Source organism: Leucoraja erinacea, chromosome 32 (genome assembly GCF_028641065.1).
Source record: "Leucoraja erinacea ecotype New England chromosome 32, Leri_hhj_1, whole genome shotgun sequence".
Taxonomy (NCBI): Eukaryota; Metazoa; Chordata; class Chondrichthyes; order Rajiformes; family Rajidae; genus Leucoraja; species Leucoraja erinaceus.
The window spans coordinates 1638822-1710118 of record NC_073408.1 but is presented as its reverse complement, the minus strand read 5'-3'; the positions used below and the strand labels follow the sequence as shown (position 1 = coordinate 1710118).

General features: G+C 43.5%; 4 protein-coding genes across 5 annotated transcripts in view; 2 read left to right on the top strand and 2 right to left on the bottom strand.

Annotated features, from left to right (window-relative positions):
* The window catches only part of LOC129712265 (uncharacterized), a 16656-nt gene extending 10502 nt beyond the window's left edge, over positions 1-6154 (top strand). For both annotated transcript variants that reach the window (XM_055660558.1, XM_055660559.1), the window contains exons 6-7: positions 2182-2333; positions 5373-6154. In XM_055660558.1, the coding sequence (XP_055516533.1) occupies positions 2182-2333; positions 5373-5600 (380 nt within the window). In that variant the 3' untranslated portion in view covers positions 5601-6154. The remainder of the gene's footprint in view (positions 1-2181; positions 2334-5372) is intronic.
* A 7553-nt stretch (positions 6155-13707) lies between these two features.
* Positions 13708-19447, bottom strand: sdhdb (succinate dehydrogenase complex, subunit D, integral membrane protein b). Its single transcript, XM_055660557.1, has 4 exons — positions 19359-19447; positions 17049-17159; positions 15079-15223; positions 13708-14451 (listed from the first exon to the last, which is right to left on the bottom strand). Exons 1-4 carry the CDS (start codon positions 19405-19407, stop codon positions 14286-14288), a joined length of 471 nt encoding a protein of 156 aa, XP_055516532.1. The 5' UTR covers positions 19408-19447; the 3' UTR covers positions 13708-14285.
* A 3370-nt stretch (positions 19448-22817) lies between these two features.
* On the top strand, positions 22818-44138 carry LOC129712262 (coatomer subunit delta). Its single transcript, XM_055660554.1, has 10 exons — positions 22818-23009; positions 31115-31378; positions 33259-33438; positions 34630-34835; positions 36680-36838; positions 38595-38760; positions 39696-39843; positions 41112-41220; positions 42190-42394; positions 43493-44138. Exons 1-10 carry the CDS (start codon positions 23007-23009, stop codon positions 43580-43582), a joined length of 1530 nt encoding a protein of 509 aa, XP_055516529.1. The 5' UTR covers positions 22818-23006; the 3' UTR covers positions 43583-44138.
* LOC129712263 (interleukin-18-like) lies at positions 43927-61073 on the bottom strand. Its single transcript, XM_055660556.1, has 5 exons — positions 60698-61073; positions 59939-60047; positions 57299-57448; positions 53992-54143; positions 43927-48838 (listed from the first exon to the last, which is right to left on the bottom strand). The coding sequence occupies exons 2-5, from the start codon at positions 59979-59981 to the stop codon at positions 48644-48646; spliced, it is 540 nt and encodes a 179-aa protein (XP_055516531.1). The 5' UTR covers positions 59982-60047; positions 60698-61073; the 3' UTR covers positions 43927-48643.
* Between the last annotated feature and the right edge of the window lie 10224 nt (positions 61074-71297).

The window sequence follows — 71297 nt, the reverse complement described above, 5'->3', positions numbered from 1 at the left end:
TTCCGAAATTGGAGTTTTGGATTGCAGGAGTTGTAGGATTCCTATAACAACCTTTTTAGCGAAACGGGGACATGACAAAATATTGATAGTTATGTATGTTTGGCGAGGGGAATTATACCAGTGAACCAATGTCTGGAAGCAAAAAATTAAAAATGCAGATTTTTAAAATCTGAAATGAAATTTGAATATATTCAGCCAGCAGGGGACACAGAACTAATGTATCAGCTTGAGGCCTTCAGATGAAATTGCATATATTTCAAACACTGAATGTTTCTCTTTCTAAATGCTGCTGGTTGATTACAGCACAGTTAATAAAGGTTACCGGGCTACTCAGCTTGGGCACGTTAGGCTTCTGCCAACGGTGACGTCTACTTCAATGCCCATCACACCACATCCTGTAAACTTTTGAGAATTGACGTAACTATTAAAATGACTGTGACCATGTTTACTTTTAGACTTTAGAGATACAGCGTGGGAACAGGCCCTAAGGCCCACCGAGTCCATGCCGACCAGCCATTACCCTGGCCATTAACACTATCCTACACACTAGAGACAATTTTTATTTTTTATTTTTACCGAAGCCAATCGACCTACAGACGTCTTTGGAATGTGGGAGGTATCCGGAGCACCCGGAGAAAACCCACAGGGTCACAGGGAGATGGTACAAACTCCGTACAGATGGTACCTGTGGTCAGGATCGGTATCTGGGTCTCTGGCACTGTAAGGCAGCAGCTCTACCTGCTGCGCCACCGTGCCGCTCCCACTAATAAAAACCAGAAGGAATAAACCCAGAAAATAACCTTTCAGTGAGCTTTAACAACCCTTTAGCTCCCTTTAGTGGTTGGGGAAATCCCTCGCGCTTGTTTGCAGGTGACCAGCTGGCTGACTTGAGTGGGATCCTAGAGTGACACTAACATTATGTGATAGCATCATCTGCCTCAAATGTGATGTTCTGACAGATGATTCTTGTGCACATGCCATTGCTGTCTCCAAAATGTCATCTGGTTAATTCTCAGGGTGGCGGGACAGATGTATAAGGAAATAATGGGTCGACTGGGCTTGTTATCACTGGAATTTAGAAGGATGAAAGGGGATCTTATAGAAACATATAACATTCTTAAAGGATTGGACAGGCTAGATGCTGGAAAAATGTACCCCATGTTGGGGGAGTCCAGAACCAGGGGGTCACAGTTTAAGAATAAGGTGTAGGCCATTTAGGACTGAGATGAGGGAAAACGTTTTCAACAGAGAGTTGTGAATCTGTGGAATTCTCTGCCACAGAAGGCAGTGGAGGCCAATTGATTAGATGTTTTCAAGTGTTAGAATTAGCTCTTAGGGCTAACGGAATCAAGGGATAAAGAAAAAGTAGGAACGGGGTACTGATTTTGGGTGATCAGCCATGATCATACTGAATGGCGGTGCTGTCTCAAAGGGCTGAATGGCCTACTCCTGTACCTATTGTCTATGTTTCTGTGTTTCTCTGTGAGTATTTACAAGGTTGCCACACAGACCAGTTTGCACCCTCGTGGATGGCAGTGATGGGCACAATTTCCTTCCCTTATTTACAAAGTGAAGGATCATGCATGCTAGTTTTATAAACAATATTACTTGTTCCAACAGCTTCAACAATTTAATTATATACACTTCCCTCACCCATAGCAATACCCCAATAAGTCCGTGCCATGTAATTAGAATCTAAATTACACACAGTAGCTGAAACATCACTCACTTGTGTTAAATCACCAAATAGTTGGCGTGTTTAAAGAATTTTCAACACACCAACTTATAGCGGTGTATAAAATCATTGGAGGGATAGATAGAGTAGATGCACAGAGTCTCTTGCCCAGAGTAGGTGAATCAAGGGCGACAGGACATAAGTTTATGGTGAAGGGGAAAAGATTTAATAGGAATCTGAGGGGAAACTTTTTCACACAAAGTGCGGTGGGTGTTTGGAACGAGCTGCTAGAGGAGGTTGTTGAGACTGGGACTATCCCAATGTTTATGAAACAGTTAGGTACATGGATAGGACAGGTTTGGAGGGATATGGGCCTGACACGGGCAGGTGGACAAGGGTAGCTGGGACATGTTGGCCAGTGTGGGCAAGTTGGGACGAGGGGCCTGTTTCCACACTGTATCACTCTATGACTAATTAATGCCACACATTTCAATTCTCTTTTGTAGGTGTTGTATTCGACCTCATTTCTTATCAGCCAACTGACTGTGAAACTGATTGTATATACAACGATTGTCTGAGTCCAGTTAGTTTTGTTCTCCAAAGCAATTCGATGAAGTATCAGATGTCATGCAGCAAGGCAAAGACTATCGAGTTTCTGGTAGGTGCACTCCCAATATAGTGGCTTCATATTCCTCTACAGCAAACAGAATCGCTCAAACGATATCCTCTCATTGATATAGATTGCAAAGGCACTGTAAAATCTCGGTCTGCTTCAACACCAGCTTTGGGTTACAAGGCAGGAATACAATACACTCAATGGCTTCAGGTTAGGCTGTGTGGAGACTGTGACAACAATGTCAAGTGTTCAAGTATGGACCAGTCTGATTGACTTGCGTAGTGGTGATCACATTTTTCACATCTGCAGCATGCGACTGCATTGTCCCACGAGCTTCAAATTGAACCATGCTTTCCAACATAGAATATCCAACATATCTGCGCTCCGTATCAGAGTCCAGACAATGGTGGCAAACCAAGACGCACTAATAGGTAGAGGGGAAATCTTGCACCTTAAGACTTGAAGATAGACACACAATGTAAACAAGATACAAGATACAAGATAAATGTAATTGTCACGTGTGCCAGATGGCACAGTGAAATGAATTCCCATACAGCCATACAATAAAAATAAACAGGACTCAACACACTATAGAATATATTATAAAAGATGCAAAAGAATATGTGTGTTATGATTGTGTTTATAATTTGTTTGGTTGTTTTGTTGTTTGTCTTTTGCACAAAAGTCCGCGAGCATTGCCACTTTCATTTCACTGCACATCTCGTATGTGTATGTGACAAATAAACTTGACTTGACTTGACTAGACAATGCTGGAGTACCTCAGCGGGTCAGGAGGCGTCTCTGGAAAAAAGGACTAGTTGATGTTTCAGGTCGAGACTCTTCTTCAGGGACTGAAGACTTCAGAATCTGAAGGTCACCTATTCCCTTTTTCCAGTGATGCTTCCTGACCCGCTGAGTTACTCCAGCATTTTGTGTCTATCTTCAGTGTAAATGGTGGAAACCAGTTTCTTCCTACACCTGAAGGTCTGATGAGGCTTACAATCATTTATTGATCACAGTCATGTTTAGTGTAACATTTATTCAGCGCACATGGAGGTTGATAATTGACAATACGAGAAGCCACATTAACCAGGGCTTCAGTCTTTCCACATCCTTTCCCATTCCTGCCCTTGGCTGAAGATCATCTCTTCCACGAGGTGATGTTTAAGATGCAGGAAAAATCGAAGGTTGACAGAAATGCTGGACAAACTCAGCGGATTGAGGCAGCATCTATGGAGCGAAGGAATAGGCGACTTTTCGTGTCGAGACCCTTCTTCGGACCCTTTCATCGAAACGTCGCCTGTGTCTTCGCCTCATAGATGCTGCCTCACCCACTGAGTTTCTCCAGCGTTATTGTCTTCCACGAGGTCAAACTCGCTTTAACTGAAGGTAAAGTTTATATTTTGGTTAAAAAACAATCCTGTCAAACTAAATCCCCTTCTCCCCACTCCCACCATTCTGCCAGTTATCCTTTATCTATGGTCCTGCAGTTGTTGATCTCTTTGCCATGGAAACTCCCCCATGGTTTTGTGCATCTTGATAAAATCTACCCTGGGTTGTCTCCGATTCACTATCGCAGTGTTGACAAAGAACGTGTACATCTCTGTAATCTCTACAGTGCTATGACTTCCTCTCTGTAGCATCGTCAATTACATTGTATTCAGACCTTCATCTGTGACTTAGTAAAGTTTTATATAAATATTTCTGGTATGCATTCTCTGCCTTTGTTGTATGTTGCATGTTGTAGCTCACTCACATGCCACCTTGACCTATTTATCTACCTGCATCGTTATCTTCATCCATCACCTTTGCCTTAGTTCGATGCCTTTGTTCCTCCTTAATTCCTAGAGCGTGTAATAGAGCTTGTTTTGTTTTATTGTTTATCTCGGCAACCATTGAAGCGGGCAACAAGTATTCTTTATTGAACTTGGCATACTCCCAACAAACCACAATCAGTACAATCAGTTTTATAAAGTACTATACACTTGCACATGAATACATTACAGCGGTACTTTCCAAATCTTTTTACGTCCAAATTGTTCACCCACGTGACCTAATGTAAAGTTCTCCAGTCTATGGACTTGTGCTTATTTAAAGAGTGGGGATATGGGTCCATATTTAACATCCTGTGAGTTACAATCTACACTTTGAAAGCCAAGTTGTTGCAATACGCTGTTATTTTCCCTCGCACTCGCTCCGTTCAGTTTCGCTTGTCACTTTCCAAACTTCAATCTCACTATCAACTATGCTACTGATCTGAAGAAATGGCTTGACCCGAAACGTTGCCTATTTCCTTCGCTCCATAGATGCTGCCTCACCCGCTGAGTCTCTCCAGCATTTTATGTCTGCCTTCGATTTTCCAGCATCTGCAGTTCCTTCTTAAACATGCTACAGGTACTGATCTTTATCATCTGCAAACTTTCTTAATGATGGCTCTTGCATTTACGTCAAAGTCATTCATATATTAGGGACATGACCACTGCATAACATTTCCATTCACCAACATATCCGTCGAGTATGAGACTTGGGTATTTCCAAGTGCTTCAATATCTTAGGTAGACAAAAGTGCCGGAGAAACTCAGCGGGTGCCGCAGCATCTATGGAGCGAAGGAAATAGGCAACGTTTCGGCCTGAAACCCGGAAGGAAATAGGCAACGTTTCGGGCCGAAACCCTTCCGGGTTTCGGCCCGAAACGTTGCCTATTTCCTTCGCTCCATAGATGCTGCTGCACTCGCTGAGTTTCTCCGGCACTTTTGTCTACCTTCGATTTTCCAGCATCTGCAGTTCCTTCTTAAATGCTTCAATATCTTTCTATAATACATAACTTGACATCCCCAATGGGATGACATCCTATAAAATGTAACATTACATCTCTGTTTACTGTCCTTCAAATCTACCATAGCACTCTCCATGGCCTTATTGACTGGCATTGTTGTGCTGCTAATTTAGGATTCTGTTCACCTGGTTCCTTGGCTTTCCTATCCTACACACTCGCTCTGTGTAAGCATTTTTTTGTTGTTAAAAAGCAGGATAGTTTTTCTTGGATGCTTTATGACAACTGTTGCAATATTTTTTAATTAGGAGATGAAAACTTCGGAGGAAGATACCGTGGATGCAAAGCAATGCAACCTCATATTCTACAAGAGAAGAGTCAATGACCAGTATTCAATGTTTGAATCTATGTTGGCACAGAATCACTACCTCTGCACAGAATTTGAAAATGGACTCTATAAATTAGGGTTGAAGGAGGTCCAGACCAAAATCGATGAAACGGCACAGATAGAAGTGTCAGGGTGTGAGTCAAAATAGTTTGGGGTATTTGGACAACCCTTCCAAAAGGCAATTGACAAATGTATTTCTAAACCTAGAACAAAAGACCAGATCCTCTCACACGCATCCCAGTCCAGAGGAATAGTCTCGACCAAAAACATCGACTCATTTCCCACAAAAGATGCTGCCAGCCCTGCTGAGTTCCAACAGCAGTTGGACTTTTGGCTCGGGATTCCAGCATCTGCCGTCTTTTGTATCTCAATGAGAGAGCGTGGATAGTTTTCCCTGCTTTTTGTAACTTAAGCTTTAAGTGTGCCTTGCATTCCCTCATGCTATGATGAGAGAGAAACACATTTGAAGAAAGCATTTGCTTTTAGTTTTTTAGGGTTGTGGGAGTAGATGATGTGAATTGAGCAGCCCCTGCAGGTTACAGACGGTGTTCCCATTCAGCAGCTGTTCTCCTTGGTGTTCTAGGTCCCAACGTTTGGTCTCAGCCTGCATGAAGAACTGCAGACTATTTATTTAACTTCAATGTTATATCTTTGCAATAAATGGTGTACCCATTATCCTTTATATGTGCACTGTGGACAGCTTGATTGGATTCATGTGTAGTCATTTATCTGTCCTCCATATCTTGCTCCTTGGTGAAAACAGCAAAGTATTAATTTAGTATATAGTCTCCGTCCCCAGACTCCAGGCACAAGTTCCCTCCTTTATCATCAAGCAGTCCTACATTCTCCCTAGTTATTCTCTTGTTTTTGATATAGGTATTTAAAAGCTTTGGGATTTTCTTTAATTGACTCTCCAAAGCCATGTTGTGGCTCCTTTTGGCCCTTGTAATCACCTGCTCGAGTTCTTTCCTCCATTTTCTATTATATTCATCAATGGCCCTGTCTGATTCCAACCTCTTAAACCTTGCACGCACTTCATTTTCCTTGTTGATCAAATTTAAAACCTCTTTGGTCCTCGAAGGTTCCCTTTCTTTGCCATCCTTGTCCCTCCTTCTTACTGGAATTCATCCAGCCAAGGGCAGAGTATTCAATGCACTCCTGACTCATGCCTTGTGACTCTTTGAAATAGGTGTCAGACATCATAAGCACCCAACCAATGTACCTTCTCCGTTAGTAAGCGTATTTATATGTCGGGTCCACTATGAGATTTCACTTTGCAGTGACCCTCAGTATTTTCAAGTCTCAACCATGTAGTTATTGCAATGGCAAAGGTAGGTGGAGTTCGTAGTTCCACCACAAGGCTATGCTTGCTATATCTGTTCTTGTTGGTTATGCCACAACCCTCAGGAGATTGATGGCATAGGCAGAAAATGACTCATTCGCCCAAAGTATGAAGGACACTTGAGGTATAAGGTAACTTGAGCTGTCTTTGGGATGGATTAGTTGTGTCTGCCTCAATGGCATTTGAACATGGGTGAAGAAACCACCCTAAAAACCCTAATTGCAGCATAGAATTAATAGAGTGAAAATGACATAAATGAAATAACATTTTACGCTTTTTACGAGGTTTCAAAGAGTTTTGTTTGAGTGGATTCTTTATATAAAATAAACTTGACTTTGAGGGAAATATCCTTGCAATCGATACCTTTTCTGACCTCAGCGGTTTCTGATCAAGATGAAAGACGAGGTAGAAATGGTTTAATTTGCATCTGTTTACCATCTGTACCAAAGATTAATATTACAATAAAGTTCTGGATGCAAGATAAACCATTTTGAACAGTAAGGTAGACAAAAATGCTGGAGAAACTCAGCGGGTGAGGCAGCATCTATGGAGCGAAGGAATCGGTGATGTCACCTAGTCCTTCGCTCCATAGATGCTGCCTCACCCGCTGAAGTTCGCCAGCATTTTTATCAACCTTCGATTTTTCCAGCATCTGCAGTTCCTTCTTAAACATTTTGAACAGTAATCTCACTTGTGCATCATGAACATTATTGAAGTTGCCAGAATGTGCAATGACTCATCTGTGGTAAAGAAACTTAAATTGGAGGACGAGATTGATATGAACTTGCACTGATTGTAACCTGCTGTTATTCAGGTCACCGCGTGGGCATTGGTGACAAGAGCAAATAGTGATCAGGGAAGAGGTTTTTTTTTCTCTTTCCTAATTGGTTTCAACAATGGAAACTATAGCAGTGTCATGCTCCCTCTGCAGGATGAGAGGGATAAGGAATGAATCTAATGTCCATGGTAGATACAAATGCTGGAGAAACTCAGCGGGTGAGGCAGCATCTATGGCGCGAAGGAATAGGTGACGTTTCGGGTCTAGACCCTTCTTCAGACCAGAAACGTCGCCCTTCTTCAGATTGAAGAAGGGTCTCGACCAGAAACGTAACCTATTCCTTAGATGCTGAGGTTACACAAAAAAGCTGGAGAAACTCAGCGGGTGCAGCAGCATCTATGGAGCGAAGGAAATAGGCAACGTTTCGGGCCGAAACCCTTCTTCAGTTCCCTCTGAAACACCTTAGATGCTGAGTTGCTCCAGCATTTTATCTACCTTAGATTTTTCCAGCATCTGCTGTTCCTTCTTAAACAAATCTAATGTCCATGGTGACTGGATTGGCAGGTAAGGTGAACAGTTGCAACTCCTGTCAGACTGGATGGTGCAGTTGGACTCACAAAAAAGTGTCTGAGATGCGTTAATGTGGTTGATAGTACATCGAGTAGCTTTGTGCATTGCAAGCTCAGAAAGTGAGGAAATGGGTGACCACTAGGCAGGGCAGGACAGGGCAGGCGGTGCATTTCCCTCTCAAACAGGTGTTCTGTGTGGGATACTGTTGGGGTGGGAAATGGACCCATCTATAAGTATAAACAAGAGACAACGATCGGTGGAGTCATTGACAGCATGAATATCTTGGACTACAGAATGATATTGATGTGCTGGTGAAATCACAAATAGAGTTTAATTCTGGTTAATGTGGGGTGATGCATTTGGAGATATTAATGAGACTGGGATAGGCACCGTGAAAAGTAAGGCCCTAACTAGTGGTAAGGAACAGAGGTAACTTGATATACAAGTCCGAAGAACGTTGAAGGTCACAATGCAGTAGATAACATGGTTAAGAAGGCATTTGGGATATTGGTCTTTGTTGGTGAGGACAAGAACATGAGGGTTATGATGTGACTTTTTAAAACAGTGGTCAGAGCTCAGTTGGATGTAGGTCCTGCATGTAGTTCTGGTCACCACACTTTAAGAAACAAACTGCTGGAGAGGGCTTCTTCCCCACCCACCCAATCTACCCATCACCCATGTGATCCTCCCATCACAGCAGTTCCCATTTACCCCATCCCCCCTTATTTAATCCTCTAGAAACATAGAAATTAGGTGCAGGAGTAGGCCATTCGGCCCTTCGAGCCTGCACCGCCATTCAATATGATCATGGCTGATCATCCAACTCAGTATCCCGTACCTGCCTTCTCTCCATACCCCCTGATCCCCTTGGCCACAAGGGCCACCTAACTCCCTCTTAAATATAGCCAATGAACTGGCCTCAACTACCCTCTGCGGCAGAGAGTTCCAGAGATTCACCACTCTCTGTGTGAAAAAAGTTCTTCTCATCTCGGTTTTAAAGGATTTCCCCCTTATCCTTAAGTTTTGACCCCTTGTCCTGGACTTCCCCAACATCGGGAACAATCTTCCTGCATCTAGCTCCCCTTTACCCACCAGATTCAATTTCTGCAGCCCCGTTTACATCCAAGCCTATGTTATCCGCACCATTCTCCTTTCCTGACTGTATTTATTAATTCACCTCTCCCAAATTCTGGATTTATTAGCTACCATCTTAAAATTACTAGCCCCAATTCTGCTCTTCAATAAATCTTTTCCATGTTCACCTTTGCATTATCAGAATTTCTCTCAAACAACAATCTTAACTACCAATAGCTCATCTTCATGTAACATTTGTAATGCTGTAAAATATTCCTGGACTGAACGCAGAAATATTTTCAACCAAAATCAAACGAGCTGCATTCGATGGTTAGAGTAGCGGTCAGCTGACGGAGGATGCGGTATAGAGCCAGGGAGGTTTGACGGGAAACATCAGGGCTTGTGGTCTGAATGACTGAAGATAAGCTGTCAGTGGTTGGATCATGAAAGTCAGGGACATTCCAAAGTCCAGATGCACTCTTCTGCTCACTGCTCGGTTTCTGTGTTCAATATTACACTGAGTGATATCTGTAAGCTGTAGGTTCAATTTCATATCAAGAAATGCAGAGGCAGCAGTATTAACCACACCCGAGTCGAGCATCTACCGTTGTGGTTAGATTGTCAGCTTTGTTTCTCATCCCATCAACTTGACTGGTGCCCAGAGTACAGCATTCCTCTTTAACAAATACCATGTTAGAGTCACAGTCATAAAGTGATACAGGGTGGAAACAGGCCCTTCGGCCCAACTTGCCTACACTGGCCAACATGTCCCTGCTTCACTCGTCCCACCTGCCTGCGCTTGGTCCATATCCCTCCAAACCTGTCCTATTCATGTACCTGTCTAACTGCTTCTTAAATGCTGGGATAGTCCCTGCCTCAACAACCTCCTCTGTCAGCTTGTTCCATACATCCACCACCCTTTATGTGAAAAAAACATGTTCTTAGACCACGAGTTGTTTAAGAAGGTACTGCAGATGCTGGAAAATCAGTCAGAAGAAGGGTTTCGACCCGAAACGTTGCCCATTTCCTTCGCTCCATAGATGCTGCCTCACCCACTGAGTTTCTCCAACATTTTTTATCTCGCTTCTTAGTCCATGAAATCACTTTGAATCTCAATACTCTCTGATTAATGAGGACAGAATTTCTACGCTTTCCAATTTCTACATGATTTTAAATTCAATATCTTTAGCTTTCTCTGCTTTGAGGAGGATTACTTGGCCTGGATAGAGAGGATGTTTCCACTAGCGGGAGAGTCTAGGATCAGAGGTGATAGCCTCAAAATAAAACTAAGTTCCTTCAGGAAGGAGATGAGGAGGAATTTCTTTAGTCAGAGGGTGGTGAATCTCTTGAATTCATTGCTACAGAAGGCTGCGAAAGCCAAGTCGATGGATACTTTTAAGGCAGAGAGATAGATTATTGATTAGTACGGGTGTTCGGGGTTATGGGGTTAATAGGGGAAGATAGACCAGGCACGATTGAATAGTGGAGTAAATATGATGGGCCGAATGGCCTAATTCTGCTCCTATCACTGATAAACGTATCTTCACGAGACGTTTGGTCTTTGGACCAATTGAATCAATCTCTGCTAAACTTTCACCTCATTCTCCCTGAAGTCCCAAAATTGGATACTATACACCAGGTCTTTAGTTGCTGCAAAAACTTACCAAATATATTGAAATCGAATTGTGGATGGCAACTGGTGCAACACCTGGTGAAGAATAATGCATTTTCAATTGCATGTTATTTTAGCTTTCCACTTTAAAAAAAAAGCTTTATCTTTTTCGAATCAATTTCAAGCTCCTCCTTTATGCCCCCACCTACATCAAGAATCTGCTTGCCCACCACACCACCTCCAGGTCCCTCAGATCGGCCGGCTTGGGGTTACTGAACATCCCGCGGTCTAGGCATAAGCTCAGGGGCGACCGCGCCTTTGCAGTTGCAGCTCCTAGACTGTGGAACAGCATCCCTCTTCCCATCAGAACTGCCCCCTCCATCGACTCTTTAAGTCGAGACTTAAAACTCATCTTGACTCTCAAGCCTTTAGAAACATAGAAATTAAAACTTCATCTTGACTCTCAAGCCTTTCTTGACGTCCTCTGAGGGAGGGCTATATGTATGTATTTATGTATGTACTTAATCTATGAACCACTGTTGTGTAACGTTAGTACCTCCGCCAACGTAAAGCACTTTGGCCAACGAGAGTTGTTTTTTAAATGTGCTATAGAAATAAAAGTGACTTGACTTGACTTTTGTTGCTTTTTGTTTTAAACATGTAGTTCTGGTCTTGTTAATATTGTACAATTGTACAAAAAGGAGAAACTGCAAATATTGAATCCAATAGGTATGTCTCTATTTGGAGTGATCAATGAGTCCATGATATTACTTACACCTTAAACGGAAGGACAAGGCCGAGTTCAGAGACGCAGATCTCCACGGAATAAAGTCCTGCACACCAAGGAATAGAGTCCTGGCCAGCTCAAAACACAATGATACAACTTACATACAACTAACCTGATCCCACCCAAGGATAAGAGGAAGCTTGGATTCCCTGTCCTTGATCAAAAAATTCCTACTCTGCTGGTTAAAACTTAAAATATTTAAACAATGTTATTCTTAGTCATTGTCATACTTTGTGGAAACTGATGCTTTGGCCCAACTTGCCCACGCCGACCAACATGTTCCATCTTGACTAGTCCCACCTCCTGCGTTTGGCCCATATCACTCTAAACCTGTCCTATCCATGTACCTGTCTAAACGTTGCAATAGTACCTACCCCAACAGCAGCTTGTTCCATACTCACCACCCTTTGTGAAAAAGTTACCCCTCAGGTTCCTATTAAATCATTCCCCCTTCATCTTAAATGTATGTCCTCAGGTTCCAAATTCTCCCAAACTGGGCAAGAGCATGTGTGTGTCCACCCAATCTATTCCTCTTATGATTTTGTACACATCCAAGATCACCCCCGTCATCCTGTGCTCCAAGAAACAAAAGTTCTAGCCTGCTCAACATCTCCCTACAGCAGAGGCCCTAGAGTCCGGGCAACATCCTCGTAAATCTTCTCTGCACCATTTCCAGCTTGTCAACATCTTTCCTTTCACATGGTGCCCAGAACTGAATACAATACTCTAAATGCAGTCTCACCAACGTATTTTATAACTGCAACGTAACCTCCCAATTTCAATACTCCCAAGTTGTATACCACCATTCTTGTATGGTAATTGGCTCCACAATCTCCACTGAGATTTGAGTAAAGAACTGCTCTAAAGCTAAGTAGTTGATCCGGAGGGATAAATGTCTTTTAAATTGTGCATATAATTTTATTTTCACTTGCTCTCAACTGCTACTGCAGCATAATGTAATAGCTTAAAGCAACATTTTGTACTTAATGGGGATAATCATCATGTCAAGTACATTAAGTCTATCTATTCCTGAAGCCCACTTAGAGTGAAGCACTCCCACAACTGCAATGAGCTCCCGTTATGGCTAAGATTCCCTTTATTATCCAACAAAGTTTGTCCCCTAACTCAGTACCTCCTCCTATTCCAGAAGGCACACTTTTATCTCTCACTAGGTGCAATGTGAATATTTCCATGGCATATATTAATAGTTCATTAAGCCATCCAGGAATCATAAAGCTGCTAATTGTTTTAACAGTACTGAGTTACAGTCAACTTTGTAATACAGCTCCATCTAAAATCATATCACATTGGATCACTGCAGAACATGGAAGATGTTCTCTGTCAGAATTTAATTTGGAGCCCATTTCTCAAAGGAAAAGACCATATGCTGATTTGGCATATCCCCGTCGTATAAAGAACATCTTTGATTATAATGGGAAATAGGAGTTTTCAATTGAAAGTGCAAGACAGGGATCAATATCAATATTGTGAGTGGGATATTTGTTATACTGATTGTATTGGGAAGAGTGATTATAGAGTGATGGGTTGTATATATGACTAAGATACTGTATAATATATGAGGGGTTTTTCTTTTCTTTTTCTTTTTTTCTTTTTTGTATGGCTTTGTAAATATTTGATTAGTGTATAAATGTAAATAATTTGGTGTACATATAGCTGCTGGTGTACATATAGCTGCTAAATTTGTATAAGACAATTACAAGCAGTTGAATAAGGGGTGGGAATTAATAAGCTTTGACTTCTTCCTGCTCCTTTTCGGACAAATACGCTTCATTTATTTATAGATATTGTTTATGACACTTTATAAATATTCTTGTTTTGCTTTTGTATGCTGTTTCACACTTGCTTTTTATTCTTTTATTCTGTTCGAAATAACTAATAAAATAAATAAAATTAAAATAAATATCAGCACACAGCCTTCACAACTGTCAGACTCCACTGTTTTGCAATTAATAATAACAAAAGTAATTTGCGAGTTTTATTCTTCACTAATGAGCCGACTACATAGAGTTCAAAAGAAAAGGCAGGTCTCCATGGTTTAAAAAAAAACAGGAAAGTAAAATAAACACAGATAAACCCAATAATTACATAACTTTTATTACTCAGAGAATGACGAGCCTGAAATTTCATTGTGCATTGTGCAATTCTGATGATTAGTTCTGATCCATTTAAGAAGAGAAACTAATGAGGAGGAATAAATGAATATGCTAAACCAGGTGAGGTAAAGACGAGGTTCTGGACAAGCATGAGCAGACACAAAAACTATTGAATAAAATGGCCCGTTACTCCGCTGTAGAAAATGTAAAGCACAAACTATATAATAATTTATCTGTAGTTTTGTACATGGTTTCAGATTTTGACCACTGCGTAAAGCAAGCCCCATCTCTGGTCATGACTAATATAAAAATATGCATGGTGGGAAGGGGAACAAAAGTAAACCACACGTGTCATTCGAAAGACTGACGTTATGACTGGATGGCATAAGGCAACAGTTATGATCAATGTAAACATGGCTGCAAAATTACATTCCAAAATAAGTGTCCCTTTTGTCAGAGCTTCTTAAAGAAATCATTGTTGTGATTTGTCTATTTTCCTTATTAAATGAGAGCAACCCCAGAAGTTGTTTAGTGGAACGGACAGTGTCATTATTTATCAGAGGCTCCAAAGCATTGCCACAGCTTTACAAATCCCCACATCATGATAATTGAAGTAGCATAGACCGGCGAAAGTGACAGCTGACAATATCTGGAGGCCTATCCTGGCCAGCTTCACTTTTGCCTCTCCGTGTACGTAATCTGTGACTATTTGCCCAAGGCCCCTGAAAGGAAACACACAGATAAAAATAAAAAATAAAATAGGTTAACCACCACGGGAAATAAGCAGACATTGAGGCTAGACACAAAAAGCTGGAGTAACTCAGCGGGACAGGCAGCATCTCTGGATAGAAGGAATGGTTGACGTTTCGGGTCGGGACTCTTCTTCAGAGCTTGCACAGTGTTCAAATCAATGGTGAGTGCAGATATTTTTCTGTGGTATGTGAACCAGCCTGTTTTCCCAAACTTTATTTTAGGATATTGAAATAATGGGTCATAGTTCCAGTCTGTTATGGTGTAGATACTGTGATGTTAGAATCAGATTATTTCCAACCAGTAAGTTAATTGGAGAATGTTTTGAGAATCTTCATATTTGGAAAGACTGATTAAACCATAAGTCAGAAATAAAAATCAAAAGAGCAACAGTTTAGTAACATGTTTGGAAAGATTTTGGGTTCTGAATAAAACAGAGACCAGGAAGAACAAACACAACATTAAAAGGATGATCAGGGGTGTAATAATTATGGAAGATTTGAACCTTTGTGTATATTGGGAGATCAAATTGCGAAGAGTAGCCAGAAAAACAAATTCACAGAGTGCATTAAAGGACAAGGTTCAAAAAAAGGCCTTACCAGTGACCATGGAGAGTGATTGCTGCAGCCAGTGAGTAATCCATGACAGATCCTGGGTAGATGTAGGCAGCAGGGAAAAGGCCAAGTAAGGCGACACTCACTATCCGTTCACTCGTCCAGTGTGCAGAAGCAGCTTTGGAACCAGCTAAGAGAGAAGACAAGACTAAACACGGTTCTCTAATTTCAATAACAATCATCACATAATTAAACCGGGCCACAACATCGCAATGAATGCCAGTGCCCTTGGGAGTGTGATTAAACAGCAAGACCGTGGAAGGAGTACATGATCCATGAAAGTGATGACACAGGTAGGTAGAGGAAGGCAGCAACTTGTTATTCTTATGTTATTCCCTTTATCCTGTATCTGTACACTGCGGGCGGTTTGATTGTAATCATGTATAGTCTTTCCGCCGACTGGATACTGTGCAGCAATAAAGCTTTTCACTGTACCTTTGTAACCGTGACAATAAGTTAAACTAAACTAACTATTAAGAAACAGAGGGGCCTTCATGGACAAGTCCAAGGATCCGAGAAGGTGTCGAGAAAGGCAAATGAGATACTTGCCCTCATTAGCCTAGGCATAGAATGCTAGACCAGGGAGGTTATGGAAAAACTTTACATTTGTTTAGCCACAAGTGGAATAATATTGGGTTTGGTTCCAGTTATCACTCTATACGAAGGATATAATTACACCAGAGAGAGTGTAGAGGAAAGTCATCAGGATGTTGTTTAAGTTGGAGCATTTAAGTTATGTGGAAAGACGGTTTGTTTTCATAAGATCATAAGTGATAGGAACACAATTAGGCCATTCGGCCCATCGAGTATATTCCACCATTCAATCGTGTCTGATCTCTCTCTCCCTCCTAACCCTATTCTCATGCCTTCACTCCATAAGCTCTGACACCGTACTAATCAAGAATCTATCAGTCTCTGCCTTAAAAATATCCACTGACTTGGCCTCCACAGCCTTCTGTAGCAAAGAATTCCAGTCACCTCCCTCTGACTAATGAAATTCCTCATCTCCTTCCTAAAAGAACCTCCTTTAATTCTAAGGCTGTGACCTCTAATCCTAGACTCTCCCACTAGTGGAAACTTAGCTATGACCTCTGGTCCTTAAATGTTATTTATTTTTGCTTTCCACGTGGTATCTAGATTACCTGATCTTCTGCATTCTTGGTATGGAATACATTGCAGCAATGTAGAACTATACCAAGTTCAACCTTTACTGCAATCTATTTGCAGCACATTTTATTGAAATTACTCAAGCTGTAAATCTGCACCGAACAAGCTAGATTTTCATGTAGAATAGACTGTTGCACATACTTTGTGATGCCTTGGAGATGGTTTCTCTATAGTATAAATTGAAGAGTTTTCAAAGCAAAACAAGATAACTGATTAACACAGAACAAAATTCAAATTTGGTTCAGATATTTGGTTCATATTTTTCTCTGTCGTTTTCCATCTTTTATTTTAAATTTCTAATTTCCAGTAAGGATGTACCTGCATTGTCAGTGGTAGCAAGGAATAATACTAAGATATGTTGGTATCACTAATTTGGAATCCACTAATAGAAGGAAACACTTTGTACACACCTCATGCTTCACATAACCTAAGGCCAGCAGGGTGGCGCAGCGGTAGAGTTGCTGCCTTCCAGGGCCAGCAGCCTGGGTTCGATCTGGGTGCTGTCTGTACGGAGTTTGTACATTCTCCCCGTGATTGCGTAGGTTTTCGCCAAGATCTTCCCACACTCCAAAGACGTACAGATTTGTAGGTTAATTGGCTTGGTGTAGGTATGAATTGTCCCTAGTGTGTGTAGGATAGCGTTAATGTGCAGGGATCGCTGATCGGTGCGGACTCAGTGTGCCAAAGCTGTATCTCTAAACTAAACAAAATAACTCTCTCCTAAGCACCCCACAGAAACAAATCTTGGCCTTACCATCAATAAAAAAAACCCACACTACAACACTTACCAAAATGGCAAGGAGATGTGTGAATCCGAGATAAGAGTAGCACATGGGATTCCTGGGTCTTTCTTGAAGCAATAAGAGGCCCAGCCACCAATGACTTGCATAAGAATGGTGCTAGAAACAAGAAAGAAAAAGGCATTAAACTTGTTTGTCAATCTGAGAGGCAAACCAGAAGACACTCTCAAGACAGACTTACTCTGTTACTGATTGTCTATAAATAAAACCTATTACAAAGATGTTCAGCAAACCTTTGTTCATGCAATGTAGAAATTGGAATAGGTGCTACAGGATCAAATGTAAGCTCGACAAAAAACTGCCCATCTTTCATTTGGCCATGTCACAACTTTCCAGAATAAACATCAAATTCTGTAACTTTATGTAATAAAGCCTTTGCTGGACACACCCCAGTATACAAGAACAATATCAGCAAGAAATTGCACAGCCAGAACTTATAACACTTTAGACATTGGACAGTCTCATCTTCATTTCTCTCCAGTAACCCTTCATGGCTTTTGAGCACTCCTACAAAATCACATCTAAATCTCTTCCACTTCACAGTAACCGCTAAATGCTTGAGCTGAGTCAAGACTTAAATCCATTTAAGATGATTATACTCTACACTGAGATTTAAACTCATTAATACTGATTAAATGCTACACTGAGTCTGAGGAAGTGTGAAAGGTCACTTGCAAAACACCCCTCCACAGATGGAGCCTGACCCACAGAGTTACTCCAGCCCTTTGTTTTACAAAGAACAATTGCACACTGTACTGATAGCGATGATATTGGTGCACCCAGTCGGGGTGACGGCGTTGCCACAGCAACCATGGCACAGCCTGAGTTGCCTTCCCACTGCTCTCTGACACGGGGTTCTTGGTCCTCCAAAATATTTCAAATGGAATTTAAACTGGAGGTGGTAGTTAACTGTGCAGGAAGGAACTGCAGATGCTGGTTTACACCGAACACTGACAAAAAACTGGAGTAAGGGGGTCAAGTAAGTGGGTCAAGGCCGCATCTCTGGATAAAAGAATGGGTGACGTTTCAGAGTCGTTCAGACCCTTCTTAGTTCAATTTACTGCCACATGTACCGAGGTACAGTGAATAGCGTCTGTTGTGTGCTAACCAGTCAGCAGAAAGATTATACAAAGATTATACTGGACAAGCTGGATGCAGGAAAAATATTAGGAAACATAGACACAGACACATAGAAATTAGGTGCAGGAGTAGGCCATTCGGCCCTTCAAGCCTGCACCGCCATTCAATATGATCATGGCTGATCATCCAACTCAGTATCCCGTACCTGCCTTCTCTCCATATCCCCTGATCCCCTTAGTCACAAGGGCCACATCTAACTCCCTCTTAAATATAACCAACAAACTGGTCTCAACTACCCTCTGTGGCAGAGAGTTCCAGAGATTCACCACTCTCTGTGTGAAAAAAGTTATTCTCAGCTCGGTTTTAAAGGATTTCCCCCTTATCCTTAAGCTGTGACCCCTTGTCCTGGACTTCCCTAACATCGGGAACAATCTTCCTGCATCTAGCCTGTCCAACCCCTTAAGAATTTTGTAAGTTTCTATAAGATCCCCTCTCAATCTCCTAAATTCTAGAGAGTATAAACCAAGTCTATCCAGTCTTTCTTCATAAGACAGTCCTGACATCCCAGGAATCAGTCTGGTGAACCGTCTCTGCACTCCCTCTATGGCAATAATGTCCTTCCTCAGATTTGGAGACCAAAACTGCCACAGAGGGCAGTGGAGGCCAAATCACTAGATGGATTTAAGAGAGTTAGATAGAGCTCTAGGGGCTAGTGGAGTCAAGGGATATGGGGAGAAGGCAGGCACGGGTTATTGATAGGGGACGATCAGCCATGATCACAATGAAGGGCGGTGCTGGCTCGAAGGGCCGAATGTCCTCCTCCTGCACCTATTGTCTATGTTTCTATGTTTCTACATGATGACAATCGAGCCGTCCAGTGCAAAGATCTTATAGCGAATCTGCTATAAGATCTTTGGTCCAGTGTACAAATACAAGGTAAAATAAATCACGTTTAGTCAACTCTAAAGACACAGAAAAGCCGGAGAAACTCTGCGGGACAGGCAGCATCTGTGGAGAGAAGGAACGGGCCAGACTGAAGAAGGGTCTCGACCAGAAACATCCTCCACAGATGCTGCCCCAGGCACAAATGTCCCGCTGAGTTACTCCGGCATTTGTTTGTCCCCATTCTGCAGAATGAGGGTCTGTCGACAGACGACAGCGGGCGGGTCCGATGAAGTACTCTCCACCCGCCACAAATGGGCAGAAACGAAGACTTACATTGAAGGCCGCGCCTGCACAGCGCACTCAGCCTGACGACCGCCGCCATGTTGGCGTCTCCAACCAAGGTCACCCCGCCGGAAGTAGTTGTCGGGCCACGGGGGGCGGGGGGGAGAGCCCGGCCCTGCGCATGCGCTGAGCCGCGGAGGATTCTGGGTCTTGTAGTTTATAGCACCTGGAAGTTAGAAACATAGAAACATAGACAATAGGTGCAGGAGTAGGCCATTCGGCCCTTCGAGCCTGCACCGCCATTCAATATGATCATGGCTGATCATCCAACTCAGTATCCAGTACCTGCCTTCTCTCCATACCCCCTGATCCCCTTAGCCACAAGGACCACATCTAACTCCCTCTTAAAGTTCAAGTTCAAGATTCAGATTCAGATTCAGATTCAATTTTAATTGTCATTGTCAGTGTACAGTACAGAGACAACGAAATGCATTTGATGCAAATGCAAATGCAAATTCAAGTGAGTTTATTGTCATGTGTCCCTGTATAGGACAATGAAATTCTTGCTTCGCTTAAGCACACAGAAAATAGTAGGCATTTACTACATACTAAACATAGAAACATAGATAATAGGTGCAGGAGTATAATGTAATACAATACAATACAATACAATTTATTTGTCATTTGAACCTCATTGAGGTTCAAACGAAATGTTGTTTCTGCAGTCATACACACAAGAAAAAGAACCAAGACACAACACAATTTACACAAACATCCATCACAGCGCATCTCCTCCTCGCTGTAATGGAAGGCAAAAACTTATCTCTCCCCTGCACTCCCCATTCCCCTACCGATGTCAGAGTCAAAGCCATTCGGCCCTTCGAGCCTGCACCGCCATTCAATATGATCATGGCTGAACATCCAAGTCAGTATCACATCCCTGCCTTCACTCCATACCCCCCCCCTTTTAAGGATAAGGGGGAAATCTTTTAGGACCGAGATGAGAAAAAAAAAATTCACACAGAGAGTGGTGAATCTGTGGAATTCTCTGCCACAGAAGGTAGTTGAGGCCAGTTCATTGGCTATATTTAAGAGGGTTGGATGTGGCCCTTGTGGCTAAAGGGATCAGGGGGTATGGAGAGGATGGGATATTGAGTTGGATGATCAGCCATGATCATATTGATTGGCGGTGCAGGCTCGAAGGGCCGAATGGCCTACTCCTGCACCTATTTTCTATGTTTCTATGATCCCTTTAGCCACAAGGGCCACATCTAACTCCCTCTTAAATATAGCCAATATGCAGAGAATTCCAGAGATTCACCACACTATGTGTGTGAAAAATGCTTTTCTCATCTCGGTCCTAAAAGATTTCCCCCTTATCCTTAAACTGTGACCCTTAGTTCTGGACCTTTACCTTTTGGTTTTAATAATAATACTAATAATATATTTTATTGTCATTGCACATAGGTGCAACGAGATTTGGTATGCATTTTCCATCCGATGTCATAACTTAAACAACTAATAAAATTTAGATACCCCGAGAAACATGATTTATAAAAAAGGACAGTGAAACAGTAAAACAGTTTAAAGTGCAAACAGTTTTAAAGTTTCATTCTTTTTTTCTCGTCGCCTGTATTTCCATTTTTTGATTTCCTCTCTTACCACTTTTCCGAATGCGGCTGTCATGTGGCTGCAAAGTGAGTTTCTTGAGGAAACTAAATTTTCCAAAGATTTAGCAAACAATTCTCAGAGGGAAAACTTGTCCAAAGGGAAATCAGTTTATTTTTGGTTTATTGTCAAGAGTCAAGAATGTTTTATTGTCATGTGTCCCAGATAGAACGATGACATTCTTACTTGGTGCGTCAAAGGGAGTTGAGGGTAATCTTGGGCCGGCGGCTCAAGCATCATTCTGACCAATGTACAAACACTGGAGCACAAGATAGAAGATCTAAGAGCAGGGCTGTGTGTCAGAGAAACATGAGTGACTGCTGCTTACTCTGTTTCACGGAGATCCGGCTCATCCCGAACTCACCAGACTTCATGCCCCTGCCTGAGGGTTTCTCCATCCACAGTGATGTAAGGAGAAGAAAGAAATGGCGGCATCTGCTTCATGTTAAACTTGTGTTACTTGGACTTAACGATCTTGATCCATTCCTGCTTCCCTGACCTGGATCAAATGACATTTAAGTGCCAATCACTCTCTTATTGTACTTACTGAGCTTTTTTTCTCTGTGATTATTTGTTTTGCAGAGTACAATGTTTACATGTTGTGTCATTGTTCTGTCTGTGCCATATGACAATGATTGAAGCAACCTGGACTCTGCCTCCTGCCTGCCTGTGTGTATGGGTGTGTAAATATATACGTGTGTATGTGTATGTGTATATGTATACATATATATATATATACACACACACTGAACTTTTTTTCTCATTGATTATATTGTTTACAGAGTACAACGTTTACATGTTGTGTTATTGTTCTGTCTGTGCCATATGACAATGATTGAAGCAACCTGGACTCTGCCTCCTGCCTGCCTCTGTGTGTGTGTGTGTGTATATACCTGCCTGCCTGTGTGTGTGTAAATATATATGTGGGTATGTGTATATGTATGTGTGTGTATATATACATAATACCTGTAGCCTGCCTCCCTGCCTGTGTTCTTGGTTCTTCTTGATTTCTTGGTCCTCCAAAATATTCCAAATGGAATTTAAACTGGAGGTGTGTGTGTGTGTGTAAATATATATGTGTGTGTGTGTGTATATTATATTATATACCTGCGTGTGTGTGTATATATATACATATACCTGCAGCCTACCTCCCTGCCTGTGTTCTGTGTGTGTGAGTGTGAGTGAGTGAGTGGGTGTGTATGTGAGTGTGTAGTCAGTGTGTGTGTGTGTAGTCAGTGTGTGTATACATATACCTGCAGCCTGCCTCCCTGCCTGTGTTCTGTGTGTAGTCAGTGTGTGTGTATGTATATATATATATATACGTGTGTGCCTGTGTGTGTGTGTAGTGAGTGTATATACATATACCTGCAGCCTGCCTCCCTGCCTGTGTTCTGTGTGTGTGTAGTCAGTGTGTGTGTATACATATACCTGCAGCCTGTCTCCCTGCCTGTGTTCTGTGTGTGTGTTCTGTGTGTGTGTGTGTGTGTCAGTGTGTGTACACATATACCTGCAGCCTGTCTCCCTATATGTGTTCTGTGTGTGTGTAGTCTGTGTGTGTGTAGTCAGTGTGTGTGTGTTCTGTGTGTGTGTGTAGTGTGTGTGTGTATACATATACCTGCAGCCTGTCTCCCTGCCTGTGTTCTGTGTGTGTGTAGTCAGTGTGTGTGTGTCTGTGTGTGTGTGTAGTCAGTGTGTGTGTAGTCAGTGTGTGTGTGTGTACATACATATACCTGCAGCCTGCCTCCCTGCCTGTAGTCTGTGTGTGTACATACATATACCTGTAGTCTGTGTGTGTGTGTAGTCAGTGTGTGTGAATGTGGCGCTGCCCTCTGACCCGGCGGGGTGCGCGCTTCCGCTTGGAGACGTGGCCGCCGCCGCCGCCGCCGCTGCCATATTCCGGGCGCTGACTGCCTGTCTCCCTGTCTCCCTGTCTCCCTGTGTGTGATTACCCGCCTGCCCGCCGCCCCCACTCTCCCCCACCGCCGCACCACCTTCCGCCATCTCGAGAAGAGGCTCGCAGACGTCGCGGAGATGGTAAGCGGGCCGGTGTGTGTAGTGTGTGTGTTGAGAGGGGGTGGAGGGCCCGGGCCGGCGCCGAGCCAGTGTCACTAGGCCGCAGTATATTTGGTCTCCACAAAGAGTTGGAATCTGCTCTCACTTCCCCCATCGCCGCTCCTGCTGCCCGGCAACACCAGCTTTAATTTCATCTAAGGCCCAACTTCACCTTTATTTTGTTAAACCATACTCGTTGGAGTTTCCAATAGTGGATGAGAGAGGACTGAGATAATTGTATGTGTCAAATATGGAACCGAACCTCGGCTGGGTTTTATTTATTCGGGAGTGGAGGCCCCTTGTGTTTTGTTTCTACCACGAAACGTCACCTATTCCTTTTCTCCAGAGATGCTGCTGCCTGTCTGGCTGAGTTTCTCCAGCTTTTTGTGTCTTCGGTGCAAACCAGCATCCTCCCCCTTTAGCTGAATTGCTTTGAAATACTCTTTGACATATCCTTAAGTGGACCTGGACGCTTCACTTCTCAAGCCAGTCCTCTTTAAGGGTTAGGTTGAATACGGCATTCACTTCTTAATCATGTATTTCTTTAGCATTCTCCTATTACTGAGAAGAAATTACTGAAATATTGCAATACAAATATATTTTTTCTTTAAGCAGGTTGCTTAATCCAAAGTGATTGCTTAACTTGACAGAAGTTAAGGATTCTGAAATATTTGCAACAAATGCTGTATTTAAGTCTTGGTTTTTATATTAGATGTTTGTGCCTTCTGGGTCTCCCCTCAACACACTCCTTTCAGCATCGAGTAAGTAACAAGAGGACTGGCATTTTTTTTCTGTGTGGTGTGGATATGACACATCATCATATAGTGCATTGCGAAAAAGCAGATCTAGTCATGGTTCATTTATTTGTTAATTCACTTGTGTTAGTATTGACAATCTATATAACCTAAAGTATAATTATTTAATTTTTCATGTTGGCTTTGTCAGTTTTTTTGAGTATAAAGTTGACGGTGGGGAGAAGTGCATCAGGGTGATGAAATTCCACCATTTGTCATTTGTTAAAATGCGGATTAAGATTTTCATCTTTAAATTTAAGGGAACAAAATGTTTGACTTGGAATTCAAAATTGCAACTGGTGTTAAACATATGGTCATGTACATTTTCATGCTTTTAGCACTAATTTTGTTTCCTGCCATTGGCTGTAAATATTGGGTATTTTGGATGGCATCTTCACAACAAGTGTAAATTAAGTATACGTTGAGGTCGGCATTTATCCAACTCTAATTGTCCCATTGCCCCCTTCCGTTGCCTCCCTCGATATCCTAGGATAAATTCAATCAGACCCTGGCCACTTGGCCTCTTCAACATTTTTCAAGACACTCCAACACTTCCTTAATATTTACATGCCTTAAAATATCACCATGCCCTTGTCTGATTTAATTGTCATCCATCCTTTTCCTTAGTGAATACAGATACAAAATACTGTAACGAGTATTGTTCACTTCCTCTGGCCCCATCTATAAATTTCCTCCTCTACCAGCTTTCTCCTCATGCATGTACAAAATGTCTTGGGATTCTCTTTAATCTTACTTGCTGAGGACATGACATGTCCCCTTTAAGCTTTCCCAATTCCTTCTTTCCTGTTTCCTTTATCCTAAGGGCCTTGTCCGATTTTAGTTTCCTAAACTTTGCACAAGTTTCTTTTCGACTAAACTTGGAATATCTCTTGTCATTTAAGATTTTCGAACCATACTATTCTCACCTTTCATCTCACAGGACCATTTTGGTCACTAAACAACAGGCCTTTAAAAAACTGCCACTTATCATATGTGGATTTACAACCAAACAATTATTCCAAATGTACTTTTTCCTGTTCCTTTCCCCAATGTAGCCCTTTCACTTTAGGACCACTTTCACCCTTACCTGTAACTATCTTAAAACTTACAGCGTTATGATCCCCGTTCCAAAAATGTTCCATCACTGAAATTTGGATCACACTTGTTCCCCAGTACAATGTCCAATAGGACCACTTTCTGAGTTGGATTATCTTCATATTGTTTAAGCAATTCTCCCAAAGAAGTCTGCCGCTTCTAAACACCTGGCACTTAGAGAACCCCAGAACCAAGAATTGTGGTATTTCAGAAAAGAGAAAAAGGTGATGATAAGAATGCAGTTTTCTTTATTTTGTGTCATTAGGCAAATGTTTGGTTGTTAATCTTTATGATGGAGCTCTGGTGAATATTGGGAGTTTTGGATATGGGCACAGATTAGCCTGTTGTATTTTGACCAGTCTTGACTGTTGTGGAATATTTAGGTCAGGTTTGAGGGACAAAGTGACTGACAAATTATTTTTCTATTTTCATGCCACAAGTTCAGGAAGACATGTCAAATAATATTGTTAAGTAAGAGCCTGTCTGGGTTTTACATATTTTGCTTTGCATATGTTAGTTAATGCATATTTAAAGACCATGACAGTATGACTGAATTTGGCTGGCGGTGCTAATTAACTCTGACAAAGCTACATTTTTAAGCAAACAGTAGCAAAGTGAGCCACCGGTTGTGCAGACGAGTGTCTGTAATACGGGTGACCCCTGCATCATGAGGGGGTTGTGTTCCTAGAAAATGGTCTCTCACATTTTCCTTAACCAAAACTGCATCATCTGCACATCTGTCAAAAAATGAATTGGGGGGAAAAAATATATATATTTGTTTACTTTTTGACAGATTTTGTAAGAGCACATATTTTAATTCTGTTTCCCAGATTTTTACTCAAATTTGTAAATTCTATATGGAAAGTTTCCATATGGGATCTGCTGTAATGCGGGGTCACCTGTGCTTTGCTTGCTGTGTTTGACTGATCAGAGCTATTGAATTGTTTCAGAAGTTTTAAAAGACTGAATAGGTTGAAACCTTCTTTCATAAAGAGAAATCTGATTATTTTGGGGGGGTTGTTTTGGTTTGCCAAGTCTTTAATGTAATGAGAGTAGACGTGGAGAATATCTTCGCTTATGGGGGATAAATAACTGGAGGTCAATGCAGAAATATATAATACCCATCACCTACCCACCGAAGGCCTGCTGAAAAGGGAAAATTCTTCAAATAATTTTGATTTGTTGACATTAAATGTGGTAATTCTGGCACACCATAGTACACTGTTCTTAAACAATTTACGTATTAAATTCTCTGGATTTACCAATTTAAGATTTTGTACCTAGGTGCAGACTGCAATTGAAACTCGTACTCTACCAGGCGACGGATATAGTGTTTTGCATTGGGAATTGACATTGTAGTGCATTTCACTGTTAAATCTTTCATTGTTAACTGTCATGACTGGTAGATTTTTAAAATCGCATATCTCTTGATAAAATTATGGCTATGGTATACAGTAATCTTTTGACAACCCATTTTCATTTCTTCCGGGGGATTAGAGGCCAAGCTAGGCTATTTAGTAAAGAGGGTTACACAAAAAAGCTGGAGAAACTCAGCGGGTGCAGCAGCATCTATGGAGCGAAGGAAATAGGCAACGTTTCGGGCCGAAACCCTTCTTCAGACGGATTCATTTCTGCAGTCTGAAGAAGGGTTTCGGCCCGAAACGTTGCCTATTTCCTTCGCTTCATAGATGCTGCTGCACCCGCTGAGTTTCTCCAGCTTTTTTGTGTAACCTTCGATTCTCCAGCATCTGCAGTTCCTTCTTAAACATAGTTAGTAAAGAGGTTGGTTTAGGTGGGTTTAGAAGTATCCTTTGTACCCCTCGATACAAAGTAGCTGCGACCCTCCTGTGTACATAGTTTTTGGATGAGCCATATGAAAGACACAGATTGAACTTGTCCACATGTGTAAGGAAGTAGTGATACATTTTGTATTATTTGCTCTGTGGCTAGAATGCGGAGATTTTGATTAAATAGCAAAGTATGCAAAAACTTGTTCCCATATGAAAGAAATTATCTATAAGGGTATTAGTTGAAGGATAAATGTTGTTAAATTAAATGAATGGTGATGTTTCTCATTTGAGGCCTGGACTATGACTTGATCCCCTAAACGTTTGGCTTCATGTTTGCAGTCACTGAGACGAGGAGATAGTGCTTTGAAATGATGCAGTTTATATTCTTTAAATATCGAAACAAATTCTTTAATTTTTATATCACAGGCAGTCTCCAGGTTCCACTCCTGAGAACTGTTTGTAAGTTGGAAATGAACTGATTTAATGAATGAAGGCTCATTCATTACTCAGCTATTGTATAATCGCATTCGGTCACAGCTGATGTAAATGTACCTCTGCTTGATCTTTTTGTTTTGTTTAGTGAAGGATAAAGAAATCTTCTCAAACTACATTTTGAGTTGACCCATAGCCTAAATAGTGTTTTTCTAGGGAGAGTTCCAGAATTGTATTGCTTTTTTGCCATCGGGTTGAAGTGCTTTTTCTGACATTATCTCTGAATGAATGATTGCAAAATTCATAAATAACTACCCAAAATAATTGAGATACAGAAAAAAATAAATGTCAAATGTTTTCAACTTGTGTCTTAATACAGGCACAGATGACTCGGTTTTGCATTCTAGAAATTTCCAACATGGACCATTTTCTAGGAATGCGACATCCAGTTCCTTGTGGGCTTGAGTGTACGGAACAAGTGTAATAGTAGTGATGTGTGTGACTAGGCAAGTCTTAAATTAATTAAGGTTTGGTTGTGCCGTCACTTGTTCTTCTGCCTAAACAAAGCACTCCCCGTTCCAGGCATGGGAGAAGTTGAATCCTACATGTGATCTGATCACGAACCTAAATATTCTGAAAGAGCCAATGATATTTCATCTTCAAAAATGATTTCCGTGATATTTAACACAGAAAAATTTTCATTGTTAACTAATTTTTCTCCAAACGGTTTTGTAACAGTTGGACGTTAACTCTGTTAAAGTTATGTGACATCTGATGCTTGATAAATTATTTGTGGAAATGAAACTATCACGATCAATATCGCTAGTAATCCAACGTGAATAACGGTACCTGATATTGTTTTTCTAGAGGGAATTTGACTTTTCTATACTTGTCTATCGGGGGAGAGGAAAATTGAACATAGTCGGTGTGATTGAATGGTGCCAATTTGGCAATTAAACATTGCCCTCATTATTCTGTTGGGTGGAGTGTGGTGAAAGCAGCATGGCAGTCATACCGCATCAACTTCTCCACTCCCCTTTCTCACTCTAACCTCTCCCCCCCTGAACGTACAGCCCTCCACTCACTCTGCAACAACCCAGACTGGGTGATCAAACCTGCTGACAAGGGAGGTGGCGTGGTAGTCTGGCGCGCTGATCTCTACAAGGCTGAGGCCACGCGCCAACTCTCAGACACCTCCTCCTACTTATGGACCATGACCCCACAGACGAGCACCAGGCCACTATCTCTAACACTATCACTGACTTCATCACTTCCGGCTCCCTGCCCTCCCAAGCCTCCAACCTCATCGTTCCCCAACCCCGCACGGCCCGATTTTACCTTCTCCCCAAAATCCACAAACCAGACTGACCTGGCAGTCCCATTGTTTCTGCCTGTTCGTGTCCTACCAAACTTATTTCCACATTCCTCGACTCCATCCATATCTCCTCCTCCCCCCCCCCCCCCTGGTTAAATCCCTCCCTACCCATGTTCAAGACACCTCACACGCTCTTCGTCTACTCCATCACTTCCGTTTTCCAGGCCCCCATTCCCTCATCTTCACCATGGATGTCCAGTCACTCTACACATCCATCCCCCACCAGGAGGGTCTTAAAGCTCTCCGTTTCTTCCACGACCGCTGAACCAACCAATCCCCGTCTACTGATACACTCCTCCGCCTAGCGGAGCTGGCCCTTACCCGTAACAACTTTTCGTTTGACTCCATTTAAGGACCCAAGCAGTCTTTCCAGGTGCGGCAGAGGTTCACCTGCACCGCCCCCAACCTCATCTATTGCATCCGCTGCTCTAGGTGTCAGCTGCTCTACATTGGTGAGACCAAGCGTAGGCTTGGCGATCGCTTCGCCCAACACCTCCGCTCATTTCGCAATAACTAACCTGATCTCCCGGTGGCTCAGAACTTCAACGCCCCCTCCCATTCCGAATCCGACCTTTCTGTCCTGAGCCTCCTCCATGGCCAGAATGAGGCCCACTGCAAATTGGAGGAGCAGCACCTCGTATTTCGCTTGGGCAGTTTACACCCCAGCAGTATGAACATTGACTTCTTTAATTTCAGGTAGTCCCGGCTTTCTCCTCCCCAGCTCTCCCTCAGCCCACTGTCTCCACCTCTTCCTTTCTTCTTCCCGCCCCACCACCCTCACATCAGTCTGAAGAAGGGTCTCAACCCGAAATGTTGGCTATTTCCTTCGCTGGATAGATGCTGCCTCAACCGCTGAGTTTCTCCAGCATTTTTGTCTACTTTCGATTTTCCAGCATCTGCAGTTCCCTCTTAAACATGGCAGTCATTAATGTGTGTGTAAATATTTGGTATTATCTATTCCTAATGCAGAAGTAACAAAAGGTAGAAGATAGGAAAAAAAATTAGATGCTGGAAATCTGAAAGAAAATGACAAAATGCTGGAAATACTTGCTGGGTCGGGCAGCATCTGAGGAAAGAGTTTGTTTTAGGTCCAATACGCTTCATCAGATCTGAGCCTCAAATATAAATTTTCTGTTTACCTACTCGACAATTAGGGGCACAGGTGTTTTGCTGTTAATGGATAATTGCTGGATTTACAAAGTCATAGATGAATCCAAGAGAAGGGAATGGGAAGATATGGTCCATGGTTTGAGAAATTTATTTATGGTAGCATATTCTTCACGGCTGAAAGGTATATGCAGGGTAAAAATGTCTCCTCGCAATCAAAATTGGCTAGGATTCATAATCATTGTTACATTATAGTTGTATTGAGTTAGAATTGGCTTGCCAGTTTATGATGGCATTGTGCAGACTCCTTCATGCAGAATAGCTAGTTTGATCATGATACTGTAAACAGCAAGGTCTGGGAAATTATTCTCTTTTTTTGTGGGATTTTATTTATAACTACAGCTCGTTGTTTATGATGTCAATTTCTTTGAGCCAGTTCTAAAAGTGCCTTGCCTGTGAAATTTTCAATCAGGAACGTTTTTTACAACAAATATATTTGAATATTTGCTTTATTGTACATTTTCAAACTGCTGCTATATAAATGTTTTTGTTCTAATACTTTCTGGTTACTTGTGTACACTTTCAGTTGCTGGTTATATGCCAGAATATCCATTGGGCGAGTGAAAGTGCTTCTACAATAGCTCAGCATGGCTGGAGATGGTCTCTCTTGTTGTTAGTTTGCTGAGGATTGGAAATTCTATATTCTTTCTCTTGACCAATTAATGCATTTAACATTGTCTTATTAATATTAAATGGCATTAAAACAACTTTGGGAATAGAAGTGCTAAATATTCTTTTTTTGGATCCAGAATTTGGATTTTACAAGCATCTTATCCTGTTTCTCTTGAATAGATAGAACCTGGAAACTGAGACCAGTTATGTTTTTAAGTTTGTGTAGTGGCAACTTGGATACTTTAACATTATAGAATAATTATGCTCAGGATTGTGCACAATGATTTCTTGCAAAAATGCAGCACCACATTAGTGCTAAAGAACAAATGAAATTGACAATCCACAGTGAACTCCTTGTTCCAAGGGAAAAAGTATTTATCGCATCTGTTGCGAGGAATTTTGGGTTATAATGTTTCCATCAGTCTTTTCACACAGAGAGTGGTGAATCTCTGGAACTCTCTGCCACAGAGGGTAGTTGAGGCCAGTTCATTGGCTATATTTAAGAGGGAGTTAGATGTGGCCCTTGTGGCTAAAGCGATCAGGGGGTATGGAGAGAAGGCAGGTACTGGATACTGAGTTGGATGATCAGCCATGATCATATGAATGGCGGTGCAGGCTCGAAGGGCCGAATGGCCTACTCCTGCATCTATTTTCTATGTTTCTATCAGTCATGTCCCAGCTTTCCTCTTTTCCCTTTATGTATTTTGTATCCTATATCTGAGCTGCAGGAAAAATATAATTTAAAAAAAAAACTACTGTACCGAGTTTACTGTGTGGTGTAAATTTGCCCCTATTGTGTTTTTGCTTGCCTCCACACTCTAGGTGCTGTTGGCTACAGCTGTCTGCACCAAGGCCGGGAAGGCAATTGTCTCACGCCAGTTTGTAGAAATGACACGGACTCGTATTGAAGGCTTGCTGGCAGCATTCCCAAAACTCATGAACACTGGGAAACAGCACACATTTGTGGAGACGGAGAGTGTGCGGTACGTTTACCAGCCACTGGAAAAACTCTACATGGTGTTGATCACAACTAAAAATAGCAACATCCTAGAAGATTTGGAAACACTCCGCCTATTCTCTCGAGTGGTAAGACCAATAAACAAGCCATTAGTGTGCGCAAAGTGAAATGCACTGGATTGAATTTTAGAATATGCACTCTATCAATTTCTCTCCTGGGATAAATAACGTTTATTGATACAAATTAATTTGTAAAAAATCCTCTCGTACACCAGCAATTCTATTATCCTTGTTACCTTTGTATTTGTGCTTCATATGATAGGTTCAAATGTTTTTATAGACTGATCCTGAAATATCCGGAAGTTATTTGATGTTATAAAACTCTCTCTAACTTGTGAAAAATGGAAGATAGATTTGTGCTGCTGGATCTACCATTTGAGATGGGGACAAGCGGGTGTTTTTTTAAAGATAAATATGATTGGGGGGGGGATTAAAATTCAAAAACAATTTTTTAATAGTTTTAAGCATGGCTGTCCTGTTGGTGTATGTGTATTTTGAGATTTAGATTAACTTTGCTCACTTCAGAATCAGCTGATTGTGAGATTCTGACCATATCATAAGTTTTATATCCAATCTGTATTGCTAGCTATAGTTGTGCCAGTAATATCGTAAACTAGCTTAGCTTAGAAGGTGTTATACCTTAATAGTGGCAGCAAAGAAAAGTAAAAGTAGTCTGTTTGCTTTCTCTTGCCATCCATCCATTTTTTGCGCCACAAAATATGTATAGTGTTTTGTTACAATACAAGGATTTTTCATGACAACTTTTTTTTTTCTTCACCATCAAAAATCTGGTGTTATTCTGTCTCATTTTGTGCAGGCATTTAACATCAGGAAGTGTTTTCTCTTGGCATATTTCTCAAACAATACCTTTTAAAAAATGCAATATTATTATGTGTATGTCTTGCCCAGTTCCTGATTGCTTATAAAATATTCACTTGTGAATTTCCCACTGAAGTATTCACTACATTACACTGTAGAACTAATTTCATTTCACTCTAGTTCCCAATTAATTTCCTTTCTTGATTGAAGAATTGCGTCTGTGATGTCAGCATGCAATTTAAAAATAGTCAAATCAACTAAAATTTCAAATGAAAGATCTGAAAATTGGGTCATTTGAAGGCAAGTTATTTCTCTAGAGTAGTTTAGTAGCCAAAACTAAACTACTAGAGATCGGTCTCGAGGTATAAGGAGGAGTTAATTCCATGGACTTTAGTTAAAATAATACTTGTGACTGATCTTTAGAATCCAAGGGTAAAGCTGTAAACCGATGTTCTGGAACTCAAGGTGTCTGAGCCAACTTTCAGCTCTGAAAGATAATTGAGGAATGACTGTTCAAGAAAGATTTGCCAATGTTTTATTTGAAGAACCTGTATAAGATAGGCTGTGATTCTGGAATAAGAGATATTGTTACTCAAATGTTCTAAAAAGTGATGGGGGTAAAGACATGAGAGTGGGATTTGGACCTGTTTTAAATAACATTATGCATAGTTTATCAGATATAATCTTTAAGATTAGAAAGCTTATTTGAGTTAATATCGTTTAGGTGAATGAATGTGTTGCACAACTCTATTTTTGCCTGATTTATTAGAAAATTGAAGAATGCTTGAGCTAAGCAAATTTAGTTTTAGAAATGGTTTACCTTGTGTTTAGCAACCCCCTGCTGATTTTGTAGTGTTGGTGATTTTGGATACAAGCCCTGAATGGAGGTATACATATAATGGAGCCCCTTCTGATCTGTATCAGTTTATGATACTGTATTCAGTTAACATTTGCTACGATCAAAGGAGTTGCTTTCTATTTCCCTTTATAATATTTATTTCCAAAGTCTAACTGATTTAAATTCCTAGAAAGCTAGTAAAAAGTTCACAAACCACAGACTAAAACCCATTAAAATTGATTATTTTTGTCTGTCTTAAAGGCGTTTGGATCAACTGCTTTTTGTTTTGTAGATTCCAGAGTATTGCAGAGTGCTGGAAGAGAGTGAGATATCAGAACATTGTTTTGACCTAATCTTTGCCTTTGATGAGATTGTGGCATTGGGCTACCGTGAAAATGTCAATCTTGCCCAGATCAGAACATTCACAGAAATGGATTCCCACGAAGAAAAAGTTTTCCGTGCTGTTCGAGAGGTAACCAAGATAAAAAGAATCCTGATGGTTCAGTCAAACTTTTAAAACTAAGTAGGAGGAGATTAGATATCAAACTCTTCTGAATCAAAGATAGGCATAAAATGCTAGAGTAACTCAGCGGGTCAGGCAGCATCCCTGGAGAACATCGATAGGTGAAGTTCTGGGTTGGAATATTTCTTCAGGCTGATTGTAGGAGGGGGTGGGAAAGAAAGAATAGAGAGGAGGGGTTGGACAGATCCCAACCGGTAATAGTTGAACACAGACGAGAGGGTTATTTGATAGGCAGATTGCTGGATAATGCCAGAGATGTAGAGGTGTGAGGCTGAAAAAATAAAGAGTTGCAAACTGGGTATCCATTCTAAATGATGCAAGGGAAGGGGGAGAAGGGGAGGAGGAGGAGAGAAAGGAGAGAAAGGGGAGGAAGAAGAAGACTATTGTGGGTTAGTTAAAATCAGAAAGTTCAATGTTCATACCGTTGGGTTGTAAGCTACCAAAGCAGAATACGAGGTGCTGTTGGTCCAGTTTGTATGTGGCCTCACACTAGGTATGGAGGAGGCCCAGGACAGAAAGGTCAGTGTGGGAATGGGAATTAAAATGCTTAACAACCAAGAGTTCCAGCTGGCCAGGTGCAAGTGTTTGGCAAAGCGGTCACCAAGTTTATACTCTGCCTCGTCGATGTACAGGATCCCACAACGGGAACACTGATTGCAGTAGGTGAGGTTAGAGGAGGTGCACGTGAATCCAGATGTGTCAACTGGAAGGGCTGCTGGGGTCCCTGATTGGAGGTGAGGGAGAGGGTATGGGGACGGGTGTTACATCTCAAAGTCTCTTGCCCCGAAGTCGTGTCGCATCCTGACTGAAATGTGTCACAAACCTTTAACATCTCTGGGTCTAAATGCTGGAATTTTCTTGCCGAGCCTCTGTGTTTGTACTCTAGTCAGAAGAAATAGATCAAGAAGCCATTAGCCATCATCCTGGGTTGGTGTAGGAATGGGCAATAAAGGCAGGCCTTGCCAGTGTTGCATGGATCCCCAAAATACCAAGACATTTTTCAACTCCAAAATAATCCACTTGTTGCCTGCTGGGCACAATATTCAAAAATGAAAGCCATATTTACGATCCATATTCTATGTAGTACATGCAAACCTTTCAAGTCTGGGCTATGTAAATTTATTTGCATTTCCTTTTAAGACGCAAGAACGTGAAGCAAAAGCAGAGATGCGCCGAAAGGCCAAGGAATTGCAACAGGCTCGCAGAGACGCAGAAAGACAAGGCAAGAAGACCTCTGGGTTTGGAGGCTTTGGTAGTGGAGGAATCTCCAGCAACTCTGCAGCCTCCATGATAACAGACACCATCATTGAACCAGAGAAACCAAAGATGACACCAACAGTGATGAGGTGGGTGACCACTTACTGGTGCTCCATGTGGTCTAATTAATACAGGAAACTATCTTTCCATGAATAAACTGATTGGACCTTAAGAATATCTGTCATAAGTCTGTTGCGTGAATGTGACTGATTCTTGTGTTTTTTTTGTATCAGTCCTGTGTGAGGTTGGACACACCACCAGACAGTGGTGTATGCTTCTATACTTCTGCCATGCATTATGCACTTTTTATTAATTTCCCTTTTCAGTTTCAGTGATAAGGATAGTGATCACTGATTTTATAATAAATGTATATTGAATATATCTGCTGCACCAAGATAAATCAAAATATTGGAGAAATCTGCTCAGTTTTGCGCTTCAAAAAACCTATTGGAGTGACAGGAGTCTCGAAGGATAGGAGTTCCATTTTCATTAAGCTGCATGGTGGAGACTTGGAAGACAATTTAGATTGTGTTAATTTCAAAGTGAGAATTTGGAATGGAAATGGCCCAGTGAGGTGGACACTTGGACTTTTGAGAGGAATTGTTAGAACATTTCGACCACGCTACCTTGTAACTGCACATAAGTGGCTATACAGTAAAGTCGGTATGTCTTCAGGTTTATCAATGTTCTGGCTTCCTGAATTTGACATAAAACAGTTGTTACTATTACCATATTGTAATTGCTATTGAACAAAGCAGTGTCATTTATTTTATTTGTTTAAAACTATTAAGTCTTGTCTGCAAAGTCAACTTCTATTCCCTTCCTGGGTTTACAGCTAATTGACTTTCTTGGACATGACTTGCATTTTGATTTTTAGAGGGATGTGTGTTTTGTGTCTCTGGTATGTTTGTGAGAATACTGACAGTTACTGTTAGAGCTTTGCTGCTTTCAGTGCGTGCTTTATCTTCAGATTTCTATATTTGGGAGATGAGTTGTATAGGTTTCAATATATAACAGAATTTGGCATGCAATGATCTCCCATGATGTGTACATTGTTAGCTTAAGGAACATTTTACAAAGAACCCTGATATCCTTCCTGTTTAATTATTTTGACTTTCAACTTTAAGTTTAAGTCATTCTTGAGCTGATGTTCAAGAGCATCCAAATCAAGCAAATACACCTTTGAAGTCTGGTCCATGACGGACAGATTGGCAACAGTGGCTTTTAAAAACAAAATCTTTTAAAGAATTAGATGTTGAATGTGTCTGTAATCACTTGAGTGAAGAGATAATGGTGTTTTTGCCTCTGCAGCTTTCCTTACCAGCCGGCTGAGACACTTATATTTCGTACTGTAGGGTAGCCTTTAAGAGTTAATTATTCCTTGGCCTGTTTCAGTTTGTAAAACAAAAAAATGTTAGTTGTTATATATTATGGATCAAACCTGTGCCATTTTAAACCTATTATCACCTGTGTTCTCTTGTGGATTAAGGGCTGATGCAGCAGGTCTTGCGTGTGAAGCTGGTTTATATATAATCAGGTACGGTGTGCTTCAATTGCTCTCAGTAATGCATGGGAAGGGGGCCCTTCCTGCAACACCCAGTACACAGTAGCCTATTGAGTTGAAGGCCCTTTTTGTTTTCTTCTGCTTATCTTGGCTTGATTGTGGTGTCACTGTGTGCATAGTAGACTTAAAAAATGTTTACAGATATACATTGGTATAATTTGTGTACTGTACCAAGCACATTTGTGGGAAAGGTGCTGCAATGTCACAACAGTCAAAAGTTAACATCTATTGTTTGGGAATACCGGTAGAATTGCATAGGTAAATATGAAAATATTGGCATGTCAAATGGTAAGCTGATTGAGTTCATTGTTAAACCTAAGGTTTAATCCTCCAACTCTAACATAACAACATCTCCATTTGTTTCCTCAGACCTTCTGGTCCAAGCAAAGCCTTAAAACTTGGAGCAAAAGGAAAAGATGTGGAGAATTTCGTAGATAAACTGAAACTAGAAGGCGAACAAATCAGTTCCTCGACAAAGCGTTTGTCAGAAGCAGCTAAAGTGTTGTCACCTCCCATTAACGTAGAAAGGTGGGTTTTGTTTCTCTGTACACTATCCAAATATATATTTTTCCGCAGGTGATGTATTTTCGTCTTATACAGTTTCTTGTCACTGTTAAGCCATGTTTATCAACCATACATCCACTGTCTCATCACGCCCAACTAGAAAACCACATTATTCCCATGGTGCCTCAGTTACATTAATCACAAACGTTTTAAAGAATAGAGACCAGCCCGACTGTAATAACAGCAGAATGGTTTATCTGCTGACTGTTACGCATGTCTGTTGCCAAACCAGTTAGAGCTGGTCCCTGAATCGCAGTTTGGATTCTGCCATTTGGTGGATAAGACCCTCATGGAACTAATCCAAGGAAAATGAAAGAAGTCGCTACTTCATAGAGTTTTTATTACTTTTATCCATCAGTGAAAGACCATCCTTACATTTGGCTCCATTTTTCACTTGCACCATGATGCTTTGAATTAACCAGCTGACGTGCAACACAGTTCTATCTTTTAAACACAGGAAGCGCCTGAGAAGGTGATTCTGATAAGTTTCACCAGTGAGTTACCAGGATTAGAGTCATGGAGTGTGGAAACAGTTCCTTCGGCCCAACTCGCCCACACCGGCCAACAATATCCCAGTTATACTAGTCCCACTTGCCCCATAACTTTCCAAACCCGTCCTATCCATGTACCTGTTCAACTGTTTCTTAAACAATGGGATAATCCCAGCCTCAACTACCTCCCCTGGCAGCTTGTTCCATTTACCCACTGTATATACTTCTGTGTGGCACAGGTTTGATTAAATAACTATTTTTCATCCTGAGTTGGTGGTGATTTGTTGACTCTCCTCTCAGTTGTGGAGCTTGATGCACAAAGGGATCTTGGAGCAAAGCAGAGCTAACTTTAATTGCACCTGATGATGATGACACTTAAATAAAATTGTGGATCTACTTCTGACACATTATCAAGCAATATAACTCTTTTCACTTGTCAGTGTTGTATCAGGGAAAATGACAAGATGGATTGCCCAGCACTGATGTTCTCACCAGCAGCAGTGTAATTGATGTGAGGTCACGCTCAAAAAAACACCTCGTTGCAGTGACCAATGTGTGTTGTATGTGTGACTGATCATCGAATTTTCAAAGCTGTCTACTGCAGTGCTTCTGTCTAATTTTCATTATAGCAAGTAGAAAAAATGCTCTGAGGTCATTAAAGGATGCTTGAAAATTCCCCCTCGTGTTTACTACCCAATAGATTATTGCAGCAGGATACTGGCCATGTTGGTTCAAATTAATTTGAGGTTGCAGAGTGTTGAAACTAAGTGTAAAGCACCCTGGTGGTAAAAGGTACAAGGTGTCTCTGAATTTGAAATCCTATTGAGCTATAATACATTGAAACGTTGATACTCCACCAGTTTAGCTGGCATTACTTGCTAATGCTGCCCAATGGATCTAATGCTTTGGCACCAGTTTGTTTTCCTGACAACCCAAGTAATGTAAAATTTGGGGGAAAAAAATCCATTGTGCCTGTCCTACCTCATTGGGTATTGGAATTTGGGCCTTCGGTTTGTATGCAGCAAAAAGCTACGTCTGTTAAAAATCCAAACGCGGTCATAGGGCCTTGTCAACAAACCCAAGCCAAGTTAGCAGCCTGTGTTCAAGCTAGGTCCATAATCCAGTGATGTATTTCAGTCTGATCCGTTGCATGCCGTACAAAGATATTTTTCTTTTGCGGAGTTTAGATTGTTCTGGTGATGTTAATATTTTCCTTGCAACCGATGCAGCGTACATCTGAAGATTGAAGAGAAAATAACGTTGGTATGCGGCCGGGATGGTGGCCTGCAAAACATGGAGGTACATGGCATGATCATGCTGCGAGTTACTGATGAGAAACAGGGCAGAATTCGGCTTCAAGTGGAGAATGACGATAAAAAAGGAATTCAGCTACAGGTAAAAGTAATGCTGTATCTGTGAGAATGCATCTTAGTTGTTTGTGGCAATCGGGGGGGGGGGGGTCAGTTTGGGTGTGGTTTGATCTATTCTGGAGTTCGCCGTAGAGTCATGCAAAGCAGCTGATTCCAATAAATATTTAATGCCGCAGTCTTGCAATTGTAAAACCAGTTTGTCCTCTAGCCACTAATGTACAGGTGACCTGCAGTTTAGTCGTGAGTAGATTTCATTCACATGTTTAAACTGTAATGTTTTATGTGTCATTCTTAATTGTTACTGTATGTCGAATCGTTACTGGCGAGCAGAGCACCAAGGCAAATTCCTTGTATGTGTACATACCTGGCCAATAAACTCATTCATTCATTTTACATATTGCCTTAAGTACAGAGGCAGCAGGGTTGAGAGGGGAAGAACTTCAGGGCTTAGAGCCTTGGCAGCTTAGGGCACAGTCATAACATCAAAGCAATTAAAATCAATGGAGGGGGTTGTGGGGGGGGGGGGGGGGGGGGGGGGGGGGGGGTGCTCATGACCAAAGCTGGAAGTGTGAAGATCACCCTGAAACTGGAGCAGATTTGTTGATATTATTATGAAGGAATGAACTGCAGATGCTTGTTTACATCGAAGATAGACACAAAATGTTGGAGTAACTCAGCGGGGCAGGCAGCACCTCTGGAGAGAAGGAATGGGTGGCGTCTTGGGTCGAGACCCTTCTTCAGACTATTTGTTCATTCATTTGCATATTTTTAAGTATGGGTTCCAATGCAAAACTGCAAACATGATGCAAGGTAGAGATTAGATTCGATTTTCTGGGCCTCTATTCAAAACTCTTCTTCTTAACTCCTAGTCGAGCAACCCTTTACTGGGACCACAGATTGTACTGATTTGTGTTTAGGTAATTGATGTTGGGTTTTAAATTATTTTATTTTTGTATCCAGACCCATCCAAATGTGGACAAGAAGCTCTTCACTGCAGAATCGTTGATCGGCTTAAAGAACCCTGAAAAATCCTTCCCACTAAATAATGATGTTGGCGTCTTGAAGTGGAGGTTGCAAACCACTGATGATACCTTTGTTCCCCTCACCAGTAAGTTTAAAAAAATCCTGTAATAGCATTGCTGCTTGTTCATCTTTCCCTCAGCAGAAGAAAATGTTTTCAGCGATTCATGCGGTGATCGATCACTCTTTGCTCTTAACTCCCATGAGCTCCTGGATCTTCCTTTTTGATTAAGATTTTATTCACTAGGCCTTGCACCTCCTTTTGTGCTATGGTGTAAAATTGTGAAGAAAGACACAGAATGCTGGAGTAACTCAGCGGGATAGGCAGCATCTCTGGAGAGAAGGAATGTGTGACGTTTCGAGTCGAGGCCCTTCTTCAGATGTAAAAGTGGAAAATTGCTGAGATTACAGAATACCTGGGGTGTTTCATATTTAAAATGCTCTATGTGCAATTTGAGGTAAATTAAACACATTTGCTCCAAGAAGCAAAATTTAAAGAAGTAATCCTTCATTTTCCAGTGGCTGCTTATAAATACAAGGGTTCCTTGAGACATGGATGACATGACTTAAAAAATCCCACTTTACACTAATTCACCCTTGTATTTTAACATACGATATTTGTTGCTGTGGACATTTCTGACAAACAGGTGAACCATTCTCCTCTCCATGCAGGACACTGTCAAAGCCGCACCATCATCTCTCACAGATGGATGGGTGCCAATATAACATCCTGTCGATATAACAAGACATATTATTGTCTACCATAACCGAATAAGAGGGTTAATATTTACAGTACTGTCACAATGTCTTTGTCTTTTCCATGTTGGAGTAAAGACAGCATCATTGAGGTTCTATCCTACACACTGAATTGTCCCTACTGTGTAGGAGAGAACTAGTGTTGGGGTGATTGTGGTTGGTGTGGAGTTTGTGTTTCCATGTTGTATTTCTAAACTGAAGATAAAGTGGTTCAAAAACACCATTTGCTCCTTCCACCTAGTGGTCATTCATGAAACAACGAGCTTGGTCTACAACGGATGTTGTCTGCTGTAACCTAAACCTGTGTTGAAACCAGGGTTTACTGCACACATGGCTGACACACAAACAGATGGCTAATGGACAGTTCCGTTGCATAATCCTAGGACTGCCTGTAGTGCAATTTGTTACTTGCAACTGGCAACCCTAAGTCTCATAATATAAAATCATTAAGTTCAAATGTAGAAGATTTTGGGGAGGGTTTACAGCAATGAGTGATTTGTTTGGGTGGAGGGGCTTGAGCTGCTTCGAGGCAGGTGGTTCAAAGTTAAGAGATTGGTGTTGTCTTTGACGTGCTTTCATTACTTTCTCTCTCTGCATTAGTTAACTGTTGGCCTTCAGAGAGTGCCACGGGCTGCGATGTAAATATTGAGTATGAGTTGCAAGAAAGCAGTCTGGAACTAAATGATGTGGTCATCGCCATTCCACTTCCGTAAGTTGTTTATTTTTGTTTAATCAACTGGAAATGTTTTTTTTTCACTTTCTGATTATTCCTGTGATGTAACTAGCAGCAATATTCCTGTCGCCTCGGTTTCACTAAGGAGAGATGGTGCCTGGCTTCGGGAAATCTCTGAGATACGGCGAAAATATTTTATAATATTTGTTTCCAAACATTAATCCAGTCAGATAACTAATGGCGATCGTCTGTATATTTTAGTGGCTCCCTATCTAAAAGAACTCCAACCACTCTGCAAGTGAGGCAATGTAGTTGGTATAGAACAAAAGCGTGGAGACAAAAATGCTGGAGAAACTCAGCGGGTGCAGCAGCTTCTATGGAGCGAAGGAAATAGGCAACGTTTCGGGCCGAAACCCTGAAGGAAATAGGCAACGTTTCAGGCAGAAACCCTGAAGGAAATGGGCAACATTTCGGGCCGAAACCCTGAAGGAAATAGGCAACGTTTCGGGCCGAAACCCTGAAGGAAATAGGCAACGTTTCGGGCCGAAACCCTGAAGGAAATAGGCAACGTTTCGGGCCGAAACCCTGAAGGAAATAGGCAACGTTTCGGGCCAAAACCCTGAAGGAAATAGGCAACGTTTCGGGCCGAAACCCTGAAGGAAATAGGCAACGTTGCCTATTTCCTTCGCTCCATAGATGCTGCTGCACCCGCTGAGTTTCTCCAGCATTTTTGTCTACCTTCAATTTTCCAGCATCTGCAGTTCACACTCTTTTGTTCAAGTAGATCAGGCTGATGGCCTTTTGTTCTATTGTTCCCTCCCTGCCTCACCATATTGCCTGCTGATTCTTTAGATTTTTGACATCTTGGTTTTGTACCTTTTTTATTATAAATATATTTTTTTAATTAATGCTCTAAATGTAGCCGAGACATTCAAACAATTGTACAAAAGCAATAGCTGTTTCCCCGATCCCATTGTACTGACTGTTCACTTCTGTTGTACCTAGGGCTGGTGCTGGAACTCTATTAATTAATGAACTCGAAGGCGAGTATCACCACGACAGCCGAAAAAACATACTCGAGTGGTGTCTGCCGGTCATCGACGCCAAAAACAAGTCTGGCAGCATGGAGTTTAGTATTCCAGGACAACCCAATGATTTCTTTCCAATCAATGTGTCCTTCGTATCCAAAAAGAATTACTGCAATATACAGGTATGAACTCTTATTAAAATGCCAGAGCAATTCAGGGAAACTCCCTCGGGTATATCCTACAAGTTGTTCATGTGATAGGATCAGAATTAGGCCATTCGGCCCATCGTGTCCTCTCCGCCATTCAATCATGGCTGATCTATCTTCCACTCTCAACCCTGTTCTCCTGCCTTCTCCCCATAACCCCTGACATTCGTACTAATCAAGAATCTGTCTATCTCTGCCTTAAAAAATATCAATTGACCTGGCCTCCACAGCCTCTGTGTAGAATTTGTGCTGAAGGAATTTCTAGGATGCAACCAGTTAATTAGGTTTAGTGGACAATCTGTTGGCCCTTCAGAGGTTGATTGTAAATTGTCCAAATTTCCTAATTGACTACATGTATTTATGATGTCCATCTAGCGTATGTTGTGAATTTACACATGGTGGTTTGGTTTACCCGAACCACATCGCAGATATTCAAGCTCATAACCCAGAAATGCTCATTAAAATGTTGCTTGCTCCGCTGTTGAGTACAAATTTAGATCAATACCTTTTCTCATTGGTGACAATGCTTGATGTAAAAAGCATCCAGTCCACCCATTACCTTTTTAGAGAACAGAGTCTACCATCCTTTGTGACTGTACCCCGGCCCCAATGACATCAACTCAACTCTCAAGTGCAGTCTGGACCCAACACTTGAGAATGGGCAACAAAAGGTAGTGATCTCCTCATCCCATGGAGCAAATATTTTGGATGCAACAAATTGAATGCCATGCAGTCACCACAATATCAAGTGATCTTAAAACCAAATATTAACCATAATGTAATAAGTTTAAGATTAGTGTCTATTTCTGGAACTTGAACCCTCCCCAATAAAAAATTATCTGCATGAATTTTCACAGTTTCACTGTCCAAAGGTGGTATTTTTTGTGTGAGATTACAGTGATTGTCCTTGTGATTTGCTGCCTGCAGACTGAAGCTGAAGAGTCCTAGCTGAAGTAACCAGAAGCTAGATTATTGTCTGATTTTAAAAAAAATAAAAAATTTTTGTTTATGTTTTGTTTTTGGAAGAAATGGAGAGAATGTTGTGGATAACAGCTTATATCCTTGTGTCTATAGGTGAGCGGAATAAATCATGTTGAGAGCAACAGTCCTGTGAGGTTCTCCCTGGAAACCATGTTCTTGGTTGACAAATACGAGATACAGTAACACCAACACAAGAAGTATCCAGAAGACACAAGAGCAGGTGCACACAAGAACATAGACTGCAAAATTCAAAAATAGAATTGCCCGGTGTATAGGGGAAAGATTCGGAGTGCTTGCAGACCGATGTGGTTTATTATCTGTTGTCCAAACATGCTGACTATTCTCGGATCACAAAAAGAGTTTGATATTAATACTTTAATTAATCAACAAGTAAATACGTCTTTGTTTTCAAAGGGGAGGGGTGGGAGGGATGACATTTGATTGCATCTACAGCATCACGTATGTGAACCACAGCTCCACTTGTCCCCCTATTGTATTGCCTCGTTGGCTGTAATTATCTTTTTAGACTCTTTTTTTGTTGAATTAGTTTTCCAGGTGAAGTGAAATTTTTTTTTTCTTTTCCTTTTTTTTGTTCCTTGATTTGGATGAAAAATGATCGAAGCAGATTTTGTAACCCTGTAAAATGTATGAGGGAATATGACAACATTCCAATGTAAAAAGACTTTAAAAAAAAAAAAAATGTAATCTTTAAGATGATTAAAAGTATATTGTAAAACAATGATGCTGCTTTGTTTCTCTCTGGGCTAGTCATGACCACTAGCGGGAAACTTTCATTATTATACAGGCAACGTACGAACAAAAATGTGGTGACGTGCCCGGAAATCACCTGTGAACTGGTGTGGTAAGTGGACGTGGGTGAAGTGGACAGTGGGATTGTAGTGGTCTCATCACTTTTGTCAAAATCCATGAGTTTTAGTTGTCGATAGACACAAAAAAAACTGGAGTAACTCAGCGGGTCAGACAACATCTCTGAAGAAAAGGAATAGGTGACGTTTTAGTTTGAGACCCTTCTCAAACGTTAGTACCTCCACCAATGTAGAGCACTTTGGCCAACGAGAGTTGTTTTTTAAATGTACTATATAATTAAAAGTGACGACTTCTCCAAGCTGGAGAAGAAGGGTCTCAACCTGAAACATCACCTATTCTTTTTTCCCATAGATGCTGTCCGGCTCGCTGTGTTACTCCAGCTTTTTGTGTCTATCTTCGGTTTAAACCAGCATCTGCAGTTCCTTCCTAAATTCTTGAATTGTGTAGTGATTCAACCTTGAAACAATAATATCAAGGAATTGGGCAATTTTTTAAAGTTAGTGTTCAGGATTTATTTCGGGTTGTGCTGGACGTTCCCCATCCGTTTCCTTTCTGCAGCTTCTGTTTACACTCATCTCTTGATGCTCTTGGGTAAGTTCTCGCCTCCTTCAGAACGTGAAGGGCTGTCTGTTTCATCTTCATGTTGAATTGGAATTATGCACCTTGGGAGATTTGACGGGATTGTCATTTAGAATTTGCAGATTTCCTTTGCCCGAACCCGGGTGTCTGGTGCTGTAAAGCAGGAACTCGACAGCTGTGCTACCGTGTTGCCCTCACTGGGGAAAGTTTACTGCTATCGATGACAAGTCAGAAAGACAGAAGCAAAGACTGCCTTTAAGGAAAATAATGATGCAGACTGCCATGAGAGGAATCCCAGGGGACTAAACCCATGTGTGGATCAAAGCCCTGCAGTAAATCCCGAAATTGTGAATTATGTTGCTGTTACTGGTTGTGAACAGTTATCAGCCAGAAACTTCATTCTCTGCTGATATTTTGAGAAGCCAACATCCTGATAGACTGCTCTCATGGTTCAAAGAACAGAATAATAGGAGAGGAAGGAGATATGTGCTTGACCCATGGAAATCATTTGTTGTCATTATTTGATTTTTAAAGGGAAAATCGAAAGCAACGTTTTTAGTCCATTTTGTCGAGATCCTTCAAGTCAACTTTATTTGTCACATACACATACATAAACAAGATCAAGTCAAGTCACTTTTATTTGTATAGCAGATTTAAAAAACAACTCTCGTTGGCCAAAGTGCTTTAAGATGGAGGTATTGGTTCATAGATTAAGTACATACATAAATACATACATATAGCCCTCCCTCAGAGGACGTCAAGAATGGCTTGAGAGTAAAGATGAGTTTTAAGTCTTGACTTGAGAGTCGATGGAGGGGGCAGCTCTGATGGGAAGGGGGATGCTGTTCCACAGTCTAGGAGCTGCAACCGCAAAGGCGTGGTCACCCCTGAGCTTATGCCTGGACCGCGGGATGTTCAGTAACCCCAAGTCGGCCGATCTGAGGGACCTGGAGGTGGTGCGGTGGGTAAGCAGACTTTTGATGTAGGTGGGGGCGAGCCCATTGAAGGCTTTGTAGACATAAGGGAGGTTCTTGAAATTTATTCAGAACCGCACTGGGAGCCAGTGGAGAGAGGCCAGGATCGGGGTGATGTGGTCCCTTTTTCGGGTGCCCGTCAGGAGTCTCGCTGCGGCGTTTTGGATCAGTTGCAGGCGGGACAGGGAAGATTGGCTGATGCCAGTGTAAAGGGAGTTGCAGTAATCTAGGCGGGAGGAGATAAATGTGTGGATGATCTTTTCGAGGAATTGTTTTATTTTAGCTGTCGTCTGAAGCTGGAAGAAGCTAGCTTTTACTTGTTTGTCAAATTTCAATGCTGAGTCAAATATGCCAAGGTTTTTGACGTGAGGTTTGAGTAGTGGGGTAAGGCTTCCAAGGTTGCCTGCTATCATTTTGATTGAGTGCGAGGGGCTGAGAAGGATGACCTCAGACTTACTCTCGTTTAGTTGGAGGAAGTTCTGGGCCATCCAACACTTTATACCCTCGAGGCAGCGGATAATGTTAAGCAGATTTGATCGTTTTTGGGCTTCAGGTGTGTATTGTCTGCGTAGCAATGAATGGAAGGAAATGCTGTGCCTTTGAATGATGTACAGAAAGTGGCAGTGCTTGTGCAAAACAACCAAACAGAAATAGTATTTACATTTTTTTTTAAAAGTCATGGTGAGAAAGAATGGTGTGCAAAACCTGGGAGATGGCATCATGCATGGATCTGTTTGAACTGTATGTGAACTACAGCGGATCCATTGTGCGAAGGAGGAAGGCGCAGATGTAGTCCTTGATCAGCCTCTCAAAGCATTTCATAACCCCCGAGTTGAGAGCCACCAGTCGTTCAAGCAGGCTGGAGAGGCATTCTTAGGCACTGGGACAATAGTGGATCTCTTGAAGCAGGCAGGGACCACGGACTTGGCCAGGGAGAGGTTGAACATTGTGGTGAACACTGGAGCTAGCTCATTAGCACAAGACTTTAGTACTGGCCCAGATATACCATCTGGGCCTACAGCTTTCCTTCAGACTGATGTCAGGGGAGTGGGCAGTAGAGAGAGAGATAGTTGGAGACAGTAAGACTGGGAGGGAATGGAGAAAGAGGGAAAGCCAGGGCTACTTGAAGTTAGAGAAGTCAATGTTCATACCACTGGGGTGCAGGCAGGTTTGGCGATCGTTTTGCTGAAGCCTCTGCTCAGTCGGCCTAATCTCCTGGTTGCTAAACACTTTAACTCCCCCTCCCATACTGTCTGGCCTTTCTGTCCTGGGCCTCCTCCATTGTCAGAGTCAGTCCCAGCACAAATTGGAGGAACAGCTCCTCATATTTCACTTGTCGACAAAAATGCTGGAAAAACCCAGCAGGTGAGGCAGCATCTATGGAGAGAAGGAAATAGGTGAGGTTTCAGGTCGAGATCCTTCGTCAGAGCCATATTTCGCTTGGGTAGTTTACACCCCAGCGGTATGAAGTGGAATCACTTCTCAGCCCAGACTTCAATAATGGTCTGAGCCTCTGCTTTTAATAACTTGATGTTTGTGTCATCAGTCTTTGACAATCTTCTCGTAGCTGAGGGGAGATTTGATTAAAGATCATTAAATTGTGAGAGACAGAGTGAACTGACCATGGCTTCTCTGAAAGTGCGTCATTCGTTTAAATTAATAATAATAATAATAATAATAAATTTTATTTATGGGCGCCTTTCAAGAGTCTCAAGGACACCTTACAAAAAATTTAGCAGGTAGAGGAAAAACATGTAAGGGGAATGAAATAAATAGTAGAGACATGACTTGTACACAAAGTAAAGACAGAATTCAATACAAAACACAATACGAGGCAATTAATGCACATATGGAAAGGGAGGGGGACGTGGGGGCTAAGGATAGGCAGAGGTGAAGAGATGAGTCTTGAGGTGGGACTGGAAGATGGTGAGGGACACGGAATTGCGGATCAGTTGGGGGAGGGAGTTCCAGAGCCTGGGAGCTGCCCTGGAGAAGGCTCTGTCCCCAAAACTGCGGAGGTTGGACTTGTGGATGGAGAGGAGACCGGCTGATCAATCAATCAACCTTTATTGTCATCTTGCAAGCAACAGTTGTACGGTGCAAAATGAAAAGACGTTTCCCAGGGAATAATCATCGCATGAAATTTAAAACATTTCACACATAATAACACTAAAAACAATCCAGTCCCTGATGGAACAGTATAAATAGTTAAAAGCAGGTAAATCACAACGTTAAAATACAATAATCCAATCATAAAAATGTCTGGGGCAGCTGATTTGAGTGGCCAGTGCCAGTTATTAAAGTGGCCAGTGCCAGCCGCAGAATCAAATGACTGAGTACAGAGTGACAGATGTGGATCTGAGGGTTGGTAGGGGGAGAGGAGGTCAGTGAGATATGGGGGGGCCAGATGGTGGAGGGCTTTGTAGGTGAGGATCAGGATTTTGTAGGTGATCCGGTGGGAGATGGGAAGCCAGTGAAGTTGTTTGAGGACTGGAGTGATGTGATGCCAGGATTTGGTGTGGGTGATGAGTCGGGCGGCTGCGTTCTGGACCAGTTGGAGTCGGTTGATGTAGGTGGAGCTGATGCCAAGGAGAAGCGAGTTGCAGTAGTCCAGTCGGGAGGAGATGAAGGCATGGATGAGTCTTTCAGCAGCGGGAGGTGTCAGAGAGGGTCTGAGTTTGGCGATGTTGCGGAGATGGAAGAAGGAGGTTTTAATGACATGGCGGATGTTGAGGGAGCTGGTGTCAGCAGAGGTGAGGAGGTCGTTGAGGACTTTGAGGAGAGCAGTTTCTGTGCTATAAATTAACTGGGAATGTTAATTCAAGTGAGAATTATGATGAATATTTGACAGGGTAGAAGGATCTTATAACGTATCCAAGCCGATGGCTATCATTTCGTCCGTCCCATCAGCAGTCTTCATAGCAAGAGTGTGATCTTTGGTGCACAAGAACCATCCCTGTGCCCATGCAGATTCAAACTTGTGATATTGTCCATCTAAATACTGCTGGAAAAAGATAATGTTCATATTCTGTTTAACTTTAGCTGGAGCTTCGCCTTCCTGTAAACAAGAGAATTTCTGTTTAGAATCTTGCAGACCAAAACGAGTTTAGTTTATTGTGTATTATTGGGTACAGTGAAAAGCTTTTATCTGCTGACCAGTTAGCGAAACTCAGTACATGATTAACAATTGAGCCATCCACAGTGTTCTTATGCACCAAAGATCACTCTCTTGCTATGGAGATTGTTCATATAAAGAATATGACATGATGAATGAATAATGTATGAATGAATTTATTAGCCAAGTATTCACATACAAGGAATTTGCCTTGGTGCTCTGCCCATAATGACATACAGTGTCATTCATTCATTCATGGTAGCCATCAGCTTGGATAAGTTATAAGTATTCTGCCAAACAGTTTAGTTTAGAAGGATGAGAGGGGATCTCATCGAAACATATAAGATTGTTAAGGGCTTGGACACGCGAGAGGCATGAAACATGTTCCCGATGTTGGGGGGTCCAGAACCAGGGGCCACACAGTTTAAGAATAAGGAGTAAGCCATTTAGAACGGAGACGAGGAAACACTTTTTCTCAGAGAGTTGTGAGTCTGTGGAATTCTCTGCCTCAGAGGGTGGTGGAGGCCGGTTCTCTGGATGCTTTCAAGAGAGAGCTAGATAGGGCTCTTACAAATAGCGGAGTCAGGGGATATGGGGAGAAGGCAGGAACGGGGTACTGATTGGGGATGATCAGCCATGATCACATTGAATGGCGGTGCTGGCTCGAAGGGCCAAATGGCCTACTACTGCACCTATTGTCTATTGTCATTCATAATCTCCCTGCTTTAACAATATGCCATGTTTAGTGCAAAGTAAGGCCCCGATCAAGATAGTCCGAGGAGCTCCAATAAGCTCAAGACTGCTCTTTAGTTGTTGGTAGGATGGTTCAATAGCAACGGAACCGTTCTAAAAACAACCAGAGAGCAGTGGTGAGCTACTATCTACTATTGGAGATGCTTCACTGCCCACTTGGCTTGAACTCAGCTAATGATATATTTATATATTTTATAACTTTGAGGAAACTGTGCATTGAGGATGTGGTCAATTATTGTCAAGTCAAACTGAAGTGAAAAAAACAGGTGCTGAGAAATGCTACATTAAAATCACGAGACAGTGATTAAAGTGGGCGCAACCCCAGCTTGCCGAGTTCTGCCCGGGGGTCAAAAGGGCACACAGCACCAGAAGCCAGTGAAGAAGACGGAAACGACTTGCGGGTGGCAAAACTTGAACAGTAAATCAAATGGACTGTCCGAAAACACTGTCGCGATAGCCAGAAAAGGCAAGCAGGACTGATTGTCTACAGACCCGGTTGGCAGCCGGTTTGTCACCTGGTAAAGACTAAAACTGCTGAAGACTTATCTGCCAAAATAAAAGGAAGAGAAAATAAAAGGTGGAAAAGAAGTGTTTGGTCTGAGTGAATCCAGTTCATCATTTCAGGGTAGATAAATCAAATCCCTTTCAAGCGGGGAATCTGCTAAAACATTAGAAGACTTGACAATTATAGACTCACTAGTTTATCTAAACAATTTGTGGGTTGTGAAAGAGACAAATTAAAGTCAAAGATAGACGCAAAAAGCTGGAGTAACTCAAAGGGACAGGCAACATCTCTGAAGAAGGGTCTCGACCCGAAATGTCGCCCATTCCTTCTCTCCAGAGATGCTACCTGTCCCGCTGAGTTACTCCAGCATTTTGTGTCTATCTTCGGTTTAAACATTTGCATCTGCAGTTCCTTCTTACAAATTAACGTCAAATCGGGTGAAGGTAAAGAAATGAGAGGACAAAGGTAAGAAGATAACATGAAAACACAATGATTTGTGCTGTAGGTCCCCCTGTGAATGTTCCACAGACAGTGGGTAATGTTGGGCACCTAGGTGCTTGCCATCGCCATCGTGTGGTACAAGTATCAACTGCAGGTCATTATGAGGAAGAAATCTAAACCGAAGATACAAAAGAAAAATAATACCCAGATAAGGAGCAGCAGACGCTAGAGCTGCTGCCTCACAGGACTTCACACCCGTGTTTGATCTCAACTATGGGTGCTGTCTGTGCACGTTCTCCCTGTGACTGCGTGGGTTTCCTCCGGGTGCTCTGGTTTCATAGAAACATAGAAAATAGGTGCAGGAGTAGGCCATTCGAGCCTGCACCGCCATTCAATATGATCATGGCTGATCATCCAACTCGGTATCCCGTACCTGCCTTCTCTCCATACCCCCTGATCCCTTTAGCCACAAGGGCCACATCTAACTCCCTCTTAAATATAGCCAATGAACTGTGGCCTCAACTACATATTGTGGCAGAGAATTCCACAGATTCACCACTCTCTGTGTGAAAAATGTTTTTCTCATCTCGGTCCTAAAAGATTTCCCTCTTATCCTCAAACTGTGACCCCTGTGACTTCCCCAACATCGGGAGCAATCTTCCTGCATCTAGCCTGCCCAACCCCTTAAGAATTTTGTAAGTTTCTATAAGATTCCCCCCCCCCTCAATCTTCTAAATTCCAGTGAGTTCAAGCCGAGTCTATCCAGTCTTTCTTCATATGAAAGTCCTGCCATCCCAGGAATCAGTCTGGTGAACCTTCTCTGTACTCCCTCTATGGCAAGAATGTCTTTCCTCAGATTAGGCCCACATTCTTCCCATGTTCCAAAGACGGGCAGGTTTGTAGGTCAGTTGGCCTCTGTAAATTGTCCCTAGTGTGTAGGATGTGAAAGTGGGATAGCATGGAACCAGTGTGAGGATGACCAATGGTCAACATGGATTTGGTGGGCCGAAGGGCCTGTTTCCAGGCCAACTCTCTGAACTCACCTAAACCACAATGCGTTGTGGTCACCACATTAAAAATGACTAGTTGAACTTGTATGACACACCAGTGAATTTTGTTGTTACAGTGAATGAAGGAACAATTTCTTTAAGGTTCAACTTCGTTGGGTTCTCCTTGTGACAGCGTGGGTTTTCTCCGAGATCTACAGTTTCCTCCCACACTCCAAGAGACGTACAGGTTAGTAGGTTAATTGGCTTGGTAAAATTGTAAATCGTTCCAAGTGTGTGTAGGATAGTGTTAATGTGCAGGGCAGTGCAGACTCGGTGGGCCGAAGGGCCTGTTTCTGCGCTATATCTCTAAACTAAGACTACCTTACCCCGATAGTCTCCAGAATCACCGTGAAAAAAAGTTTACAAAATACAAATGAGAAAGTGAACTATAATTTCCAATGCCAATTGTACAAATAAATGCGTGTAAATTAGATGCAAGAGTTGGCCAGTCTTTCTAATCTACCCTGCCATTTAATAAGTGATTTATATGGACAGGCACATGGAAGTGTAGGGGACAGAGTGATATGAATCATGTATGCGCAGATATGTCAGTTTAATTTAGCATCCTATTAAGCACCAACATTGTGATATGGGCCAAGCGCAGTCAGGTGGGACTAGTCTTGCTGGGACATGTTGGCCTGTGTGGGTAAGCTGGGCCGAGGGCACACCTGTTTCCATGCTGTAACACTCTGAGTCTAGGATTGGCTGATCTGATTATAATCTCAGTTTGGTTTCCATTTTACTTGGGGTAATGCCCCTGTCCCACTTAGGAAACCTCTGGAGACTTTGTGCCCCACCCAAGGTTTCCGTGCGGTTCCCGGAGGTTTTTGTCAGTCTCCCTACCTGCTTCCACCACCTGCAACCTCCGGCAACCACCTGCAACCTCCGGGAACCGCACGGAAACCTTGGGTGGGGCGCAAAGTCTCCAGAGGTTTCCGTTCAGGTTTCCTAAGTGGGACAGGGGCATAAGGTTTCACTTCTATCTAATTGCATTTATCTACATGTACCTGGGCAATATATTCACAGATTTGCTTGTTGATTTGCTTGTACATATCAGGGTGCATGCTTAATCCATTAACCAGCCCATTATAAAGTACATTGTAGTCATTACTTAATGTTTTGGGTAATATTTTCTTTCTTTTGGTTTAAAATGACATCAAATCCCAATTTTCCACAATAAATAATATGCAAACTGACTGGTTGAGTTTGCAGCTTGATGCTGGAGTAAACCAAGTTAGTGCATTTGGCTTCATGCAGCAAAGGAAGAGGCCCTTTGGCCCACAATGTTGGTGCTGAACACACTGCCAAGTTAAGCTGATCTTATCTGCCCCTCTATTTCCTTCACTTCCATGTGCCTGTCCAAGAGCCTCTTAAACACCAATCTCGTATCTGCCTCCACCACCCGTTTCAAACCCTTACACAAAAATTGTCCTTCACATCTCCAATAAACCTTCCCCCTCACACCTTTCGTCTGCGCCCTTTAGTGGTGGGCATTTCAACCCTTTGGGAGGGGGTTGGGGGGAAGGTTCCGACTGTCTACCCTATCTTTGCCTCTCTTCATTTTATATACATCTATCAAGTCTTCTCTCTTCCTCTGATAATCCAGAGAAATCAAAGTCCATCCAACCTCTCTCTGTTGCTGAACCCCTCCTCATCAAGCAGCAGTCTGGTACACCTCCTCCGATACAGTTGCTTCATGACTTCCCAACTCAATGCCCCTTGCAATGACACCCCTTGTGCCTCGTTTACCACCCTATCCACTTGTGCTGCACCTTTGAGCTATGAATATGAACTTCAAGACACCTCTATGCAACAATGCTACCGTATTTAGTTGTGTAACGTCCAATCTAAGGAGGATTGTAATTCTGTACTCTAGTGCAATCTTGCCCCTGTATTACTGGCTGTTTATTCACCTTCCTGGGCCCAATGCCCTTGGACATCAATTTATCTGCTGGCCTGTTTTGATGGTATCGAATTTTCTTTGATAACATTACTTAGAAGTACCAATAAAATGAAGGACATTTTGACTTCAGAATTAAGGGACAGAAGTTTAGGGGTAATATGAGGGGGAACTTCTTTACGCAGAGAGTGGTAGCGGTGTGGAATGAGCTCCCAGTGGAAGTGGTGGAGGCAGGTTCATTGGTATCATTTAAAAATAAATTGGATAGGCATATGGATGAGAAGGGAATGGAGGGTTATGGTACGAGTGCAGGCAGGTGGGACTAAGGGGAAAAAAATTTGTTCGACATGGACTTGTAGGGCCGAGATGGCCTGTTTCCGTGCTGTAATTGTTATATGGTTATATGGTCATTTTGCTGTATGAGGTCTGCTAAATGCATTGGAATTACCTTAAACATCAGTCTCGTTCCTTCCTTAGGGCAACACAAGTGATAGTCCGACCCGTTGACCTTAATCTGGAAGACGACCGGGATGCCATTGGGCCTCTGTATATTATTTTTTCTTTTATACCATCTCATGTTAAACTCGACGCCATCTTTATCTGTTGAAAATGAACATAATAGGTGTTAGAATTATTTAAAGTCACAAAGTTACAGACACTGCTTAATAATTTAGAACATATGATTGTTGTGATTCTTCAATTTCCCCAAGTTTATGGCAACTTGTGACAACTGCTGTTCTGTTTTCTAAAGCTCCGTCACCCCACTGGCCCAGCTACTTGTTTAAGCTCTGTGTGCCTATCCCAATCTTGCACCATCCTTGCAGTCAATAAATCCGAGGTTGGAACCATTCTCTGCATGAAGATGTTCTTCCTCAGATCTCTGTATATCATCTATCATCAGGGTGGCACGGTGGTGCAGCGGTGGAGTTGTGATGGAAGGCCAAAAAAAAAAACTTATCTCTCCACTGCCCCCCTGCACCCCCCCCCCCCCCCCCGATGTCAAAGTCAAAGCCCCCGGCTGGCGATGGCGATTGTCCCGCGGCCATTAAAGCCACGCCGGGTGGTGCAAGGTCGCACACCGGGTCTTGGTGTTAGAGCCCCCGGCGTGCGCTCGCAGAGTCCCGCGGCCATTCCAAGCCGCGCGGGGCGGTGCTGTAAAGCCCCGCTCCAGGAGCTCTTCAACCCCGCAACTCGGGCGGGAGAAGTCGCGTTGCGGGAGCCCTGAAAAGCGGTCTCCCTCCAGTGACCCGCGGGCTCCCGGTGCCGCCGTCCGCCAGACCCGCAGTTGCAGCCTCCGAATCTCCGGAGGTCGGGCCGCAGCAGCAGCAGCGCTCCACCACCGCTCCACCCGCTCCGGACTCGGCCAGCTCCGCGACGGTGAGGTGAGGTGAGTCGTCAGCACCAGAGCCCCCGGTCTTCTCCTGTTGGAGGCCGCTCCTCGTTGCAGCCCCAACGACAACGGAGACCCGACAAAGAAAAGGTCGGGTCTCCCGTGCAGGGAGAGATTAAAAGTTACCCCCTCCCTCCCACCCCCCCCCCCCCCCCCCCCCCCCCACACACACACCCAACCCCAAAAAAAATAACAAAAACTACATAAAAAACACAGACAAAAAATAATAAAAACGCAGACGGGCTGCAGAGGCCGCTGCTGACGAGAGTCGCGCCGCCCACCGAACCCGTGGCTTCCGTAGGTTTTCTCCGGGATCTCCGGTGTGGGACAGTGTTAATGTGCGGGGATCGCTGGTCGGCGCGGACTCGGTGGGGCGAAGGGCTTGTTTTTGTGCTGTATCTCTAAACCAAGCTAAACCTGTAGACATTCGAGAAGAGCATTCGGTGGCATACAGTCATCTCAGAAAGTAGAGGTGTTGATGAGCTTTCTTTGTGACAGATCTTTTGAGACGTGCATGCCCATAACTTGAGGCTGTGGCCTATCTCCTTTCCCGTCAGTGTAGACCGGTTCAGCATCGCTCAGCACGCTAGGCCTGCTCTGAGCAGAGAGAAGTTCCTCTCCAGAATGACTCACTTGCTCTTTCATCACTGTGCAGCTGTGCGATAGTCATAATGCAGGCCTCTGTCATCAATACAACTTTAAGACAATACATACTTATCTTTAAGAGCCCTATCTAGCTCCCTCTTGAAAGCATCCAGAGAACCGGCCTCCACCGCCCTCTGAGGCAGAGAATCCCACAGACTCACCACTCTCTGTAAGAAAAAGAGTTTCCTCGTCTCCGTTCTAAATGGCTTATTCCTTATTCTTAAACTGTGGCCCCTGGTTCTGGACTCCCCCAACATTGGGAACATGTTTCCTGCCTCTAGCATGTCCAAACCCTTAACAATCTTATATGTTTCAATGAGATCCCCTCTCCTTCTAAATTCCAGAGTGTACAAGCCCAGCTGCTCCATTCTCTAAGCATATGACAGTCCCGCCATCCCGGGAATTAACCTTGTAAACCTACGCTGCACTCCCTCAATAGCAAGATTTTTTTCTATTTAATAACTAAATAAGGTCCCAAATGAACTCCAGGGTTGCATGAAGTAACAGAGATAAGGCAAGGCAAACGAAGGTTTGAAATCAATGAAAGGATTGTGAGTGATTTGGGTTCAGACTGCAGCCAGAGACAAAGATGGTTTGTTGCAAGAAATGTCTGTGGTGAAAACAATGCTTGAGTTAATACCAGCTCGTGTCACACATGGGTAGTGAAAAATGCTGGAGAAACTCAGCGGGTGAGGCAGCATCTATGGAGTGAAGGAATAGGTGACGTTTAGGGTCTCGACTCTATTTCCTTCGCTCCATAGATGCTGCCTCACCCGCTGAGTTTCTCCATTTTTCTCTACCTTCGATTTTTGCAGCATCTGCAGTTCCTTCTTAACTGTGTCACTCATGAGTCAGCACTAAATGAGATGCATGGACAACCATCGGTGGGCTGTGAGAGATACAATCAAACAGATAGGGAGAGGTTATGCCAATCGTCCATCATGTAATCTAGAGACTTTACCTGAAAGTTGCAGACAGAAGCAATAATTACTTTCAAAATTAAATTAGTTAAATGCATGATTTTTTTTTCATTTTTGGGAAAAGAGCAGTGAGGGTGGATGAATTGGATAGATAGATCTTTATATGTACACCAAGTGCAGACCCGTTGGGTCTGCTCCCCCCCCAATGGTGTGATCCCGCAACTCAATATTCCACCATTCACCCGTCTCCTCCAACGGAACAGAACCCGTTCCCAAATGTTAGATTCCAGCACTCCCCTGCCTCCCTCAGCAGTGGATTGAAAAAAAATTCCAATTGCACCTCCCCTGCCCGCTGCAGCAGTTCCAATTGCAAGACCAATTGGCCCTCCCCCTCCCGTTGAAGCACTTGCTGTGATATCCCATTGAGGTGAAAAGTTCAGAGTGTTCCTGTCTTGCAACTTTGTATTGAAGTGTGTTGGAAGCTGATAGGAAGGAGCAGCGGCAGTCAACAGAATCAAAACTAGACCAAGGCAGACCCGTTGGGTCGGGTGTGATCCCCCACGGACCATGCACCCAATGGAACTGAAGTTTGCCAAATAATTTCCAGCACTCCCCTAATTGCAGATAGCTGCATAGAAAAGATAGATAGTCTTGCAGATAGCATTGATTAGCTGATAGGAAGGAGCGAACGAGGGGGGATCCGTCCTTCTGTTTTATAGTCACTTGAATGCATCACCGCATTCCTTCTGGAATGCACCTCATCGGCAGGTGAATAATGTACGATAAGAAAAAATACAAACCTGCTTGTGACCTTGGGACTGGTCGCTGCGCAAATTCGGCCGTCGGGTATGGCGTTCCATCGGCATACACCCGGAGAATCTCATGGTTCATATTTCTGATCATCCTAAAGCGATCCCTTTCGTCGTACCTCTTGAAATCACATTTGTCCACTTTTGAGGAAAGACAAAAGGCCTGGCATTAATGCAGCTCAAACCGGGAAACATTATGTAAACTGGAGAACATTTCCTTAACCGTACGACTAAGGATATTATCGCTACACAATAGGTTTTACCGAGGAATCTTTAGTTTTGTGTTGTGTGGGGGGAAACTTTTTTTCATCTCTTTCCTCGACGGAGATGCGACATTTATCGTATCGTATCTCCGTCCGCACTGCGGCCTAACATCGTGGAGCTGGCGGCCTCTTGCTGGGGATCGACCTTGGATCATGGAGCTCGTGGTCCCTTGGTTAGGGACCAACTTCGGGAGCTCTAAGCTGCAGGAGCTTTGATCGCCCCAACCGTGGACTTCCCCGACCACGGAAAAAAAAGGAGGGAAGAAGATGAGACTTTATTGCCTTCCATCACAGTGGGGAATGTGGGGAATCTGCTGTGGTGGATGTTTATGTTAACTTTCATGTAGTTGTATGTCTTGTTGCTTTTTTTAGTTTTTAGGCTGTATGGTTAATCAAATATCCCTGATCCTTATTTTGTACTGGTGACAATAAATACCCTTTGAACCTTTAACTCTTTCTTGAAACTCTCCAGATAAAGGCTAGGACTGGATTACTTGCACTGTCTCTTGAGGTCCCATCTGGAGTATTATGTTCTGTTTTGGACACCCTCCAAAAGGAAGGGTGCCGTTCAGTTGTAAAGAATGCAGAGACGATTTACTGGGATGTTGCCAGGACATGATGTCCTGAGCTACAGGGAGAGGTTGAGCAAGCCATGACTTCACTCCTTGGAGCACAGAATGATGACGGGCAATCTTGTAAGCATGCACAAGGGGGATAGATAGGATGAATGCACAGTCTATTACCCAAAATACAGGAATCAAGACCAGTAACAAGTAAAATAGGCAAGGGAGAGAGAGAGAGAAAGAGCCAGTGGATGTAGTGCACCTGGACTTTCAGAAAGATCTTTGAAAAGGTCCCCACACAGGAGATTAGTGGGCAAAATTAGAGCACATGGTATTGTGGATTGGGTTTGACATGGATAGAAAATTGGTTGGCAGACAGGAAACAAAGTGGGGATTAACAGATCCCTTTCAGAATAGCAGGCAGTGATTCATAAGGTGCTGCAAGGCTCTGTGCTGGGACCACAGCTTGTATTTACTGGAATTTAGAATGATGAGAGGGGATATAATAGAAACATATAAAATTATTAAGGGTTTGGACACACTAGAGGCAGGAAGCATGTTCCCGATGTTGGGGGAGTCCAGAACCAGGGGTTGCAGTTTAAGAATAAGGGGTAGGTCATTTAGAACTGAGATGAGGAAAAACGTTTTCACACAGAGGGTTTTGAATTTGTGGAATTCTCTGCCTCAGAAGGCAGTGGAGGCCAATTCACTGGATGCATTCAAAAGAGTTAGATAGAGCTCTTGGGGCTAGCAGAATCAAGGGATATGGGGAGACGGCAAGAACGGGGTACTGATTGGGGATGATCAGCCATGACCACATTGAATGGCGGTGCTGGCTCGAGGGGCCGAATGGCCTCCTCCTGCACCTATTGTCTATTGTATTCAGATTCAGATTCAATTTAATTGTCATTGTCAGTGTACAGTACAGAGACAACGAAATGCATTGTATCTATGTAACATGGGTTTAAGGTGAGAGGGGAAAGATTTTAATAGGAACCCGAGGGGCAACTTTTTCAAACAGAGGGTGGTGGGTGTATGGAACTAGCTGCCAAAAGGGGTAGTTGAGGGGCGCTCTCACAACATTTAAAAGCCATTACAGCTGGTGAAACCAAAATGTATAAAAATGGCCTTTAATAAAATCTGACAATGTACACTTTAACCACGTGTGATTTTTTTTTTCTACATTACAAATCACAAATTGTTGGGTACAGAGGCAAATAAATAAATGACGGAGGGCACTGTAGATGGGAGGTCCTGGGTGGTCTGTTTCTGTGCTGTATTCCTGTCTCTCTATACCCCCCCACCTTCTGTCACACATACACACGCACCAACATCCACTGCCGACTACATTCGCAAAATTAACTTTCAAATTCCAGAGCAATTTATTGGATGCCTTCAATATTCAATCGACAAAAACTGTTCGTCTTTCGCTCGATTGCGACCTCAAAGTAACGCAATTTCATTGTTTAAAATCCGTTTTGACCCCCTCCACCCCCGAGAATGTCATCATTGGCTTCCTGCCTCGTTACCGGGTCAGTGAGCTGTTACACCAACAGCTGGGACCATGCGGGGTCATCTCCCCAGCCCTCCCTCTCCTCCCCCTTTCCTCTTCCCACCTCCCTCTCCCCCTATCCCATTCCTCCCCTCTACCATCTCCCCCTCCCTCTCTCTTTCCACATCCTTCTCCCTCCCTCTGCTCCCCCCTCTCCCCCATCTCCTCCTCATTAATCAGCAGGAAGTTTAAAGCCCCCATCCATCCATCCATCCATCCCACCGTCTTTGCAAAGATCTCTCCGAGTTCTTACCGCTGGCGGGTGACTTCTGTGAGATACTGCTGTGTGATCCCATCCGCTATTGTCTTAGCGCCTCACCAAACCCCCCGAACTTGAGCCTTGGTCGATGGCCGGCGAACAACTGGTTAAAGCGAGAGGGAGAGTGTGAGCGAGTCAAGAGTCAATTTAATTGAGCGACATGTACAACAACAGTCCCCAACAAAAGGGTCGGGGAGGGGGAGAGAGAGGTTGGGGGGGGGGGTCAGTGGACAACAGGGTCGGGGAGGGGGAGAGAGGGAGGAAGAGGGGTAGGGAAGAGGGGTAGGGTCAGGGGGGAGAGAGGGTGAGGGTCAGGGGGTGAAGGTGGTGGGAGATCAGGGCGTCACAGTGATGAGACGAGCAGCAATGTCAGGCATAGCAGCAGCATGGTGCGTGAGAAAGGGAAATCTACACAGGTCGGGCGCTGCAGGACCAGAGCTCAGGCAACATCTGTGGAGACCACGTTTCCTTCGGGCTGAGTGAGTGTGAAGTTTTTTTTCCCTCCAAGTGGAAACCGGTTTCTCGGGACAGTTGTCAGCAACTGTTTGTTAGCAACTGTCTGAAGAAGGGTTTCGGCCCGAAACGTTGCCTATTTCCTTCGCTCCATAGATGCTGCTGCACCCGCTGAGTTTCTCCAGCTTTTTTGTGTAACTGTTTGTTACCTGTTGGCAAACGTCCGACGTCTCTCACGGCCCCGACAATTCATTACTTCAGAGAAATTAACCCATTGAAGTCGTGTTATCTCCAACTCACCGCTTGTCTTGTTCCTCTACCCCGGCCGGTGTAGCGGCATCTGATGTTGCTCTGCCTCCAAATGTGGGCTTTATATAGACCCGGGGTGGAGACACGGTGACCAAAACCATTCACTCCCTCTTACATTTTGCATTATCCAACAAGTGTGTGTGTCATTACGTCATTGTTACACCAGTTCCCCTTTTTATCAAACAATTAGGACAAACCAGTCACATACATCTCTGCAGGTGGCGCAGCGAGAGGGTTATTTTATGTTCTTGTCCATTGTTTATTGTGTCACCTCCAGTCCTAGACTCTCCCGCCAGTGGAAACATCCTCACATCCGCTCTACCCAGACCTCTCACTATTCTGTACTTCAATGAGGTCCCCCCTCGTCCTAGAAACATAGAAAATAGGTGCAGGAGGCGGCCATTCGGCCCTTCGAGCCAGCACCGCCATTCATTGTGATCATGGCTGATCGTCCCCTATCAATAACCCGTGCCTGCCTTCTCCCCATATCCCCTGACCCCACCAGCCCCTAGAGCTCCATCTAACTCTCTCTTAAATCCATCCAGTGACTTGGCCTCCACCGCCCTCTGTGGCAGGGAATTCCATAAATTCACAACTCTCTGGGTGAAAAAGTTTTTTCTCACCTCAGTCTTAAATGACCTCCCCTTTATTCTAAGACTGCGGGGTGCTGGTTCTGGACTCGCCCAACATTGGGAACATTGTGCAGTGATCTCCATAGTTCGCCCCCTTTACCAAGGAAGTCTTATGTCTTATTGCCTCGTCAAACTCACTTATGGAAGGCGTTGTTATTTTTACAATTATTTTCACGAGAATGGGGGGGGGGCATTTTGAGAGAAGCTTGTGTGCCCTTTGACTTTGACATTCAGCTCTTGATATATCATGAGAAAGGTGAAAATGATGGCTAAAGGCCAAGGAAGCATCAGGGAGACTAAAATATCTCAGTAATGGAATACGGTATCTCACCACCCACATTCAGTTGTCTTGATCCTTGCAGTGAATGGACTTTATCAGTCCGCATCAACATTTAGATGGCCATTATTTCTCCCTAAAGAATTTTTCATGCTCATCATAATTGCATTTTTGAGTGTGCCTCAATGTCAGATTATCTGTTAATGGTCTTCCTATGGTTTTGTTGAATATGTATGAAATAGCTGGCTCGAAGGGCCAAATGGCCTTCTCCTGCACCTATTGTCCATTGTCTATTGTCACTTGCGGGCAGAGCACCAAGGCAAATTCCTTGTATGTGAATACTTGGCCAATGAAGGTATTCAATCATTCATTCATTCCTATGTTAACCTGCTCAATCTTGGCATCATTCTAGTAAACACCTCTGCACCCTCTCCAACATCAGGACATTCTTCCTCAGATGTGGGACCCAAAACTGCTCACATTACCCCAAATGCAGCCTGACCAGTGCCTTATAAACCCTCACCATTACATCCCTGTAGTTATATATATACTAGCATTACATTTACCTACCTTACTGCGGATGCTGGAGTAACTCAGCAGGTCAGGCAAGGTCTCTGGAGAAAAAGGATAGGTGATGTTTCGGGTCAGGACCTTTCTTCTGAAGCTGGGGGTCTACAATGTATGTCTACAGTGGTCCTGCAGATGGACATAAATAACGACACGAAGAACTGCAGATGCTAGTTTACAAATATTCACAAATTGCTGGAGTAACTCAGCGGGACAGGCAGCCATGGTGGACACCGTTTTGGGTCGCGTATGAAGAAGGGTGGGAACCAAAATATAGATTATCATCCATGTCCTCCACAGATGCTGCCTGACCCGCTGAGTTACTCCAGCACTCTGTGAAACGTCACCTATCCATGTTCTCCACAGATGCTGCCTGACCCACTGAGTTACTCCAGCACTCTGTGAAACGTCACCTATCCATGTTCTCCACAGATGCTGCCTGACCCGCTGAGTTACTCCAGCACTCTGTGAAACGTCACCTATCCATGTTCTCCAGATGCTGCCTGACCTGCTGAGTTACTCCAGCACTCTGTGAAACGTCACCTATCCATGTTCTCCACAGATGCTGCCTGACCCGCTGAGTTACTCCAGCACTCTGTGAAACATCACCTATCCATGTTCTCCACAGATGCTGTCTGACCCACTGAGTTACTCCAGCACTCTGTGAAACGTCCCTATCCATGTTCTCCACAGATGCTGTCTGACCCGCTGAGTTACTCCAGCACTCTGTGAAACGTCACCTATCCATGTTCTCCACAGATGTTGCCTGACCTGCTGAGTTACTCCAGCACTCTGTGAAACGTCACCTATCCATGTTCTCCACAGATGCTGCCTGACCCGCTGAGTTACTCCAGCACTCTGTGAAACGTCACCTATCCATGTTGTCCACAGATGCTGCTTGACCTGCTGAGTTTATGGTGCAGCAGCATCTATGGAGCGAAGGAAATAGGCAACGTTTCGGGCCGAAACCCTTCTGGAAATAGGCAACGTTTCAGGCCGAAACCCTTCTGGGTTTCGGCCCGAAACGTTGCCTATTTCCTTAGCTCCACAGATGCTGCCTGACCCCCTGAGTTACTCCAGCACTCTGTGTCTCAAGGTGTAAATGGCCTTTAAGTCTTTTTTTTAAACAAAAGAATCGAGAGTTGGGAAGATAGACCAGATAGACCAGTTGGCTGGAATTTGGGGACAAAATGTAAATCACAAATTGGAAGAACAACAACCCAACATTTCACTTGAGCAGCTTACAACCCAATGTTATAAACATTGAAAATTACAATTACAATTATTTTCATTTCATTTCAGTGGGCCAAAAGGCTTGTTTCCACACTGTGTCTGTAGATGGTAGTCTGATCTTCTCAGAATTGCTTGAAAATAAGAAATAGTGAGGTCATGCATTTGTAACGGAAATACACATGTATTGGGGCATATTGATTGTATGGTGAGATATGGGTACTTTCCCTTTATTATTGAAGGCGCGGGGTAATACGAGCTGACAAATATATATACTACTAGAGGAATGCAATAATGACTATATTATGAGCTCAACTTCCAATACAATACACTCAGTTTTATTTGTTAAAGTGCAAGTGAAATGAATTTGCCAGCTGCGGTACAATGATAAAGAACACACAAAAACACAATACAAATTTAACACAAACATCCACCACAGGATTTATCGCCGTGGTGGAAGGCACAAACATTTGGCCAGTCCTCCTCCATTTTCCCCCGTGGTCGGGACCTCAACCCTTCTCAGCTGCCACCGCAGGCATCCAGATGAGTGAAACATAGAAACATAGAAATTAGGTGCAGGAGTAGGCCATTCGGCCCTTCGAGCCTGCACCGCCATTCAATATGATCATGGCTGATCATCCAACTCAGTATCCCGTACCTGCCTTCTCTCCATACCCCCTGATCCCCTTAGCCACAAGGGCCACATCTAACTCACTCTTAAATATAGCCAATGAACTGGCCTCAACTACCCTCTGTGGCAGAGAGTTCCAGAGATTCACCACTCTCTGAAAGTCCAGATAAGTCCTGAATTGGTGCCTCCCCCACCGGAGACCGTGGCTTCAGGTTGGTGTAGGCCGCAGGCCGGTGGTCGAAGATTTAAAGTCCCCCCCGCAGAGCCGCAGCCAGAAGCAACGCAGACCGCAGGGCCGGCTGTCGGAGCTCTTCCGCAGGGATCCCTGGCGAGGGACCCCGCTCCTGATGGTAAGTCCCCGCCGCGCCCGCGGTAGAAGTACGACGCGGGCCAGCGGTGGGAGCTTCTTCTTCTCACGGGTCCCCAACTAGGGATCCCAGGCTGCGGACCTCAACTGCAAAGACGATAATATTATTGCACTATATTTATTTTTTATTGAACTTTTTCCTTTTTTGCTCTTCCCCCTTATATATACAATGTTTCCACATTCACATATTGTGTTGTGCTGCAGCAAGTAAGAATTCCATTGTCCCATCCGGGACATATGACAATAAAACACTCTTGACTTGACTCTTGAATTGCATTGAAGATGATGCAATGATTCATGCAATGATATTGCTACAAGCATACATTATAGAAACAAAAAGAGATGACATAAGCCAGGATTGTTACTTTGGTAAAAGAGGTGGAGAGGAGACTAAATTGTGATGTATATGGTTATAAAAGACAGACTGATGTGGAGGACAAGTCAATGGATATGTTTAAACTGTGGCCCCTGGTTCTGGACTCCCCCAACATCGGGAACATGTTTCCTGCCTCTAACATGTCCAAGTCCTTAACAATCTTATATGTTTCAATGTGATTCCCTCTCATCCTTCTAAACTCCCGAGTGTACAAGCCCAGCTGCTCCATTCTCGCAGCATATTTAGTGAATCTGTGGAATTCTTTGCCACAGACAGTGGTGGAGGCCAAGTTAGTGGATATTTTTAAGACAAAGATTGACAGATTCTTGATTAGTGCGGGTGTCAGGGGTTATGGGGAGAAGGCAGGAGAATGGGGTTGAGAGGGAGAGATAGATCAGCCTTGATTGATTGGTGGAGTAGACTTGATGGGGCCGAATGGCCTAATTCTGCACCCAGAACTAATGAAGTTCTCTCAGCAGCTTAGATGCAGACACAAGGTTTGCAATCTGGGAGGAGAAATGTGGAATTCATTGATGATTCACCAGAACCAGAAAAGTGAGAAAACAGATGTGTGTCAAAGTACAGAAATGTACCACCTCCAACTTGCAACATAAGCTCTTTCCTTCCATTTCCACAGCTTTTTTCATTTCCCCAAAAACTCAACTTTATTCAGAATAAACACTATATCGGTAACAGGAACAGTCCAGAACTCCGATGACATTGTCAGCGTGAATACTGTAGTGTCATATTCAGTTGATGAGAAGAGGTGAAGGGGGTCGGAGGGGATGAGGAGAGGTGGAGGGGGGAGCGGGAGAGAGAGGGAGAAATTGGGGAGGAAGAGAGGAGTCGGGAGAGAAGAACGGGGATTGGGGGGGGGAGGGAGAGAAGGAGGGGGAGAGGTGAAGAAAACTGGAGAGAGAGAGGGGGAGAGGGAGAGGGAGGTCGGTGGAAGACCCCGGAGTCAGAGTTATTGTCGCTTCGAATGGGCTAGAGTCGCCTTGTCACCCCGAGGCGAGTCTCCCCATGCCCTCTCTGTCTCCCCCCCTCCCCCGTCTCCTCTCTGTCTCCCCTCCCCCCGTCTCTCCCCCCCCCCCCCCCCTGCCTCTGTATCCCTCCCCCCCTCCTCAAGCGAGCCATTTCCTTCTAAAATGTTGTCCAAAAATATGTTCATTTGTTGCAAATGATCCCATAAAATGCTAAATTGCTATTTGAAGCCCCAATGGCCTGTTTGTAACCAGTGCTTGTCATTCGTTGAATACAGTGCCATTTATTGTCATTTGAACCCCAAATGAAGTTCAAACGAAATTTGGTTTCTGCAGTCATACAACAAAAAAACCAAGACACACAATTAACACAATTTACACAAACATGCAACACAGTGAATCACCTCCTCACTGTGATGGAAGGCAAAGTCTTATCCCCTGCACTCCTCGTTCTCCTCCCGATGTCAGAGTCAAAGCCCCCGGCGGGCGATGGTAAATAGGTCCCGCGGCCTTAGCGCGGGGCGATGCAAGGCCGCGCTCCGAGACTTGATGTTGGAGCCCCCGTCGGGCGCTAGCAAGTCCCGCGGCCGTTAAAGCCGCGCCGGGCGATGTAAGGCCCCGCTCCAGGTCATTTTCAACCCCGCAGCTCGGGCGGGAGAGATTGCCATTGCGGAAGCTCTGAACAACTCTGAATGTAATGAACAACACATTGCACAAACGCAAGGGAAATGCTTCATTTGGTTTCTGTGTCGTGTTGCCAAGAGATAGGAAATATGACACCGTATCTTCTGAAATCCGAATAGTGAATTGGGCAAAAAGGCAAATTCCAAGGATTATTGAAGGTAACACAAAAGGCTAGAGTAACTCAGCAGGCCAGGAGAGAAGGAATGGGTGATGTTTAGTGTCGAGACCCGTCTTCAGACTAAGAGTCAGGGGAGGGGGAGGCTAGAGATATGGAAGGGTAAGGCGTGATTAGAACAGATCAAAAGCAGACGCTGATCAAGGAAATGTAGAAGGGACCATTGTTGGGTGAAGGGAAAGTGGTGATGAGCAAACTATCTGAAAAATTAATCATTGGGACAGCGAACTGGTTGGAGAACAAGGATGGGGGAGGGATGGAGAAAGAGGGAGAGAAGGGCTACTTGAAGTTCGAGAAATCCATATTCATACTGCTGGGGTCTAGGCTGCCCAAGCCAAGTATGAGATGTTGTTCATCCAATTTGCATTGGGCCTCACTTTGACAATGGAGGAGACCCAGGACAGAAAGGTTAGTGTGGGGAGGAAAGAACTGCAGATGCTGGTTTAAACCAAAGATAGACACAAAATGCTGGAGTAACTCAGCGGGACAGGCAGCATCTCTGGAGAGAAGGAATCGGTGAAGTTTCGGTTCGAGACCCTTCTTCAGACCTACAGATCTGTTGGCGTTTGTAGTGTGGAAGAAAGCTGAAGATCTCGGAGAAAGCCCACACATGTCACGGGGGGAACGTACAAACTCCGTACAGACAGCACCCGTAGTCGGGATTGAACCCGGGTCTCTGGCGCTGTGAGGCAGCAACTCTACCGCTGTGCCACAGTGCTGCCCTATCTAGTCCACTAGTATCCTGCAGGGAAAGAACTTTAATGATCTTGCATGATATGACCAATGTTTGAATTCACAACACCGCCACAAAACTTGACTGTTATGTGTAGGAAAGAATTGCAGATAGACACAAAATGCTGGAGTAAGTCAGCGGGTCAGGCAGCATCTGTGGAGAGAAGGAAGGGGTGACGTTTCGGGTCGAGACCCTTCTTCAGACTGTTAATTAGTTCTGTAATTCACGTGATATCAGGAACAAATATTGCCGTCATTGGAACAATTCATCAACAGATGCGGTGGAACAGAAAAAACAAGAGGAATGTAGAAGAACCAGGCTGGGAAGATGCTGTTACATGAGAAGGATATTGGGCTGGGTGAGGATTGCACATTTATAACTCCTTAATTTTTATTTTATGTACACATTTCTTGGTTTGAACCCAGACCATTCAGATTTCAGAGTTTCAGTGCTGCCGGTAAGACCCTTGTACGCGTCATAGAGAAAAAATCAAAATCAAAATCAAGGCGTTGTACAAATCTCACCCCACCCAATATATTTTTCAGATAACAGCATGTGCCTAACCTGCTTCCTTTATTATGCTTGTGTTTTGAAATCCAGTCTACCATCTTATCTTATCTTATAACTATTTAAAAGTTGGAAAATAAACAGGATGGTCTTCCTGATGACATCACAATGGGTCTGTTGCGCACGGACTGCGTTGTGTTTCACGGGCTGCGAGTGACGTCCCCGCCCCCCTCACTGAACTCGCAGGCCTTTGGTGACCCCCGCTCAACCCCCTCCCCCCCCTCTCCCCCCCTCCTCCATTCCCATTTCACCCCTCCCCCTCCCCCTCTCCCCCTCTCTCCCCCCCTCCCCTCCATTGCCCCCCTGTCCCTCCCCCCTCTCTCCACCCCTCCCCCCCACCTCGCCTTCCCCCCTCCTCTCTCTCTCTCTTCTCTGCACCCTCTCTCTCTGCCCTCTCTCTGTACCCCCCCCCCCCCCCCCCCTCCCTCCATGTGCCTGTGAGTTGGGGGCTATGCGTGAGTGGACGGCACGGGGGATTGGGTAAAAGCAGCGCATGAATAATATTAATATAATATCAAAGGGGGTGGTTAGTGTGTGTGTGTGTGTGTGGTGGGGGGGGGGGTTAGTATGTGTGTATGTGTGTGGGGGGGGGGGGGGTGGTCAGTGTGTGTGTGTGTGTGTGTGGGGGGGGTGGTTAGTGTGTGTGTGTGTGTGTGTGTGGGGGGGGTGGGTGGTGTGTGTGTGTGTGTGTGTGTGTGTGTGTGTGTGTGTGTGTGTGTGTGTGTGTGTGTGTGTGTGTGTGTGTGTGTGTGTGTGTGTGTGTGTGTGTGTGTGTGTGTGTGTGTGTGTGGGGGGGGGGGGGGGTGGTTAGTATGTGTGTGACGCCGTAAGGGACAGTACCCAATGGGTCCCACTTGTTCTAGTAAATACACAAATGCAGTGTGGAAACAGGCCCTTTGACCCAACCTACAAGACTAACTTAAAGGGGGAGGAGGTTTATATTGCAGCCTCAGTTAACTGGTGCAGCAAGATTACATCTGTGTTAGAAATGGACATTTACCGTATGATGCTCATTAATCCAACCAACGCCCTGAGCCCATCCAGCAGCTGAGATCGACTGTTGGTGGATGGCACGTGAAACAGACATAATGAAATATCACCAACATTGACTCATTCTCTGGTTTCAGTGCAAGTGTGGGCACTGTTGCTGGAAATTGCCGTTTAACTATTGGGGCAACTGCAGACATGTCTGGACAGGTTTTGAATCTGATTCATTCAACAGATCACTTTGTGTAATCACAAAAATGGTTTAGTTTAGTTTAGAGATACTGCATGAAAACAAGCCCACCAAATCCGCTCTGTCCTCCGATCCCCGCACACTAACACTACCCTACACACACTAGGGACAATTTACAATTTTACCAAGCCATTTAACCTACAAACCTGTTCAAGAAGGAACTGCAGATGCTGGAAGATCAAATGTACACAAAATTGCTGGAGAAACTCAGCGGGTGCAGCAGCATCTATGGAGCGAAGGAAATAGGCGACGTTTCGGGCCGAAACCCTTCTTCAGACTGATGGGGGGTGGGAGGGGAGAAGGAACGAAAAAGGGAGGGGGAGGAGCCCGAGGGCGGGGGGATGGGAGGAGACAGCTCGAGGGTTAAGGAAGGGGAGGAGACAGCAAGGGCTAGCAAAATTGGGAGAATTCAACATTAATGCCATCAGGACGCAAACTACCCAGGCGGAATATGAGGTGCTGTTCCTCCAATTTCCGGTGTTGCTCACTCTGGCAATGGAGGAGACCCAGGACAGAGAGGTCGGATTGGGAATGGGAGGGGGAGTTGAAGTGCTGAGCCACCGGGAGGTCAGGTTGGTTATTGTGGACTGAGCAGAGGTATTCGGCGAAACGATCGCCCAACCTCCGCTTGGTCTCACCGATGTAGATCAGCTGACATCTAGAGCAGCGGATGCAGTAGATGAGGTTAGAAGAGATACAGGTGAATCTTTGTCGCACCTGGAACGACTGCTTGGGTCCTTGAATGGAGTCGAGGGGGGAGTTGAAGGGACAGGTGTTGCATTTCTTGCGGTTGCAAGGGAAAGTGCCCGGGGAGGGGGTGGTACGGGAGGGAAGGGACAAATTGACAAGGGAGTTGCGGAGGGAGCGGTCTTTGCGGAAGGCAGACATAGGGGGAGATGGGAAGATGTGGCGAGTGGTGGGGTCACGTTGGAGGTGGCGGAAATGGCGGAAGATTATGTGTTGTATTTGCCGGCTGGTGGGGTGAAAGGTGAGGACTAGGGGGACTCTGCCCTTGTTGCGAGAGCGGGGATGGGGAGAGAGAGCAGTGTTGCGGGGTATGGATGAGACCCTAGTGCGAGCCTCATCTATGGTGGCGGAGGGGAATCCCCGTTCCCTGAAGAACGAGGACATTTCCGATGCCCTGGAAACCTACAAACCTGCACATCTTTGGAGTGTGGGAGGAAACCGGAACACGGGGAGGAAGCAGAGTGTCGGAAGAAAGGTCTCGACCCGAAACGTCACCCATTTCTTCTCTCCAGAGATGCTGCCTGTCCCACTGAGTTATTCCAGCATTTTGTGTCTTTCTTTACCAATATAGTTTCTCTGCTGCACCAATCCCGGGGTGTTGCCTAAGGATCAGTCCAAGGCCTCCAATCTTCGTCTACATTCCCCGTGGGAGCATAACTTGAAAACAAGGTTACGGGGCAAATAATGTTCGTAACATTGACTTTCCATTTTGTTTTATGGTGAATGAGGGGGGACCTCATTCATTGAAACTTACAGAATAATGAAAGGCATAGATAGAGTGGATGTGGAAATAATGTTTCCACTGGTGGGTGAGTCTAGCGCAGTGGTTCCCAACGTGGGGCGTACGCCCCACAGTGGGGCAATTTGATTTTAAGGGGGGCAATTGAGCGCGACTGAGACTTTATTTGCTGTTTTCGTATGAGACAATCCACAAATATTTCAATATTCTAATATAGAAATTTTCTCTCTCTTTATTACCTGTGAATACTCTTTTATTATCATATTTATCATTATTATTATTTTAATACCACCTAATGTTTTTTTCTTCTTTTTTTTACATTTTTTTTAGTAATTTCTTGCTCAGAACATTAACTGTCTTTTGTTTATTTCATTTTTCTTTTTTATGGATGCCATGTTCTTTTGAAGCTTGTTTAAACCAAGGGATTGGCGTTTTAAGCTTCTTCAGCTGAAACGGAGTTCACTTTTTAAATAAGAATTATATATCACCACATGGGGGGCATCAGGATTTTAGAGGTGATTAGGTGGGGCATGGCCAAAAAAAGGTTGGGAACCACTGGTCTAGAACAAGAGGTCATAGCATCAGAATTAAAGGACGCTCTTTTAGAAAGGTGAGGAGGAACATCTTTAGTCAGAGGGTAGTTAAT

Coding starts and splice junctions, on each gene's coding strand:
- sdhdb (XM_055660557.1), bottom strand. CDS start 19,407: ATGGCGGCGGTCGTCAGGCTGAGTGCGCTGTGCAGGCGCGGCCTTCAA. Junction 17,160..19,358: donor GTGCAGGCGCGGCCTTCAAT/GTAAGTCTTCGT, acceptor TCTTGTTTCTAG/CACCATTCTTATGCAAGTCA. Junction 14,452..15,078: donor ATCACTCTCCATGGTCACTG/GTAAGGCCTTTT, acceptor GTTTCCTTTCAG/GGGCCTTGGGCAAATAGTCA.
- LOC129712262 (XM_055660554.1), top strand. Junction 34,836..36,679: donor ATGACACCAACAGTGATGAG/GTGGGTGACCAC, acceptor TTGTTTCCTCAG/ACCTTCTGGTCCAAGCAAAG. Junction 38,761..39,695: donor AAAAAGGAATTCAGCTACAG/GTAAAAGTAATG, acceptor TTTTGTATCCAG/ACCCATCCAAATGTGGACAA.
- LOC129712263 (XM_055660556.1), bottom strand. CDS start 59,981: ATGGGATCACACAGCAGTATCTCACAGAAGTCACCCGCCAGCG. Junction 57,449..59,938: donor ACAGAAGTCACCCGCCAGCG/GTAAGAACTCGG, acceptor TTTCCTCAAAAG/TGGACAAATGTGATTTCAAG. Junction 54,144..57,298: donor AGTCCCAAGGTCACAAGCAG/GTTTGTATTTTT, acceptor CATTTTCAACAG/ATAAAGATGGCGTCGAGTTT.